The following is a 52,285-nucleotide window of genomic DNA, read 5'->3' on the forward strand; positions in this document are numbered from 1 at the left end:
AGACCAGTGCTGTAATACTCATACAAAGATCAGCCCTGTAATACTCGTACAAAGATCAGCCCTGTAATACTCATACAAAGATCAGTAATGTAATACTCATACAAAGATCAGTAATGTAATACTCATACAAAGATCAACCCTGTAATACTCATACAAAGATCAGCCCTATAATACTCGTACAAAGATCAGTCCTGTAATACTCGTACAAAGATCAGCCCTGTAATACTCGTACAAAGATCAGTGCTGTAATACGCATACAAAGATCAGTACTGTAATACTCGTACAAAGATCAACCCTGTAATATTCATACAAAGATCAACCCTGTAATACAGATACAAAGATCAGTACTGTAATACTCGTACAAAGATCAACCCTGTAATACTCATACAAAGATCAGCCCTGTAATACTCGTACAAAGATCAGCCCTGTTATATTCGTACAAAGATCAGCCCTGTAATACTCGTACAAAGATCAGTGCTGTAATACTCATACAAAGATCAACCCTGTAATACTGATACAAAGATCAGCCCTGTAATACTGATACAAAGATCAGCCCTGTAATGCACACACAAAGATCAACCCTGTAATTCACATACGAAGATCGGCCCTGTAATGCACATACAAAGATCAGCCCTGTAATACTCGTACAAAGATCAGCCCTGTAATGCACATACAAAGATCAGCCCTGTAATACTCGTACAAAGATCAGCCCTGTAATACTCGTACAAAGATCAGCCCTGTAATGCACATACGAAGATCAACCCTGTCATACTCGTACAAAGATCAGCCCTGTAATACTCGTACAAAGATCAGCCCTGTAATGCTCGTACAAAGATCAGCCCTGTAATACTCATACAAAGATCAGCCCTGTAATGCACATATAAAGATCAGCCCTGTAATACTCGTACAAAGATCAGCCCTGTAATACTCGTACAAAGATCAGCCCTGTAATGCACATACAAAGATCAGCCCTGTAATACTCATACAAAGATCAGTGCTGTAATACTCGTACAAAGATCAGCCCTGTAATACTCATACAAAGATCAGCCCTGTAATACTCGTACAAAGATCAGCCCTGTAATGCACATACGAAGATCAGCCCTGTAATACTCATACAAAGATCAGTCCTGTAATGCACATACAAAGATCAGCCCTGTAATACTCATAGAAAGACCAGTGCTGTAATACTCATACAAAGATCAGCCCTGTAATACTCGTACAAAGATCAGCCCTGTAATACTCATACAAAGATCAGTAATGTAATACTCATACAAAGATCAGTAATGTAATACTCATACAAAGATCAACCCTGTAATACTCATACAAAGATCAGCCCTATAATACTCGTACAAAGATCAGTCCTGTAATACTCGTACAAAGATCAGCCCTGTAATACTCGTACAAAGATCAGTGCTGTAATACGCATACAAAGATCAGTACTGTAATACTCGTACAAAGATCAACCCTGTAATATTCATACAAAGATCAACCCTGTAATACAGATACAAAGATCAGTACTGTAATACTCGTACAAAGATCAACCCTGTAATACTCATACAAAGATCAGCCCTGTAATACTCGTACAAAGATCAGCCCTGTTATATTCGTACAAAGATCAGCCCTGTAATACTCGTACAAAGATCAGTGCTGTAATACTCATACAAAGATCAACCCTGTAATACTGATACAAAGATCAGCCCTGTAATACTGATACAAAGATCAGCCCTGTAATGCACACACAAAGATCAACCCTGTAATTCACATACGAAGATCGGCCCTGTAATGCACATACAAAGATCAGCCCTGTAATACTCGTACAAAGATCAGCCCTGTAATGCACATACAAAGATCAGCCCTGTAATACTCGTACAAAGATCAGCCCTGTAATACTCGTACAAAGATCAGCCCTGTAATGCACATACGAAGATCAACCCTGTCATACTCGTACAAAGATCAGCCCTGTAATACTCGTACAAAGATCAGCCCTGTAATGCTCGTACAAAGATCAGCCCTGTAATACTCATACAAAGATCAGCCCTGTAATGCACATATAAAGATCAGCCCTGTAATACTCGTACAAAGATCAGCCCTGTAATACTCGTACAAAGATCAGCCCTGTAATGCACATACGAAGATCAACCCTGTCATACTCGTACAAAGATCAACCCTGTAATACTCGTACAAAGATCAGCCCTGTAATGCTCGTACAAAGATCAGCCCTGTAATACTCGTACAAAGATCAGCCCTGTAATACTCGTACAAAGATCAGCCCTGTATCTGTAGATTTGTAATGATAATGCAATTCAGTCACTATTCAATAAAGGGGAGATAGCATGACATTGTTTCTTAATTAAGGTTGAGATTAAAAGCGTATTTGTGTTACTTAAACTGTAATTTGCATACGTGGCCCTAGCCTTAGGCTCAGTTCCTTCTTCTAAAGACCTTTCTAAAATCAACGAATCAACGAGAGACAAAATGGGTGACTTAGCCGTGGACGAAATTTAGGTCAAATGCGTACCTAGTATCGTGCACGGGATAAGGAATTCAAGATGCGTAACACACATAAAAAAAGGAAATAATATGAAAGAGTATTGTGTAGCAATAATTTCTATGTAAGTAATGTATGCACTATTTATTCCGGCCTTACGCCTTCCGGAAATGAGAAATGTGCCGGAAGTCATGCGTGACGTAAGCAATCACCCTTAGACCAGATCATGCTTTTATACCTCTGCGTGTACTTCAGGTAAAGAATTAAATACGGAAATTGTCTAATCTGCGCTAATAATATGTTACAGAATCAATCATGCGTGATCGTCAAAAAACTTTTATCCACAAAGATTAGACGCGCGGTGTTCTACATGCATGGATATATTGATATATAAATGCTTGACTGCATAGGTGAATAAAAGATATAATGTCTTTATACACCTCATAAACCGATACACGGGACTTGAATAGAGTAATTTAGTTTTGATTGATTTGATTGGTGCATTTCGGTTATGTTACGGCGGCCAACATTATACGGTGGGAGAGACCCGGGCCTAGCTCCTGGCCTCAGACCCCATTGTTAATTTTTCCATAAGCGACAATGTTAAGATTTAGCGCTATAGCTCAGTCCCATACATTCCGTGGCCAATAAGCTTTGGTGCATACCTGGCCCAGCCTGTGAGAAAGCAGCCATACAAATCTTGACATAGGTTGACAGTCAAAATCTGGACCTTTCTATGCCGGCAGCCGGGACGGGTGCCTAGCAAAGTCAAGGAGATGCTATACTCGCAGCCTCATCACCACCTGTCTCCTTGTGTCCGCTCGCCTAGAATTTCACACTTTTATCATTATAACTCATACCTGCCCAAAGTTTAGTTTAAGTTTTTAGTTTAATTCTCTAGACGTATATGCTGAAATTGGCAATACACATATAGCAAAATGCTGGCTCGCCGTTTTCCAACGATTAAAATCAAATCTGATTTTTATTTGTTTATTTGATTCCTATTTCACGCAATACTCTAGTATAATTCACATACACGATGGCAGCCATGCAGCGGTATGGTGGGAGGAAACCGGGCAGAACCTGGGGGAAACTCATGACCATGGTTGCAGACCGACTTTCCCATGCACGGCCGAAGGGGCAGCCAGCAAGAGATGGACTTGAACTCACAGCGACCGTTTCTCACCTATATATGCATTAGGCTATAAGCGTCAGCAGATTAATGTAAGTGCCACCTGTGGATTATATTGGTGGATTAAGGATGTGGTTTTCCCCCATCTCTATTAATAGACGTACCGGTATTGGGTTGTTAAGTGGGATGCCCCGGGGGAACTAATGCCCACGTCATCTCCCAGGGGAGTTAAAGGCAGGTATGTACTGTTAAATGCCTTCACCCTAGGGCGGTCATCAAATCCACTAGGCGGGCTTAGGTCTGTCTTGTCAGTGACCTGATAGGGTGTGAGGCCAAGAAGCACATGCCGGTTGGGTGAGTAAAGTTACAATGAGGGACCGGCGGGTTTACTGAAGTGGAACCCTGGCAATGAATAGACACACTATATAGGCTCCAGCTATACATGGTAGTGACAGCTATGCACGGTAGAGGGGAAGTTTTTCGCTACCTTACGTGGAATTTTCAACTACATGCCCGCCGTCAGTTCCGTCAGGATGTGATGGAGCTTTGGGAATGAGGGAAGGGCTGGCGATGTTATGACCCTACCCCTCCCTGTGGGAATCAGACGTTAACATCTTTAACTGAGATATACATACGTACCGGTTTTAACCCTGCTAAGTCGCTGACGAATTCGGCTGGACGATTTTAACACAACAGGGAGATAAGCTTAGAAGATTAGTACTTACCTTCAGTATACAGTGTGCGGACTGTGCATTTAGTCTGTGCTGTGTAAATACCCTCCCGATTATTAATATAGTGTATAGTGGCCCGAATATACAGGAGTTTATTTTACGTTTCGGTTTAAATCCACAGTAGCTGTTTACCTAAGCGATACTGCCCATAATTGGAAGGTACTTGGCAATAAGGGGAACTGTGAGAGTGTTGTCAAAGCGCAACGTTTAGCGCTGTCTTCAAGGGATTTATCCACGGGATTTAGCGGTGAATCTCCCCGCCTTTGCGAGTGGGCTTATCGCACGGGCCGAGTGTTCCTGTATATACAGCCCTGTCGATTCTGAAGAAGATGTCGTCGTCAGGCGTTTACGTTGTTGAGGTAGGTCTTCTGTATATTGCTTGAAATAGTGTATACCGAACAAATTCTGCTTTCAGCAATTCATCCCATCCCCATACCACGGCCTACTATAACACAAACACCACTTTAACACGAATTAAAAAAAACACAGGCACTTAAATAAATTAGAGCCTTAGGCTTACTGTCTATGACTTTCTTCTGTCTTCCTTTTTTCCCTGCGAAAGTCTTCAAAATACTACTAAGAGCCTAAAATATACTGCACGTTAAAGGTACAAATGTTGATTAAGTTAGTTAATGCTAATTAAGTTTTCAGTCAGAAATCATTGATCTGCACCCGTCCACAATATGTTAATTCTGGTTTCATCGAAAAATATTGATGTCATGGATAAATACGCGAGTAGTGTAACTCCGAAAAACAAAAGACTCACTTGTAATACTTGTACGAAGATCAGCCCTGTGATGCACATACGAAGATCAGCCCTGTAATGCACATGCAAAGATCAACCCTGTAATACTCGTACACAGATCAGTGCTATAATACTCATACAAAGATCAGCCCTATAATACACATACAAAGATCAGCCTTGTAATGCACATACAAAGATCAGCCCTGCAATACTCGTACAAAGATCAGCCCTGTAATGCACATGCAAAGATCAGCCCTGTAATGCACATACAAAGATCAACCCTGTATAACTCGCACAAAGATCAGCCCTGTAATGCACATACAAAGATCAGCCCTGTAATACTCGTACGAAGATCAGCCCTGTAGTACTCGTACGAAGATCAGCCCTGTAATACTCGTACGAAGATCCGCCCTGTATCTGCAAATTTGTAATGATAATGCAATTCAGTCACTATTCAATAAAGGGGAGATAGCATGACATTGTTTCTTAATTAAGGTTGAGATTAAAAGCGTATTTGTGTTACTTAAACTGTAATTTGCATACGTGGCCCTAGCCTTAGGCTCAGTTCCTTCTTCTAAAGACCTTTCTAAAATCAACGAATCAACGAGAGACAAAATGGGTGACTTAGCCGTGGACGAAATTTAGGTCAAATGCGTACCTAGTATCGTGCACGGGATAAGGAATTCAAGATGCGTAACACACATAAAAAAAGGAAATAATATGAAAGAGTATTGTGTAGCAATAATTTCTATGTAAGTAATGTATGCACTATTTATTCCGGCCTTACGCCTTCCGGAAATGAAAAATGTGCCGGAAGTCATGCGTGACGTAAGCAATCACCCTTAGACCAGATCATGCTTTTATACATCTGCGTGTACTTCAGATAAACAATTAAATACGGAAATTGTCTAATCTGCGCTAATAATATGTTACAGAATCAATCATGTGTGATCGTCAAAAAACTTTTATCCACAAAGATTAGACGCGCGGTGTTCTACATGCATGGATATATTGATATATAAATGCTTGACTGCATAGGTGAATAAAAGATATAATGTCTTTATACACCTCATAAACCGATACACGGGACTTGAATAGAGTAATTTAGTTTTGATTGATTTGATTGGTGCATATTTCGGTTATGTTACGGCGGCCAACATTATACGGTGGGAGAGACCCAGGCCTAGCTCCTGGCCTCAGACCCCATTGTTAATTTTTCCATAAGCGACAATGTTAACGTTTAGCGCTGTAGCTCAGTCCCATACATTCCGTGGCCAATAAGCTTTGGTGCATACCTGGCCCAGCCTGTGAGAAAGCAGCCATACAAATCTTGACATAGGTTGACAGTCAAAATCTGGACCTTTCTATGCCGGCAGCCGGGACGGGTGCCTAGCAAAGTCAAGGAGATGCTATACTCGCAGCCTCATCACCACCTGTCTCCTTGTGTCCGCTCGCCTAGAATTTCACACTTTTATCATTATAACTCATACCTGCCCAAAGTTTAGTTTAAGTTTTTGGTTTAATTCTCTACACGTATATGCTGAAATTGGCAATACACATATAGCAAAATGCTGGCTCGCCGTTTTCCAACGATTAAAATCAAATCTGATTTTTATTTGTTTATTTGATTCCTATTTCACGCAATACTCTAGTATAATTCACACACACGATGGCAGCCATGCAGCGGTATGGTGGGAGGAAACCGGGCAGAACCTGGGGGAAACTCATGACCATGGTTGCAGACCGACTTTCCCATGCACGGCCGAAGGGGCAGCCAGCAAGAGATGGACTTGAACTCACAGCGACCGTTTCTCACCTATATATGCATTAGGCTATAAGCGTCAGCAGATTAATGTAAGTGCCACCTGTGGATTATATTGGTGGATTAAGGATGTGGTTTTCCCCCATCTCTATTAATAGACGTACCGGTATTGGGTTGTTAAGTGGGATGCCCCGGGGGGAACTAATGCCCACGTCATCTCCCAGGGGAGTTAAAGGCAGGTATGTACTGTTAAATGCCTTCACCCTAGGGCGGTCATCAAATCCGCTAGGCGGGCTTAGGTCTGTCTTGTCAGTGACCTGATAGGGTGTGAGGCCAAGAAGCACATGCCGGTGGGGTGAGTAAAGTTACAATGAGGGACCGGCGGGTTTACTGAAGTGGAACCCTGGCAGTGAATAGGCACACCATATAGGCTCCAGCTATGCACGGTAGTAACAAAAGAGGCGATGTTTTTCGCTACCTTACGTGGAATTTTCACCTGCACGCCCGCCGTCAGTTCCGTCAGGTGTGATGAAGCTTTGGGAATGAGGGAAGGGCTGGCGATGTTATGACCCTACCCCTCCCTGTGGGAATCAGACGTTAACATCTTTAACTGGAGATATACATACGTACCGGTTTTAACCCTGCTAAGTCGCTGACGAATTCGGCTGGACGATTTTAACACAACAGGGAGATAAGCTTAGAAGATTAGTACTTACCTTCAGTATACAGTGTGCGGACTGTGCATTTAGTCTGTGCTGTGTAAATACCCTCTCGATTATTAATATAGTGTATAGTGGCCCTAATATACAGGAGTTTATTTTACGTTTCGGTTTAAATCCACAGTAGCTGTTTACCTAAGCGATACTGCCCATAATTGGAAGGTACTTGGCAATAAGGGGAACTGTGAGAGTGTTGTCAAAGCGCAACGTTTAGCGCTGTCTTCAAGGGATTTATCCACGGGATTTAGCAGCGAATCTCCCCACCTTTGCGAGTGGGCTTATCGCACGGGCCGAGTGTTCCTGTATATACAGCCCCGTCGATTCTGAAGATGTCGTCGTCAGGCGTTTACGTCGTTGAGGTAGGTCTTCTGTATATTGCTTGAAATAATGTATACCGAACAAATTCTGTTTTCAGCAACGTCCTCCCATCCCCATACCACGGCCTACTATAACACAAACACCACTTTAACACGAATTAAAAAAAAACACAGGCACTTAAATAAATTAGAGCCTTAGGCTTACTGTCTATGAATTTCTTCTGTCTTCCTTTTTTTCCCAGCGAAAGTCTTCAAAATACTACTAAGAGCCTAAAATATACTGCACGTTAAAGGTACAAATGTTGATTAAGTTAGTTAATGCTAATTAAGTTTTCAGTCAGAAATCATTGATCTGCGCCCATCCACAATATGTTAATTCTGGTTTCATCGAAAAATATTGATGTTATGTATAAATACGCGAGTAGTGTAACTCCGAAAAACAAAAGACTCTCACTTTCGGCACTTTATTTTCGCTAGTACCGTACCAATGCCCTATATGTGCGATTATTACGTATATCGGACATCATTGTGAAACTGCGCCCGTCCACAATCTGTTAATTCTGGTTTCATCGTAAACTATTGATGTTGTGGATAAATACACGAGTAGTGAAACTCCGAAAAATGAAAGACTCATTTTAACTCAATATTTCGGCACTTTATTTTGCCATCATTAAGAGAACTAAATTTCATGGTAAACCTTACACACAAATATATAGATATTGAGGCAAGAATAGAGGCTTGGTGTTAAACCAACATAAGATATAGATACAGGAGAAGAAAGCAGCAAGATAACATAGCAGCCAAACGTTATCTGACCATTATTGTATATAATGGCTTTAAATCCATGTAGACTAGCGTAATCATGTAATCATGCGATCATGTGATTCTATAGTAAGCCTTTAACACGCCAGGGGAACTGCTGGGGTCGCTTGAAGAATCAAACTCATTTTCGCTCCACCAGACAAAAGTATGTTTCTTTTTCTCTCTTTTCGTGTCAGCTTGTTATACGCCATGTATGGAAGATGGGGGCATGTGTCAACACAAGTGTAAAATCAATATCCAGAAATTGATCGGCAACCGGAAATGCTTTCATTGTGCGTCACTATACAATGCGTGTGACATATTCCTGAACAAGCCGGCTTTATGTAAAGCAAATCATTACTTAAACCGGTGTGTATATAAAGCCAAATCATTACTTAAACCGCTTTGTATATAAAGCCAAATCATTACTTAAGTCGGCCTTGTATATAAAGCCAAATCATTACTTAAGTCGGCCTTGTATATAAAGCCAAATCATTACTTAAGTCGGCCTTGTATATATAAGCCAAATCATTACTTAAGTCGGCCATGTACATACAAGCCAAATCATTACTTAAGTCGGCCTTGTATATATAAGCCAAATCATTACTTAAGTCGACCTTGTATATAAAGCCAAATCATTACTTAAGTCGGCCTTGTACATATAAGCCAAATCATTACTTAAGTCGGCCTTGTATATAAAGCCAAATCATGACTTAAGTCGGCCTTGTACATATAAGCCAAATCATTACTTAAGTCGGCCTTGTATATAAAGCCAAATCATTACTTAAGTCGACCTTGTATATAAAGCCAAATCATGACTTAAGTCGGCCTTGTAGGCTATATAAAGCCAAATCATTACTTAAGTCGGCCTTGTGTATATAAGCCAAATCATTACTTAAGTCGGCCTTGTATATATAAGCCAAATCATTACTTAAGTCGGCCTTGTATGTAAAGCCAAATCAATACTTAAGCCTCTTTGTAAAATAAGCCAGATCATTACTTAAGTCGGCCTTGTATATGAAGCCAAATCAATACTTAAGCCAGATTTGTGTAAGCCCTATCATTACTTAAGCCAGATTTGCAGACGCCCAAAATTGCAGCTCCTAGGCTAAAGATATGGGTTGAATGAAGCGGCTCTGTATACTTAACTATATATTCAAATAACTAATTCAAATTTCACTCATACGACGACGGCCAGCTTTATGGTGGGAGAAAACTGGACACGTAAAACCCACGACCATCCGCTGGTTGCTGCCAGATATCTATTCTAATATCACTCAGAAAATATAATATGATGTTAAATTTTCAGTCTACAGATATTTGCCAAGAATGACTTCAGTACTGGGTGTCAGTGTACTTAGATCATTATGCCAGTAAGGTGTCTCCGAGGACAACATCTTCACACGTGTGTTTAAGCTCTGTGTTATTGACGCGCATGGATAGTTCGATTCAGTCATTGGTCAATCTGTAAACACCGTCATGTATGTAAAAGTACCCGTCACTGCTTTTAACGACATCTATTTATCGCTTTATGAATGGTTATATAGGACAGCGTTTATATCGACTAGTGGCATACCTGATATGTTATTTGCGAGGGCGGTAGCAGTATGTCTGAAGTCTCAAACTGGAATGTCACAGCACACACTTAAGAACGGAGGCGTTTCTAGGAAATCCCGCTGTATGATAGCTGGGGCTTTGGAAGAGAATGTGGCTGGTCGCTGTTGGATAAGTGGAATGTTATTGAGTATGGCGTAAAACACAAATCAAATAAATGATTAAGTGGACTGGGTCATTACTTTTACCCTACGGAGGTTTAAGTTGCTATTACGAAAGGATTTATATGAACAGTTAGAATAACAGTAATCCAAGTATCCAAAATCCAGGCCTCTAATCCGTTAAACAATATCCAATGTCGAATTCTTCAAGACCAGTTTCATTATTAAAAATAGCATCGCAGTCCATTGTAATAATAAACGGATCATATAAGTTAACGGAAGATACTTACTTGGAAGTTGACATAGTATTCATAGGTTTCCAATGATGCCAGAAAGGTGTGTGTAACGGAGTATAATACTTAATGTTTAATCTTTCAAAGAGGCCTCGATGGACAAGGTAATTAGCGTGTCAGCGCGCCGCAATGACCCCGGAGTCTCTAAGGAATGAGAGTGCTGTAAGTTCAAGTCCAGCTCATGCTGGCTTCCTCTCCGGCTGTACGCGGGAAGGTCTTGCAGCAACCTGTGGATGGCCGTGGGTTTCCTCCGGGCTCTGCCGGAGTCGTATAAGTGAAATATTCCTGAGTATACGGCGTAAAAAAAAAACAATCAAATAATCTTTGAAAGGTTCATATTAGTTTTACACACTATATCTTGCTTGCAAGAAAATGTAAAAAAATGTTTCATTTACGATTTTAGTGCAACTTCAGTTCATTGTGCCTCAGACTATAGCAATTGACACACACAAAAAACACTTGTGTTGAAAACTAACACAGCAACTTATGTTGTTTCTGTGTGTTACTCCAACATAAACATGTGTTGAATTTATTTATTTCATTGCTGTTTTACACCGTACTGAAGAATATAATGTCTTAAATAACTGTGAAGTACACATGTTTGTGTTACAAAGTAATAAAAACACAAAAGACCTTGTGTAACTTCAACACAAGATGGCGTTGTTCAAATATGATTTATTTATTTATTTATTTATTTGATTGGTGTTTTACGCCCTACTCAAGAATGTTTCGCTTATACGACGGCAGCCAGCATTATGGTGGAAGAAAACAGGACAGAGCCCAGAAACCCACGACCATCCGCAGGTTGCTGGAAGACCTTCCCACTTACGGCCGTGTTCAAGTATGTCACAGTACTTTTTGTTGGAAAGGACACAAGTTTGTGTTCACACAACACAAGTGTTTTTTTTGTGTGTATGCACTAGATGAGGAACAATAAGCTACGCTTGTAACACAGAATTTTCTTTTTCAATAGCGCAAATTAAATTAACCTGAAGTCATGACAGAACACAATCTAAAAATCGGAAGTTCATTCGAGAGATTAGGTTTATCATCCACTGGGAATAAATATAAGCGTCAAGTCCGACATTCCTATACCATTCGTAGTCCGTAAAGGACGTTCTAAGTCGATAATCGCAAGATCCATTTCCAAAACAACGTTTAACACTAACTCCCAAAGACAAAGGTATGTAAGAAATTATACAAATAAGAAATAAAGCCGATAACACACAAGAGAGAAGCGGTCATCAGTTTTCAATGATGCCGGGCAGACAATGAATATTCCAAGCATGAATTCCATATCATAAGTCCAAATTCGTAGTCCGTGAATGAGTTCCATGTCAAATAACAATTAAACAATTAAAGACAATCGTGTTGTATACACTAAAACAATTAATGTGTTAATTTTAACATAAGTACATAAGTACACATTTTTTTTAGGAAATCTGTTGTCTGAGTAATGCTAGAATGTATTCTGCTATTGCAGCAGATTGTTCTGTTAAATATAACACACATATTCTATTAATTCAACAGAAAGATTATATTCGACTAACAGAATGTTATTTCGGATACGACAGAATATTGTGTTATAATAACAGAATACATTCTAGCATCACTCAGACAACAGACTTTCTGCTAAAATTAACAGATGAATTTTTTTAACAGATTAGTATCCGCGTTAAGTCGCCTCTAGGACAATAGGGATTATGTTATAACTTTTATTTAGTTAAATTAGCCATTCTAACATCTAATTATCTAAGAATCATGCATATATGAGGTAAACATGTCACGCCTGGATGCTTACATGGGATTCTGCTATCTACGCAGTGACTTAAATCCACGTCACAAGTGTTTAAAATTCAGAACTTGTTTAGTAAGAATATGTTATCAAACGCCTGGATAATGACTGTCTTAAATTTGACAAGTAGTATGTTGTTACTGGTAAATATGACGATAGAAATTACTACATGTACAGCATTGGGAGTGAAACCAGAGTAGCGACAACAGTGTGGCAGTTGGCATATGGTCAAATGCAACAGGTGAGATATGGCCTCTTGTCAATTTGCTCTTGTCACTTAACTACTCATGTAAATGCTTAAACATAGCAGCAAATAACACGCCGCCGCCCCCCCCCCCCCCACCCCCCCCCCCCCACCAGGACTTTGGCGTATGCAGAATCAAACGAACAATACAGTGATGTTAGTCACCAAGCATTAAACATCACTCATTTGAAAAATACTCCAATTGCTGTGTTGTCGTCACATTTAATATTCAATAACATTAAAACAATACAAAAGGATCCGGCCTCGGAGTGTGCAATATAAAAGACTACAGTTTAGAGATCAGAACCAAAGCGGTGATAACAACGTGATAATAGACAAATCCTCACGGGTATTACCTGTGAAATGTTCAGGATATCGGACGTTTTATTTTGTAGTTCTTTCTAATTCCTCTTAAAAGAAAAGAAAAAGACAACACCAGTCCCAATGTATGTTATATGCATGTCGAAACAGATTCGTATACCAGCCGTCAACCAGTAAGGGTATTCCTCGCCAATAATCGCAAGGCTAGTTCCCTAAACGACGGATAACACCAGCCACAAAAGAACTAAGAAAGTACATGTATATAAAGTTCGAAAATAGGAGGTAATCATGAAAGAGAAACTGCCTGCATTTTTCAGTGATGTTAGAAAGACGCACGGTGTGTTCTAGGCGATTAAGTGAAATCAGTATTCAAATCGTGTAACGTGATAGAATATCAGTTGTCGATAACAAAATCTCAGTTTCGCTTTGATTGCAACCGTTCATGTATCCAACATGGCGAGCTAACTCAGCAGAATGAATATACAGCCCCTCCCCCGGGTTTTAAGTGGAATTAGACACAATCATGAAGACGAGCGTCAGAGATTCTGCACGCCTTGTCCATATTTACATACAAGAGAATTATACTCATTAAGAAACTTAGAGTGAAGGCGTTTGATGAAATAACCTTAACACACTAGCATTTGCAGTAATAACTTGTGACGTTGATTGAAATCGTCACACGACACAGAGGATCTAACAAATGCTATAAGGCTACACACCATTTGCAGGACCCTACGGTATATCGCTGTCCACGTGCAGTTGTGATGTTGAATAACCGAGACGTCATCCTTCAAAGTAACTGAAATCGCACACATTGAGAAAAACAAAAGCGAGGAACTGTATACATGCATCAACACCCAGAGACGTATAAACATCACGATCCAGAGACAGGGATGTATATGCATCAACACCAGGAGATTGAGGGATGTATAAGCATCAACACCAGGAGATTGAGGGATGTATAAGCATCAACACCTGGGGACTGGGGATGTATAAGCATAGAGATAGGGAAGGTATAAGGATCAAGAACCGGGGAAAGTGAGTGAATAAGCACCAACATCTGGGGATGCGGACGTATGAGCACCAATACTCGGATATACGGTGTGTATAAGCACCAACACTTGGGGATGCGGCCGTATGAGCACCAATACTCGGAGATAGGGTGTGTATAAGCACCAACAATTGGGGATGCGGACGTATGAGCACCAGTACTCGGAGATAGGGTGTGTATAAGCACGAATACCTGGGGATGCGGACGTATGAGCACCAGTACTCGGAGATAGGGTGTGTATAAGCACCAACATCTGGGGATGCGGATGTATGAGCACCAATACTCGGAGATAGGATGTATATAAGCACGAACACCTGGGGATGCGGATGTATGAGCACCAGTACTCGGAGATAGGGTGTGTATAAGCACGAACATCTGGGGATGCGGATGTATGAGCACCAATACTCGGAGATAGGGTGTGTATAAGCACAAACACCTGGGGATGCGGACGTATTAGCACCAATACTCGGAGATAGGGTGTGTATAAGCACCAACAATTGGGGATACGGATGTATGAGCACCAATACTCGGAGATAGGGTGTGTATAAGCACCAACAATTGGGGATGCGGACGTATGAGCACCAGTACTCGGAGATAGGGTGTGTATAAGCACGAACACCTGGGGATGCGGATGTATGAGCACCAATACTCGGAGACAGGGTGTGTATAAGCACGAACACCTGGGGATGCGGATGTATGAGCACCAATACTCGGAGATAGGGTGTGTATAAGCATCAACATCTGGGGATGCGGATGTATGAGCACCAATACTCGGAGATAGGGTGTGTATAAGCACGAACACCTGGGGATGCGGACGTATGAGCACCAATACTCGGAGATAGGGTGTGTATAAGCACGAACACCTGGGGATGCGGACGTATGAGCACCAATACTCGGAGATAGGGTGTGTAGAAGCACGAACACCTGGGGATGCGGATGTATGAGCACCAATACTCGGAGATAGGGTGTGTAGAAGCACGAACACCTGGGGATGCGGATGTATGAGCACCAATACTCGGAGATAGGGTGTGTATAAGCATCAACACCTTTATATATGGGATGTATAGCATCAACATCCGGAGATTGGGGGTGTATAGCATCAACACCTGTAGATTAGGAATGTATAACATCAACATCCTTAGATTGGGGGTGTATAGCATCAACACCTGTAGATTAGGAGTGTATAACATCAACATCCTTAGATTGGGGATGTATAGCATCAACACCTGTAGATTAGGAATGTATAACATCAACATCCTTAGATTGGGGATGTATAGCATCAACACCTGTAGATTAGGGGTGTATAAGCATCAATCCCTGGAGATAAGGGGTGTATAGTATCAACATCTGGAGATTGGGGGTGTATAGCATCAACACCTGGAGATAGGGCGTGTATAAGCATCAACACCTGGAGATTAGGAGTGTATAGTATCAACATCTGGAGATTGGGGGTGTATAGCATCAACACCTGGAGATAGGGCGTGTATAAGCATCAACACCTGGAGATTTGGGGTGTATAGTATCAACATCCGGAGATTGAGGATGTATAGCATTAACACCTGGAGATTTGGGGTGTATAGCATCAACATCTGGAGATTGGGGATGTATATCATCAACACTTGGAGATAGGGCGTGTATAAGCATCAACACCCGGAGATTTTGTATGTATAAGCACCTAGATGTTGGGGGATGTATAAGCATCAACACCCGGGACGTATAAGTATCAACACCTGGAGATTGGGGAAGTATAAGCATCAACACCCGGGACGTATAAGTATCAACACCTGGAGATTGGGGAAGTATAAGCATCAACACTTGGAGATTAGGGATGTATAGCATCAACACCTGGAGATTGAGGATGTATAGCATCAACAACTAGAGATTGGCGATGTATAGCATCAAAACCTAGAGATTGGGGATGTAAAGCATCAACATCTGGGGATTGGGGATGTATAGCATCAACATCTGGGGATTGGGATAAATAAGATAGGGGATATATAGCAGACACTAAGATAAGCGGAACACTACTCATGCCTTCACTTAATCATTGCATATACTAAGACGACAGTTCACTTAGTTGATAATGTGTTCGATTCACATGATCGATGGATGATTCGGTTGGTTAATTTTATTACTTCTCTTTTAAAGTGACTTGGATTCGATGTATAGATTTTGTGTTTAAATATCCCTTTCTTACGGCCGATCTAATACAGTCATAGTTTAGTATAGCCACCCCTAAACGTTGTGTGGACGATAGCCGTATGATAAAGCCCATGGGCGTATCACATTACACGAACACTGGACAGGCCGGTCATTTGGCTTTTTTTTTTCTGGAAATATAATGGCTCTCTAAAATGTACATATTAATTGTAAAATTAACTGCTGCTTGACGAAATTTTCTCACGGACTGACACTTCAGGATTTACGAAAGGAGTAATTCATTTTATGTTATGACTTCCCTTCCATTGGAGGTTTATCTACGACTGTCCGTCTGTCTGCCTGTCTGTCGGTAAAATTTTTGATACCCCACTTTTTCGATGAGTCATTTACTTTACGAGACTTTGAGTGCAAACGACATCGACATGAAATAAAAACAGAGCAGCCACGAACAGTGTGTGATAGTCGGCACGCTATAGAGGCCAGAGAAAAACGTGACGCATGCCAAAAGAAACCGTGACGGAGTCCAGAGGAAACCCTGACATGACCAAGAGAAAACCGTGACAAAGCCCAGAGGAAACACCGACATGACCAAGAGAAAACCGTGACAAAGCCCAGAGAAAACACCGACATGACCAAGAGAAAACCGTGACAAAGCCCAGAGGAAACACCGACATGACCAATAGAAAAACCGTGACAAAGTTCAGAGGAACTTCAAAGGAAATCGTGTTTCAGTCTTCCGTGTAGAAAGCCAATCGCTATAAGTGTGTTCTTCCACCCAAGTCTGTTAGCCTGGATTTATCACACATGTAGTAAAATATTATTTATTGACTTATGTTAAATTATTTGAAAGATGTTACACAACGTATTCAAAAATATTTCACTTACTAGCATACGACGGTGACGAGCATTAAAGTTGAAGGAAATTGGGAATAGCCTGGAGGAAACTCCCGACCATCAGCAGGTTGATGCCTGACGTTCTCACATACCACTAGCATTCGCTTGACTTGAACTCACAGGCGTCGGCTTTTTTAGATCCTCGTGAGTTATTTTTCTACACTAGCACGCTAACCACTAGGCAACGGAGGCCACTGGGGCCCCATACAAAACCACACTACTTTATAACGCATTTAATTAGGTCTGCATGTACACGTAATTTTGTTAGATGTTGACAGAAACGCTGGAGGACATTTGCACTATGGTACATTATTTTAACGAAGCATCTGTATGTCGTACATTATATATATTGTTGAAAGGCGTGAAGGATTTAAAAGTCACATGACTGCGAACATTAAATCATTCAATTAAAACACTTTTAAAAGAAGCAGTCGTCAAAGACAAATCCTTTTGATGCCAAGCTTCACTTTTCTTTCTCTCGTCACGAGTGTGCTCAACGGAAAATTAACCACTTAATGTTGAAGCTGGGCGGCGAGCAGACAACAAAACCGCTTGACAAATTGTAGTCACGTGACTTGCTTCGTTACAGCGTCAGCGCACAACATAAGTGAACATACCTTCAATCGGAAAGACAATGGCAGCTTAGAGCATCCCAGAGGGAGGTCAAATTTAGAAGGTAAAACTTTACACGGGTTAAATTCGTGTATATTTTTAGAATTTCAAGGATGTCTTTGTTTGTGAATTTTAGAGTGAAGTACATAACCACCGTGTAGAATTTAGCATGGATTTGAAACGTAATGTGGACATATGTAGGGGTTTGACTACAACTTACGTTGGACTGTATCCACATATTTACCCCATGAGGCAGAGGCGGGGGTTCGGGGCGTATATGGGGCTGGGGGATTTCGTAGCGCACGAGGCCAAAGATCGTATAAAACCGGTGAGTCAATGAAACGTCTTATTCATCCTGATGGAGAAATTCTAAAATGGCTTCTGAACGAGACGCAGATTCTTTACATATTTTCGAACTGATTTAAGGGAGCCTGCTTATATATCACTATAACCGCTAATTATATCCAAACGAATTGTACTGATTTTACAATTTGGTTGAATTTGAAAAAATCGCGCATCATTTTTGTTACTCTTATCAGATTATTTTGACACAATGGGTAGACGTCTCCAGCAGCGCGTACAGACGTCTCCAGCAGCGCGTACAGACGTCTCCAGCAGCGCGTAGCGCGTACAGACGTCTCCAGCAGCGCGTACAGACGTCTCCAGCAGCGCGTACAGACGTCTCCAGCAGCGCGTACAGACGTCTCCAGCAGCGCGTACAGACGTCTCCAGCAACGCGTACAGACGTCTCCAGCAGCGCGTACGTACAAATTTGTTTAAATCAGACAAAAAAAAGTATAGATGTGAATGGGGATTGTCTTCGAATGAAACATTGGAAGACATTTACATGAATTAAGAATATATCTGGTTCAATAGCAGGCGATTGATTTATCTAATATCACTGTGGTAAGCAGATAATGCAATGAAGTCGATGTCAATTTCTTGTCTTGAAAGCACTGAGTTAATTGGATTTTAGTTTGAGTGATTAAAGCGTTTGGTTTACAAAGGATTGGCGTTCACACTATACCTAGGAGGCTTATTTTAATAGCTTCCTTTCCCGTCTTACGTCAGAGGGTCTGCCAGCAGCCTTCGAATGGTCGTGAGTTTCCATAGGGTTTCCTCCCACGATATAATGCTGGGCGTTGTTGTATAAGTGAAATATTTTTGAGCACAGCGTAACACACCTATCAAATCAATAAATATTTTAATAGAATAAACACCGTTTCTAAACGCTTATGGCAGCTTCGCATTTGATTATGCTTGTAGATAAACTAATATGCCTGAAATCAAACGTTTTTTCATACATGCACAAGAAATGATGAACAGTTAGCAACACGAGTGAGAAGGCCACGTAGGCAGGCATTTGTATTTGTATACAGTTTGAGGGAAAGAAGCGTGTATATTGTCAAAAGTAACGCAACGTTTCCCTACTCTACCAGGACAAAATGTAATTTAATAATTTGTGATATGAGATTTAATTGAGCTTAATCAGATGATAATTAACACAAAAAATAACCACGATGGCCAGCTTAATTTGCACCATTATTATTTTAATTATAATTAGATACCCGCGTTTACGAAAACATGTGCCAACAATTATATCAGATACATGTACAACAACGTCATGTCATCCACTGCCGGAGGGGGTGAATATTCTTCAAAATGACAGGACTTACACGGCCTTGATCACGGAGGGGCCGAGATCTCCGTTAATTGTGCGTATTATATTTTAATGACACCTACAGTTGCCGTTCCTGGGCCTCGGTGACAGTAAGCGATCGACGAGTGCGCTTGAACGCATGAAGTTCACAATATTCGCTAAAGACTGTATGCGCGCACCTGCCTTCCACTACTACGCGATATGAATCATTCGCTTGGAACTGTTGAATGCTTCTATATACATGAACTTCCTTAGTTCTTGTGTGGAACGTTGTATTAGGAATTGGCCTTGCGATTATTGACCCGGGTCATTCATTTTCCTTGACGGCTGGTATACGAATGACTGATTCAACGCCCAGAGATATTAGGGAGTATGTCAGTCATTTGGTAAATAAAAAATAAATGCTTTCTGGAATAAGCGTTTACGTGCCGACGGCATGTATGGTGTCTTCGGCGTGGCGTTTTAGTGATGCAGCACTATATTAAACATGTCGGTATGTATTATCAATCGTCCCGGTTTCCTGCAGCTGTTAATCTGACACTCATGTAAGGGAAAAATTCTTGAGAAGGCATTAAGCAGTAATCAGATAAATGAATGCATACATACATTCCAAAGGTCAACCATATTGGACAGACCCAGAGACACAGCAGCCCGGCCAGCTTCCAAAACAACCCGCAATACATACCAATAATTTGAAAGGACTAAAAAAGTGCAATGAAATAAATGCAAGAAACCTGGACGTTTAGTATACGAATGTTACGATGCAAAGGAAAACAACAAAACTACAGAATGGAGAGTAAAACTAGCAACGACAGTGTAACAGTTGGCAAACAATCAAACGATAATAATGAAATCCATGTGACTTCTTGTCAGTTTACCTCAGTTAGGGTTTTATTCTAATTTACATCTTCCCTGGCACCACGGCTTACGCAGAATTAGGTCACAGGTTAGATTAATTAAATTAAATTAGATTAAACCCGAGGGAAAAAAAAAAGAAAGAAAGAAACGAACAAGAAGACACTGACAGAGCCAGAACATCACATACATCGTATTCATCTGTGTTTATGTCACTACATATTTATGTCTCTAGCGGTGTGACGCTAGAGACTGTTACGTCATCACCGATATCTACACCGACTGTGATGAATTGTACACATTGACAGGAGTCATCGCTTTAGGGCCAGCAATGGTATTTTCATTTTTTTGTGAAAAGAGCGCCTGAAAGCCACATAAAAGCCGCATTTAGACATTCCTTTACATACCGATAACTGAGCATACATGTATATAACGAGTTTGCGCCAGCGTAAACAGGGTACGTGCAGGTTAAATGCGCATGCGTGGTCGATACATGTGTTAAAAAAAGAATCAAGATGGTGCAGTGAAACTTTGATTCGTGATTGGGATTTAACTCTCGCAAGGTGGGCTTTTTTTCTCTAACATTTTAGACCTTCATATATCCAGATGAGTTTCACGAGTGATTTTTAACTCCCCGTAACCATTTGTATCTGCTACAAGTCGCTCTGTTTGTGGGTCGGTAGCATGATTGTCAAAATTTTTAACATCCCACATTTTAATACGGACCATTCACATAACGAAGGACCTGAGCGCAAAGAACAGTAGGGATGTTGTAACTAATGTGCATTTTTGCTTAACTTATGCTGCACACCTTCATAACACGTGAGACCTGACCCCGATCATATAAGTGAACAGAGTTGAGCACGGCGAAAGGGCTCGTATTTATGAAATAACAAGATTTAAGTCAAAAATTGCAAGTTGGTAAAAAGCCAAGCTCAGAACAGGAAAGAACTCAAATAGTTCATCTGTGGTAAAGAATCAGTGCAAACGTTTTAAACATTTTAATTGTACCTGTGTTTGAATTTTTGACTTCTTTAGACGTTTAATAAATCTGGGCCCAGATTCTTGCGGTGAAACTGAATAGTACCAAACTGGCTTTAATTTATGTATTTTTTCTTCGTTATCTAATTTGCCGTCATGTGACATCTATCATTTGTCACGTTGTACGCATTGCCATTGGTTGCATAGCTTAACCCGGTTCGCCTTAACACTAATTGTTTAACATTATTAATCTCTGTGCGTTTGAAACTGCATTTAAAAATGAAGTAATCGCGCGCTTGAGGACAATTACATACGCATTTTTTGTAGAAAAACTGACATTCTATATATATCGCCTATGCCCCATGCACAGCGAAGTGTGTTTAGCTGTAACCCTTATTATTCACGAAAGCTGACAGATTTCTGCTTAGAGCAAGGGACGTAACAAAAAAGCAGAAGTCTGTATAATGAGTACATGTACGTATTGCATTCAAAAGCTCATGCCACAGGCAATGAAACGCTCGAATACTTTTCAGGCTAATTTTAAGCTGCTTTCAAACGCCCACAACGATGGGAGAACTTTCTGTTAGTCTGTCTAAGACTTCGATTCCTGGTCTAGATGTTCGCTGAAACGTGACGAAATTTGACAAAACATACTTATGTATGTAATGTATTTATATTTAGTAGCGCACATTCTGAGCGTCAAACGAGCGACTTGACCTGTATATAGGTTGACCCCTATTTATTACGACACGATTTATTTATTTATTTATTTGAATGGCGTTTTACGCCGTACTGAAGAGTATTTCACGCATACAACCGTGGTCAGCATTATGATGGGTGGAAATGTCACTGAGAGGAAACCCACGACCATTCGCAGGTTGCTGGTAGACCTTCCCGCGTACGGCCAGAGCGACACAGTTGACAAAGGTTTCATGCATGCTCTCAAAGCTGACACTATATACGCGTATTCGGTGGATTTGCTCTGCACAATTGACGATATCCATAAAGAAGTGACAAATTTACGCTGTACGACTGACGGTATCCAGAAACACGTGACAAATTTACGCTGTACGAGTGACGGTATTCGGAAACACTTGACCAATTTACGCTGTACGAGTGACGATATCCAGAAACACGTGACAAATTTACGCTGTACGAATAACGGTATCCAGAAACACGTGACAAATTTACGCTGTACGAGTGACGGTATCCAGAAACACGTGACAAATTTACGCTGTACGAGTGACGATATCCAGAAACACGTGACAAATTTACGCTGTACGAATAACGGTATCCAGAAACACGTGACAAATTTACGCTATGCGAGTAACGGTATCCAGAAACACGCGACAAATTTACGCTGTACGAGTGACGGTATTCGGAAACACTTGACCAATTTACGCTGTACGAGTGACGATATCCAGAAACACGTGACAAATTTACGCTGTACGAATAACGGTATCCAGAAACACGTGACAAATTTACGCTATGCGAGTAACGGTATCCAGAAACACGCGACAAATTTACGCAGTACGAGTGACAGTATCGAGAAACACGTGACAAATTTACGCTGTACGAGTGACGATATCCAGAAACACGTGACAAATTTACGCTGTACGAGTGACGACGCATAGAAACACGTGACAAATTTATGAACCTGTCATGGGAGAGCCCATGTAACTTCCAGTTTTAGTTTTCAACAGTTTTTCAAAACACTGGTACACAAGTCATGGATTCTGAAGGATGTACATTAAGTCATCCCCTATTGTTCGGAAACACACCATGCATCATGCCCTTGATAAGCATAAAAGAACATGACTTCATTCAATGGCATTAGAAGTTGAGTTAGATAACAAAACGAATATATGGATAACAACTTCCATTTATTCAGTGAGCGATGTTTATTTATTTATTTATTTGATTGGTGTTTTATGTATTTATTTATTGATTTATTTGATTGGTGTTTTATGCTGTACTCAAGAATATCTCACTTATACGACAACATTATGGTGGGTGGAAACCGGGCACAGCCCGGGGGAAACCCACGACCATTAGCAGGTTGCAGGGAGACCTTCCCACTTACGGCCGGCGAGGAAGCCAGAATGAGCCGGACTTGAACTCACAGCGACCACATTGGTAAGAGGCTCCTCGGTCATTACGCTGCGCTCGCGTGCTAACCAACTGACCCACGGAGGCCCCAAGCGATGTTTAGGTATAGATACTAATACTTTTATCTCATTTGTACCTATACCGAAACATCGCTCACTGAATAAATAGAGGTTGTTATCCATACATTCGTTCTGTAAAAGAACAGTTCTGACAAACTTTCGTCAACACCTCATGCTATGACAAATTTTAAAGCTGGGTGGACATAGAGAGTAACCTAGAGCTCATGTTTTTTTTGTTACATTTCCTAAAAAAAACCTCATGTCAAGAAACAAAAATGCACTGTAACCTTTGGCACATAGAGTCGAGTGATCGAAACCAGATTTAACTTGGACAGCTTTAGCTTTATATCGAGTTCTGGCCACCATATGGCTGAAATACTGCCGAAGTGGCGTTAAACCGCGTATTCATTCATTTTTAATTGAACAGACTTCCTGAGCCATTTGGTTATGTAGACGTGGGAAATCTTGGTGGTGTCTGCATCCCGTACAACTGATCATAGTGTATAGTGTACAAGTTTAGTTTTCCTTAATGTATTGTACAGGTGTAAATTGTTTTATACACATTTTCTGGTGTAAAACACCAAGCAAACAAGAACAGTAATAATGACAAATGAATCGATCATAAAGGTGTTAAAATTGCCACATTTACGGAAAAATAACAAGAACAACACCAAAAATCGTCACGCATGAGTGATGTCACATTTTGACTTTGGGTAATGTGTAAAGGACTTCCAGACATGGTTATTACCAAATATGGACTCGGTGTTTTGTGGGCGTGGCATACGCCATGTAATTGGGCGTTACAGAATATGGATCTGACACCGGAAACGGGCTAACATACCTGTTGTGTTGTATAGGAGTGTTATTACAGGTAAAATCTGACAGACAATGGGCGAGGTTGACAATCCACAGCAAGGATTGCCATTTCCCATTTAAATATGGTCTTTAACTGATGGATTGCCCCTATTGGCAAAAACTGTTATATCCGTTTCCCAGTGAAGGTCTTGTTAGTCCATTGGAAACGATATTTTATTGAGCCATGAGATCCATTTCCCATTAAAGGTCATTTTAAGAAATGTGACACGCCAATTCACTGAGCCATCGTATCCATTCACCAGTTAATGTTCATTTTTAGAACATCGTGCATGTAAATGTCAATTTATCGAATCATCTTAATTATTCATTTCCCAGTTTATTGTATTTTTAGTTAATTAATTGAACTATCTTATCAATTTAATATTAAAGGTGTGTTTAGGCATGTAATACTCTAAAATCACTGAGCTTTCTAATCTATATTTCATTTGATGTTTTCTCAGGAGACGGAAGAGGCCAATTCACCATACGTATAATTGTTTTCATTGTCGACGCTATGCGCCAAACTCATATCACTTCATGAGACATAAACATCAGTTCCCTACTAATAATTCTGCATGCTTGTTTGCACGGATTTGCAAAGCAAAGTTTTCACAAAAAAAAACGATAACAGACAAAACAAAATTTATATTGGTAAGAATTATTTATTGAAGTCGTTATGAAGTCACTATGTCGTACAGGAAATATCTCTCACGGGTTTCTGGACAAACGTCACTCGTGTAGCTGTTTAGCTTTCTAAAGTGGAAACACGAATCTAAGAATGTGAGATATAAATGTGTGAATGTGCCAAATATTCTGAACACTTTACTTTACACACCGATAAACCTTTCCTAGAGCAAATTCTTCACCAACTTCGTGATAATGTCTCAATTACAGGCTGTTGCGGTTAGTCTTATCCCCTGTTCCTTGAAATCTTAAGCGCGGTTGTTCAAAGACTAAACCACCGTTGTGCAAAAAGGCCGCCATTGTGCAAAAAGGCCGCCATTGTGCAAAGTCTTGCCCAATTACCGTTGTGCAATCATCTCCGCTTCGCAATGTCGTAACTCCCGTTGGACAGATTCTTAGCCACCCCATTCCAGTTACATATGAAACTGGCTACTGACATGACCGAGTTTCTTGGGCATGTCAGGTCATTCTATGTCCCTATAAATAGCCCTGTACTTACACTCCAACCCAGTAAGGTCAGACGCCCTTTAAAGGAAAGAGTGTTTAGAATTTGGAGCTGCCTCGCTCCATTTAACACCTTCAGAGTGTACAATATAACAAAATAGCGAAAATAGCCTCAAGGGTTGGGTTCCTGGATGCACTCTACACGCAGAACAGCTTTGTTTACTTGTTTATTGTCTGTATGGAGCCTGTCCTGAAAACACCTGAAAATAAGATGGTAACGATAGATTATACTTGATAAACAACCACGCCCCCCACAATCTTGGACAACCAATGGATTTCGGGATTCCGCCACTCTCTTCAGTTGTCACCTGGACCAGCTAGCAGTGAACTGTGAACGGCAGCCATGCGGCTGGTTTCGCAGGCGTGCAAATCCGAACATCACACGTGGGGAAGCTGTTTAATCATTTGCCAAAGGTCTGTGGTTTACCCCGGCCACTATGGTTTTCTCCACCCATAAAACTGACCATGAATAAATATTCACGCGTCACACACTGACGGTGTCGCTTGTCTTCTTTTTATTTTAAAAGTAGCTAAAAGTAAAACCTGCAAATCGGTCATCTATACATCCCGATCTTGTATTTCCCCCAGAGTTTATGATAGAATAGCACACCAAAATCCACAGTCGTACTAATGCAAGTTCGCACCTGTGTTTTGCGCGGAGAATAAACGCTATACTTTCAAGAGACGGGCTGAATTGATCTGATTATAACTTGCTTGTTAGTTTCTTTATTTATTTCTTGAAGTTTTTCAGTGCCATATACTTCAATGTGACAGTGGTGTTTTCTTGGAATCGGTGCGAATGTTAACATATTCGTAATGTTGCATCACTAAAATGTCATGCTGAACACACTAGAAATGAGCGAAAACCAGACAAATACATTTACTGACACCTAGCCGACCTCTATCAACCACATTCGATACTGAAGGAATTAATGGTTATGGCTTAACGCCACGCCGGCAATATTTCAGCAATGTCGTGGCGATATTCCGTACCTAACGCGGTTGTAAGTAATTTCAAAGTACATTAAATTGATACAACTTTTCTTTAAATTTGAATTAAAATTTGTCTGATTATTAAAGGACAAAGTATCTTCTGAGTGCACTATTCACGTAGATGAATTTACTGGTGGACTTAAGAATCCAAACGCAGCCAAGGAAAACAACTGTGTCTCGCGAAGTTCATGACAATCAATTGGACGTCATAGCACCACCAAAATAGCGCCGGGTCTGGATTCGAACCCAGATCTTATATTGCAGTGATTCTTTTTTTACGCAAATGGTTTCTTTCATGGTATGTATATATACCGGTACATGTATATGTAAGGAGAGGTAGAGAGGGATCGGGTCGCTATATAGCATTCATTTATTTCTTAGAAAGTTCTAAGTTTAATGAGTTTAATTTCCGTATTTGTCTAAGATGTGGATGTTTAGGAACAACTGTGTATTATATTTAGTCTTACCGCGTAAACCAAGCCGTTATATTTATTACTAATACACCTCAATAAAATTTCCGGAAACGCGCGTGCAAATCTACCGTAGTCATTTCCTGTATGTGACGGACTTTTCAGTAAAAGGTATAATCCTTTTCAATTTTCTCTGACCACAGGGAAATTTGTCCATTGCTTTAAAAATAAAACCAAAATATGTAAAACCACGTCGGCAAAAATACCGCCCAATCAGTGCGAAGCCACGTGACTCTTTGTCGATGATTCCGGGGATCCCCCGTTGCGTTCCGAGACGATTACAATGCGAAAGACCAGTCAAAATAGTTGTGCATGCCTTTTTTCTGAAAATATATAGGATTGTATCTGTTTTGGTATGTATTAATTAAATTTAAGGTCACGAATCATTAAGCTCCGAAGAACTACTCACTTTTTTGTCATAATTACCAAAATTAAGAAAATATGAATTTCTTTTTGTTCTCTGTTAACACCCCCCCACTTCAAAATATATATATATATATATATATATATATATATATATATATATATATATATATATATATATATATATATATATATATATATATATGTCATGTATAGATGCTTCAGAGAAAGATGGTAACTCGAATAAGTAATTCCATTACTAACTAATTTAGTTCTGTGTCCAGGTTATTCCATCAAATGCCTTCGCTCCAAGTTTCTTAACTTTCACATTGAGTATAATTCTCTTGTAAATAAAAAATATCTCTGGTGCTCTGCGTCATGATTATGTCTAATTCCAAGTACCCTGGGGTCAGAGGTTATATATTCGGGGTCAGAGGCTATATATTCATCGTGTTGAATCGATGACATCATTAGCCAAATTAATAAAAAAGTTATTTACAAAGTTTTGTGGAAGCTGCAATGGTGTGGCTAAAGTTTCATTGGGCGAAGAAAAGTTAGAAACTTTAATAAATAAATAAAGTTAGAAAAGTATACTTGTGAAACTTAAATGTGATAAGTACATGAACCATGCCTATTCATTACGTATCTGGTTTTTGTTGTTTTTGAAACTAACTTTGGCCTAACTTCTTCCGTAAATGATAAAACTTTCTATAGGATGTGTATCTATTTTTTTTTTGGCCTAACTTCTTCCGTAAATGATAAAACTTTCTATAGGATGTGTATCTATTTTTTTTTTTGGCCTAACTTCTTTCGTAAATGATAAAACTTTCTATAGGATCTGTTTAGACATGACTATTCTCGTGAATCGCAATACTATATTTAAATTTCCAGCCTTATTTTTTTTTCACGCAAACACGTGGGTTTAAACCGTGTCTTTATTAACTGGGTTTGACAAAAACTACTATTTTTGAAACATGCGTTAATTTTTCTGACATTTATCAGAAGATTACAAGATAGATTCGTGCCGTTGTCGTACAAACACCAAATCATACAGTTCACAGGGCCGGATTTTACAAAATGCTTGATGTTTATCTTCTCTTTTTTTTCACCGAATTGAAACTGTTCAAATATAGTAGGCCTACAACAGTGACACCCTATACTGGGCTATGCTCACTGACATTGAAGATACATAACGTGAAGACTTTCTCAGTCAGCGAAGGACGTTATGTAGCCTATATTTACATTAAAAAGCATACATTATGCTATATTGTTCGATTTTCTGTCAAACATGCACGTTCACCAGGTCACGTGACCACTGGGATGTGGGTAGATTGACGCCTTGCGCAAACCATGCAAGCGGCTTTATATACGGATCTATGGTTTACTATATAAGATTGGTAAGCCAGATCGGGATCCTTATCTTTGTGGTATATAGTGTGTATGTAGCATATACGTACATATGTATATATGTAATACACGTATTACCCTATAAGATACAAATCAGAATACTCATATATACGGCCGGAGAAGGTGTTTTATATGTATATATACCTTTAATTGTTACCTGTCGACAAACTGAACTGTGGTGACACGGAATGCGGGAGAGGGATCATGAGTGGCCTGAGAAGGCTACAGGTAGGATTAAATTATGAGTCAAAATGCACGTTACAGCTCTTTCGTTTATACCTTCACGATTTACTCCGGCTTGATATGCATGTATTTATTTCCTTATTTTACATCATTCTCAGGGATAACTTTGGTGTTAAACTCCTGGGTCCAGTTGTTCCAAAGTGTATTAACTAATACTGGTATTCAGTAATATTATATATTTAAAATTTTCGCCAAACTCAGGGGCCAATGCAGTCCTCCAAAGTCAGGGTATAACAGCCGAAATTTAGTTCATATGTAATACACTGGTACGCAATTTTATTTACGTTTTTTGTGCGTTTTAGGTACAAAACTGAATACTTGGCTTAAAGTTAAATATGATATTAAGTCTTAAATCGGTTTTAAACAACCGGGCCCTGCAGTTTTTCACCGAATGTTACTGGCTGTATGTACATGATATAGGCACCATAGTGAATACATTACGTTGTCTAGATACGTTTAGTGCTGTATTGTCAACGTCCTTATATATATTTCATGAATTGTTGAGCACGACCGTAAACTCTCTCACTCACTATATTTCAGGAGCGGCGGAACGTTATAAAATTGGGTGGAGGTGGGGAGGGGGAGGGGCTGATGCGGCGGTAGTGGTGTCCTTTAGTATGCCTTAGCCCCTCCACTTTAACTTCAAACCCCCTGCCCCCACCCCCACCCCCCTCGGGTTCCGTCGCCTATGTATTTATAGGCCAAACTGTTAGTAAGATATTGTGTGGGATCATGTAGGTACTAAATGTAACATAAGACTTGGACACAAAATTTAACCTAGTGCATTAAAATGACCCACATGTAGGTACATGTTGTATAGAGACTGATGGATCGATACAGGTGTCATAATTTATGTGTACTATATATATATATATATATATATATATATATATATATAGTACATTGCAATCATATTCAGAGAATACATCGAGTAGATATGATTTCCTACACTGATAATTAAGTCCTTAAGTTGTGAGTTCGAGTCTCACTCGAGCTAGTATTTTCGCTGGTCTCCAATTATCAGTGTAGGAAATTAAGTCGTGAGTTCGAGTCTCACTCGAGCTAGTATTTTCGCTGGTTTCCAATTATCAGTGTAGGAAGTCATTTCCACTTGAAAATGTAGCACATGCATGATGCTTACATAGGTTGTGTATGTCCTATTATTAGGGAATTACTCGACAGGCCCATGGTTAACCCAGAGTGTAAGCATGTATAAGATTCAACCTCGTTTTTAACCCATAGATTCTTGTCTTACCTGTGTAGGTTGATAACCCAATAATGTTGTCACGATTTATGGCTCAGCACATTCAGTGATTAACTTTTAATATTACAGCATTATTTGGTGCATGTTTGATAGAAGTTTTTGACACACGAGTTTTTCTTATTTTAGACCCACAGCTTCTTGTGGGTATATAGGCTACGTTGATGGACACATAATATGTCTGGTCTAGTAATGTATGTATGTATGCTTGGGGTTTTTACGTCACGCCGTCTTAAACTGTAACCCACGGGTCAGTTCCATTCATGTATGTACCTGTAGCCCCGGAATCCAGTCGCCTATCTTTCTCCTGTTTGCCGTATATACCTTAACTTATGGATTACAGACAATATCGAAGAATGCACAAGATTATTTCATTTTCACGGTGGCGTTTACAGATTTTACGCTTGAACGTTGTGTATAACAAATCTGTCTATGCACAACATGTACACAGTGGCCATGCTTGAACGGTCTTGCGGAACGGATATTTTGAGTGCGATACCTAAAAAAGTTTTCATTCAGTCGTGTAGCAGATCGATAGCATGTACGATATCTACAAGTTTTCCTACCTGAGTGAAGTGCTCATGGTAAATCTACAGCGTACAACAGGTACACAATCTTGCAAGGTGATCGGCATTGCTTTTCATATCTGCCCTGGGTTACACTCAATTCTCTGTCACTTTGCTAACTATCTTCAAGTCTATATTCAGGAGGAGGTTCACTATGTTTTATGTACATTTATCAATATTATATATTATTTCGTACTTATTCCTTTGGGGAATGTTGTTTCAAGTTGTTTTGAGAATTAGTCGAGCGATTATCCATTATCGACTTTTAACGCCCCTTTATATCATAACAAATACATGGATCGCAATTCCTATGCGAAATATCATGATTACCTACACCGAAATGTCGCCCACTGAATAAACAGAAGTTGTGATCTATATATTTGTTATCTCATCGAACTCAACTTCTAAATAGCATTAAATTAATCCCATTTTCATTGTCAGTGAGCGGTATTGACAGTGCGAGTGCATGGCGGAGTAGTGTGGGTGGAAGCTTTGAGGGAGGGGTGATGGGGGGGGGGGGGTCGATTGAGGGACCCCAATCACTCAACAAAGTGAACTTATGTAGAGAATGGATTAAACCAGCTTTCCGGTATAAGAAAAGAAATAAATGGTATAAGTGAATGACCTGATGTGGTGTTATAATACAGTTTTGCCGTCACTTTTTATACATTTTTAGGGTATTGTATATATGAAGCGGTGGTTTCAAGACAATACAATGTCATGACAAAAAAGGTATTCATATTGATATATTACAACATGTATTACAAAGTTCGTTAGTGGCTTGCCAAAGTTCGATGGTTTAACACGGTCTCTTGGGTTTCCTTCAACCATAAAACTGTCCGCTGTTGTGTGAGTGAAAAAGTCATGTACACACATATCTTTACACAACAATCTTTCAATCTATAAGTCAAACAACTGCGTGACATAACTCTATACTGGCCATTACAGTATGTTGTTACTCAGGATTTTCCGTCGCCAAGGAGGTTACGATTTTTTCTCATCTTTTGATTTTTGGATTAAATTTTTGGCCCCGATTGGCCTTGGACTACGGACTCAAGCATTCATTACATTTTACTGGTGATCCAAATCGGGATCCAAATCTGCATCCAGCGTATTTTAAAACGATTCTTTCCCACTGAGAAATTGGACACTGGCGCAGAGTGAACCTTGTGTCCAGAATCATGGAATTTCTACACTTAAGTGTCGCAAACGCATGCGCTCTCAGAGTGATTTCTAATTTGTTCTTGTGTGAGTCACTATTTACGATCATTTCCTAGTTACAAATCTCGCTTTACCGAACGATTTTTATCTCTGCACTCAAGCAGTCTGTATCGCTAGCTAAGTTTCGTAGTGTTATCTGCCCTGTACGGGAAAGGGCAACTGTTATCAGCAGTGAACGTGTGTAGGTGTGTTTGTATACTAGTACATCGTTGTCGCCGTCATCACTATATGTCACATATATCCACGAACCTTGCATACCGATATAGGCTTTATATGAGACAAGAATGAAAAATTAGATTCGGATGTTAATTGGCCCCATGTAAGGACGAAATCGGCCATTTTTCAGAATCGCTTTCCTTCAGTATTCCTGGGGTTCTCTGGCGGATTAGTCTGGTAATCCGTAGGCCCATATGCTGGAGTTAATCGGGGATCATTCCCTTCCCATCATCATTTTGGAGCAGGTGCGTGAGACAACTTCTTTCAATGAAAGTATTCCTGGGGTGGCGTAAAAGACAAATAAATCAGTCAATCGATCAAGTTTGCATTTAATTTGTTCGAATTTGGATCGAGTAGAATTTATCACTGTGCGGATTTAGACAATTTGTTATATAGGACAAACTATAATACGTGGATAATACAGTATTTTGGATCTGTTTTCTATAGACTGTGGATGAATAGGTTGCTCCTAATAAGATTTTAAATTAATGAAATTTTCATTCTAATAAATCGGCAAATACTGATCTAATCCAAAATATATATATATATTCATGGCATAAACTTGGAAACTTGAGGATTTAAATTTTATTTAATGGGATTAATCTCTTGAAATATGGACATCTAAAAGCACTGTAGGGATGGTGAGTTTTTTTATCTGACGACAACTTGAATTTAAAGAAAGCACGTATTGGATTAGTAATAAGTGCTACTAACATGCGTGGAATGACCCATTGCTGCATGGGGCAGTGGGCCGTTCGCCAGTAACTTACCTAAGGCCGGTGGTTTATGCCGCGAACATCGGTTCCTCCACTAACTTGTATAACTGACCGCCATCGCCTTAAGGAGCGAAAAATTCTTCAGTGTACATTTCATAAACTCCAATCAAGTAAATATGCCACATGCATAAATGATCAAAGTATGAAGTGTTGATCATTCTCGTCGTAGCCGAAAGGTCACAGGCTCGAATCCAACTGTCACTGACTATTTCTTATATAAGTCAAGAGATTTAACCCAGCTGACAAAGGGCGGGGCTTTTCTCTGTAGCCAACACTCCGAGTTCCTCTATGTATAAACCTGATGGTCTTCTGGAAAGAGAAGTATTCTTAAATGTGACGTTAAAAACCAATCAAGAAAAAATACGTACAATTGAATAATTGCACACACAACGTCTATAGCTCCAACTCTTTTCATTAAGACACCGGAAGTAAAATTTTGTTCTAATGTAAGAAACACTGACGCATATAACAGGTATGGCTTCCGAAATTCCAGTTCCTATTAAATGCACCCGTTTTTAAACGTGGCATATCATCACGTTAGATTAGACTGGTTATATCTTTACGTGTTTATACGTGGGCAAGTTATATATATCGTGATGTTATACAATCAAGTGGGCGGAGCACGTTTGTGTAGGGGGGTCGGGGAGAGGCCCGGGGTTGTATACCGGGCTCTGGCGTCTTACCCAATCGTATTGTCGCATTTCAACCCGCTAAGCCCCAAGTTTTAGAAGGAAATGAGAAAGTACTCCACGCGTATTCTAAGCACACTCCTCGGAAATAATCCGCTTAACTCCACCACATCCGGTCCTCGTCGTATTTTAATAGCTGCTGTCGATATAAAAATAAAACGAATTGATGGATGCATCTGTTGAGTGGTACAACAGGTTTAAGTGCATGTCACCACATGTAAACACGCTTGTAGTCTAGTAAAAACAACTACGAGCAGGAGCAGAATGCCTTCAAGTTCAACACGTATATGTCATACGCCAATCACACCATACAGTCAGTAGTGATTTCATGGACTATAAACGCACAGACCTGTGTAAGCAACAAATTAATAACGGCATTATAGACATGGCGCCTTACCAGAGCAGATCTAGTAAATATACGGTAAGAATTATATAAGTGTTTCTTGTGATTTTATTCATTTCAATTTGACCTTTATTTATTTATTCATTATAAAACTGAAGTTCCCTTAAGTAAAATATATATATATATATATATATATATATATGATATATATATATATATATATATATATATATATATATATATATATATCATAAGGGAGCCTTTCAGTTCGAAATGATTTACGTAGTGTTTTGATATACTATCCCCGGGATCACGAAGCGATCTTAGACTTAAGTCGAAAGTTCAGATCACTTTAAAATTGTTACTTCTTACGTAATAAGGTCAAAATATTGCACAACAACGTAAATTCTGGGTAAGTTAGTGTAAAACAATTTTCAGCTAAAATTACGGAAATGAACATACCCACGGAAATTTTAACTTGAGTCTAAGATCGCTTCGTGATCCCGAGGCCAGGCGAGTATGGTGTAATGTTTTGTGTTCTTTGTAACGTCGGGAAATATAATCTCTTGTAATGAAATGCCTTTCGTCGATTAGGAATCTTCGAACCCAATATATAAGTACATATCCTAATTCATGGTTAGCGTGAAATCAATGGTTACCGACCTGGTATCCATAGTTTCGAGAACCCGAGCTCCTCCCCAGGAACTGAAGGTGATAAATAACGAGGCTAAGTGGGCCAAATGATGATTTTTACCTATTACGAAAGTTGAAAGTACTACAGAACACTGAAATAATCATATCTAATGGCTAGACACATTCTGATTACTTTTCCTGAAATAATTACTATCGGAATATCTATAATTTTCATGTTTTAATCTAAAATCTTCTTCGGTGCGTATCTCATCTGGGATAAATTTGTTTTTTTTTCCACCTCCAATAATTTAGTCACGTGACCAAAGAGCCCAGAGCAGCTGTGCTCATTGTAAAGCTACGAAAGTAATATCTCTTTAAGACGTTATCAAAACATACTGAATTGTAATGTAATTCAATAAGGTTATGTACATTCATTCATTTCTTCTTACTTTCTTCATTTATAGATTAATTCCTTTCTTTCTTCATTCATTCATAAATCAATTCATTTCTTCTTTATTCATAAATGAAATTATTTTATCTTCATTCATTCATAAATGAATTCATTTCTTCTTTTGTTCTTTCATAAATCTAGTGCTTACGATAGTCTAGTAGGCCTATGTCAGTTTTAATACAGGAATTCAAATTGATTAAAATTTATTATTCCTTTTCTCCTTTGTTCAATCCTTTATTCATTCCTTCATGATCGTTCACTCCTTCTTTCATCTATCTGTTTCTTCATTCATATATTCCTTCATGTGTCTCATCATTTTTGTTGCAGAATACTAACGAAAGCAGTACAGACGTATCCCCAACAGACACACGGGGCCCCCCTTGGAGCAGAGAAGCCGGAAACGACTTCCTGAACTACCCCGACAAGGAGGACAACACCCGAATATCAGTGATCAACTATAATAACCAACCCCCTCGAGGTTCTTTCCGGTCCCGGAATGGACGGCCCCAGGTCCAAATGACGAAGTCCGAGAAGAGGAACATCGCTGTGCGCGGCGCCCTCTGCGCTTTGATTGGGGTGTCCGTACTTGTGGCTATAGCCGCAATTATAGCCTTGGCTATTGTCCTGACCGACAAAAACAGAGGTCAGTGACATGTACAGCTACACGTATATACACGGCCGTCTATAGACTAAAATCAACTCTCCTAATGGTTGATGGATATTTGATAAAATAGAAGTTTTGAGAATTGAGAGGATATACGGGTAATTTTCAGTACATAGCCTTACGCAGATAGTAGAAACAAAGAAAGAAAGACGTAGAAAAAAAAATGACGAAGGAAAATTAAGAAGAATTGACGGACCGATGTGTATTTTATATAAGAGGAAAAAGAAAATAGGTAAAATATTATAAAATAGTTATTAAAACAGTCTGATTAATTATATCTTTATTCACTAAACTGAACATATGAAAAGCATTGCTTTCATTAACACATTCATAGAAGCGACTCAGCATTTCTTTTCTTTCACTTTCGTTTTTGGTGACCATCCCTGGCCTCACGAACAGAACCGTCCACAACACCCCGTCCACAGACGTATGGTACGTGTTTCATTTTTTTTTTTTTTTTTTTTTTTGAGAATGTAACCATAATCTTTGGTTTCATTCAAAGCAGTTGTAATTTAATTTATTGGCAGATATGGATGAATCTTGGATCTGATTTTTTTATTTCTTCTGCAACCTATGCCGTCGTGACCACCGAGCACATCTGCCGGGAACTCCCGAAGGCAGCCGATTGATATCATTTACAACGTGGCGGGAGTTCTTGAAAGTTGCGAGAACTGTTAAGTCCCTAGCAAATCCCAGTTTAATGCCACAGACCAACGATTTATATCAAATATGCCAATGGTGAGACAGCAAATGCGACCACCGGAGACTTGGTAATCGGTTTCAACGCCTACAGGTCCTTGAACAGCCAAGTAAATGCTGTTAAACGTTGCGAGTTTGGCACGAAAATTTCACCCTCAGTAATGTTTGCCATCTAAAACTCCGTCGTAATTTTCGTTAGATGAGAATATTTAACAGTTTAGCCATTATGACCGTAACAAAGAAACATTTTCCGTGCATAGTGCACCCTAGATACTGTTCGCTAAAGTAGGGAAACTTGGAAAAGCTGGGATATGGAAAGATGGAGCTGATGTTTTGCGCTGAAGTTCCAATGTTTAATCCCAGTGTCTGAAAATGGCGTCAGTATGACGCATGCTCCCAAAAGTTGACAATGTCAGATGTGCCCCTTTTTGTCCCGAAAAACAATTGCAAGACAAAACAGTGTTGATGCCAAAAGTTAGCCAGAATCTAATGGACTGTGTATTTCTTCAACAACACATTTACCTTTCACCTGTACAGTTTGCAGAAATGTAGATTTCTGTGTATTACTGTTTCAAAGACAAAAGAAGTCTAGCAGTGTGAGGTGTTTGCCTGTTTATTGCTAGGACACACATGGTGCAGATCACAGGTGCTCGAAAACAGCCCGTAAACCCTATACATGCCATATACCAGCCACATACCAGCCACCTACATATATATAAGAAGTACTTCTTATGGATTTGTGAGTTTATATATTCTGAGCTCTCATTGGTCTGGTAGACAGTGCTTGTGTCCCTGTTTGCACATTGAGATCTTTGTGGAAGACCACCTATCTTCCACCAGTCTGGTATACATATCTGTACCTCACGTCATGTGTGGGAAAGTTCATCAGTAAGCTGCCAAAGGTTGCAGGTTTATTTCCAGTTTCCTCCCAACATAAACATCTGCATTATTTTGCTGGATAGAAACTCTCACATGAAAGATTAACACGTGAATTGTGCACAATATTGTTGGAAATGCAAATGTTTGTGTGTATTACTACTAAAGCGTAGACAAATGCTGACATTCATTTGATTTTTCTTTTCATCTTTTTATTCGTTTTTCAGAAATAGTTCAGTACAGTGGTCAGTTCAGATTACAAGAAGAATGGAGCCCGGAACTGACCAATCAAACATCAGAGGAGTATCGGGCTATGGAAGCTCGTATTATAACACAGGTATAAAATGTGACGCTACGTCAAAATAAGGTAGTTCTCAACAATTTTTAATCTTTAGCTTATACCATGATTTTGCCTCACCTGTAAATTACCTGCCAGATTATACTGTGTATATTACAGTTGTCACACAGTGAGTTAGACAGATCTGTTAGCTACTGTAATTCTTCAACCTTTTCGCGTGTTTGTAAGGTGTTTATTCAATCATATTATGAAGACATTAGTCCGTGTTGATGGATTAAATTATACTTTTTGTGAAGCTCTGACAATAGCCAATCCAGTCAATATATTTTTGTCACCAAATCAGATTAAAAATGTGCATAGATTACGTTGAAAGTTGCTCTTTCATATGCGAAAATGTTGAGGAATTAGAGTACATGCAGAAAGCAGGAGGTTCATTTGAAATAAAAGCTATCAAATGTAACCGGAAAACTGATGATCCGTATTGTGATTCAACAGAAGGGCGTCTATGGCTCACTTGACTAGTGCGCTAGCGCAGCATAATGACCCGGGAGCCTCTCACCAATGCAACCGCAGTGAGTTCAGCTCATGCTGGCTTCCTCTCCGACCGTACGTGGGAAGGTCTGTCAGCAACCTGCAGATAGTTGTGGGTTTCCCCCGGCCCTGTTTCCATCCACCTTATTGCGGGCTGTCGTCGTATAAGTGAAATATTCTTGAGTACGGCGTAAAACACCAATCAAATTAATAGATAAATAAATAAATAATTCAGAAGATTTGTCTCCCCTGCTCTCAATAACAGTGAGTTGAAATGTTCTAATTTCAAATCATGTTCCTGTAAAGGCATTTTGCTCTCACGCTAAACCAACAAGTAGAGTTGTGACCTCACAGTTTTTACTTCATATTTTTTTTATTCTGCATCGAAGCAAATGTTTGAAAAAATCTGAACATTAGGAGTTAAGTAAAGAGTTATAAAAGTATCATATTTGTAGAAATTTCCCCCGTATGAAGGCACTAAACTCAACGGACCTGAGTAAATATTGGTCAGCTGACATGTCACAGAATCGTGTTGAATGGAAATTGGGGAAATTGATTCGATGAAGATGTGACTTTAATAGGGCTTCACCGAAATACCTCTCTTGAGGAAATCTCCTGTTTGAAAGGTGATTTTCTAGAATTAAGCTGTGGTGAGGTCGGACCTCAGAAAATGGCTAATGGCAAGTTTGGGAGTCGAACTTCCATAGTCCTGTAAGCTAGCTGAAGACCTAGCTTTAAGACAGATTTTAATTGTGCTTTGTAAACGCCATGATATTTGTTATAAATTTTTTAAAAAATTCAGATAATTTTAAAAATCCTGGCCCTATTTGAATAAATTAGACAGCTTCGGCGAACTCCCGTCAAATATGTTTATTGTTCCTCGGCTGAAAAACATTGTCTTCATTTATGGTCTCGCAGGTGTTCTGCCCCTCCCATTGGCCGATATTGTTTTTACCTTCAGTTGACTAGGAAATAGTTTTCACTGTCATTACATAACCTACATGCTTTAATAGGGAAGGTACAACCTTCATCTAGTGTCAATAACTTACCTCGCATTATCTCAAAATCACTGTTGTCTGTTAAACAAGGGAGACAATAATTCAGAGCAGGCCTGTGAAGTGGACAAAACATGTTTCTTTTTCAGCTGGACAAGGCTTTTATGAGCAGTGTTCTGTGGAGGTACTACAATCGTACAGAGATTGTCTCCCTTCAGTAAGTCTTTCTCATTTTCACTATCTCTGTCTTGATAAGCAATCAATCATTAGGCAGGATATGCATGACCTCGAGTTCAAATCTGAATCAGGTCAGGTGTAAGATTTTTACCCTTGCTATCATTATACTAACACAAAAGTGTATGCTATGTTGTTGTCGGCCCTTTGCCAGGATACATTGACTTGGTGGGTGTCATCTCTTGTCAGTTAGTATACTGTCAACTTGTGACTGGTGCTAGGTGTCATGTCTGGTGTCTTTGGCAAAATCACAAATTATTGATTGGATAATGTAAAATACGCCAAGATTGAATGAAAACTAAAGACAAGTATGTGCCAGTTGAAAGGCCATTAAAATATGTTTAACATTTAGTTATTATTTTAGATTTTTGTTCATAATTTGTATAAAACGCATTTAAATACTTTAAGACTCATGCTTATGTTTTTTCCTGTTTTTTTGTTTTTTTTTTGTTTTTTTTTTGTAAAGCAGTCTTGTCCCAGTGGTAGATAAAAGCTCCTTAATGTCAGAATCACCTCTGGTGAAATCCTTAATGTTAAAAAATAATTTCTTTTCTTCTTCAAACATGACCTTTCATAGTTTCAAATATCTTGTTTTCTTTTTTAGAAATGGCAGTATCATTACAGCATTTGACACGTTTTTCTCGGCTTTGAGAGAGTACACTCCCTTGGATCCTGACAAACCGACCAACATATCCGTCCCTGCCAGCATGGTCGGTGCCATTATCGTGGACCAGTTCCTCAGTGGAGTGCTTGGTCTGGCGCTAGACAAGGAAAGTGTTGTCATTCAAAATGGTGGGTTTGATTCTACTACGTACCTGTAGTACTGTTTATTTCATTGATGCGAGTCTTTCGTTGTACTAACAAAACTGACGAATACACTTGTACAGTGGCAGTGAAGTTTTAAGGTAGAATAGTTTCCTTGACCAGTGATTTTCTCAGTTTCCATCACACTCAACACAGTTTCTTTCATACTCAGCCTTTTCCTTCCACACTTGGCCATTCACCTCCACACTTGGCCATTTTCTTCCGCGTTTGGCCATTCACCTCCACATTTGGCCATTCATCTCCACGCTTGGCCATTTTTCTCAATTCACACTTTGGGTTTTTTGTCCACACTTGGCCATTTTCCTCTACACTTGCCCATTCACCTCTGCACTTGGCCATTCACCTCCACACCTGGCCGTTTAACTCCACACTTGGCCATTTACCTCCACACTTGGCCATTCACCTCCACAATTGGCCATTCACTTTCACAATTGGCCATTCACCTCTGCATTGCCATTTTCCTTCACCCAAAAGCAGACTGTCAGACTATTTCCTCCACCAAAGCAGTTACAATTTTTTCTCCCATTTTTCACTTCTTTCAGTTTTGGTGTTTGCTGATTTAACTTTTTATTGGTTATGCTCTTTTACAGTAACAACAACAACAACAACGGTAAGTTCAACAACAACAGAGATGAGCCCAACAACAGAAATGAGTACAACAACAGAAATGAGCACAACAACAACAGTAGTGGTGACAAAAGAGCCATCTACTCCACTCACAACGACTGAAGGGCAAGGTAAGAGTGCACTGTCTTTGACCTACTTTTTCAGCTCAGAACATTTATTTATTTGATTGGTGTCTTTCGTCATACTGAAGAATATTTCACTTATACGACAGCTGCCACCGTTATGGTATGAGGAAAGCAGGCAGAGTCAAGAGGAAATCCATGACCATCCACAGGTTGCTGGCAGACTTTTCCTTGTACGTCCGGAGAGGAAACCAGCATGAGCTGGACTTGAACTCACAGCGACGGCATTGGTGGGAGGCTCCCGGTCATTGTTCAGCGCTGACATATAACTACTGACCCAAATTGAATGAAACATTACTCAAAGTTAGTGCTGTTGTGAATCAAAGGGGTTTTAGAAGAACGGCGGAAAGAAAGGAAAACAGATCGTTGTTTGTACTTTCTAACATGCCCAGAAATTGGGTTAAGCCATGATCCCTAGTTTACCTACCCTGACAATCACTGGTAACCCTTGCACATGGTATCTAATTGCCTTTAACCTACTTTTTCATGTTTAGGTACATATTTCGCATCTAACGCTTCTGAAACCTTTCGACTGATTTCCTCAGATCAGTGTTCGTATTTGATTTGTTATATCATCAAAACTATACGGAGCCAAATGCAATGAAAGTTGGAATCACTGTGTCCCCTCTCTACCCCCCCCCCCCCAACCCCGACACACCACAGTAACAATCACACAAGTGTGCCCTACGTATATATATATATAGTTCTACTGAAAGATACTTACACTATTAGTATCCTGTCTATTTACATGAAACTACGATTCATCATGACAACCACGAAAACTGGCACCCAATGGAGATAGGTCTTCAGTACGGATTCAGGTTCTCGGGAGTTCCGCGTGACAGCGCTTGCTCATATACCGGAAATTGGAGTTACATTCGTAGCAATGGAGGGCCTTCGCTGCGTGAGTGTTGTGCGAACTCCAGAGAACCTGAATCCGTAATAGGGCCTATAGTGTCCGTGCTGCTAGCATTTACTTACTTCGAAAATAACTGCTTTATCTTACAAATAATCATGTCTATCACTACAGGCTATTTCTATGATTAAAAAAGAGAAAATCTCTAACAATGAAAATATATTATACCTGAAAAGTGATACCCCTGGAAAATTATCAGCCCAAAAATGGTGGGTTGACCTTAGATGTCATTGTGATCTGAGCATATCCAAGGGCGATAACTTTGGTTTGCTGTTATGAACCAACCTATATATGACCCTCATGCATTGCTCTTGCTGCAGTTGTACTCATTTCTTCGTTTGTCTGTTCATGAAAATTTTACGTAGAATTTGTACTTTATTATGCCACTTTTCCGTGTTTGTGCTATTCACGCACAAAAACTCTGGAAACAAACTGACGGATGTTTTTTTTATCCTTTCTTTCAGATTTGTGTCACCTTTTGGAATTCTCAGAGTGTCAAGGCATTTACAACTACACGATTTTGCCAAGTCAAAATCAGACGCAACTCCATGGCGTGTTTCTGGCTCGTTATGGCACTTTATTGAATAGCAGCTGCTCCGCGAAGGCACGGCCATTTTTCTGTGCACTGACGTTTAGGAAATGCGACCCATTGACGGAAAGTGAAGTGTTGCCATGCCGACAGCTTTGTCAAGGTAAGATTTGGTTGTTCTGCAGTGGTTCCAATATATTGCAGATTTATTCCCCATTCCAGATACCTGATTGGATAATTACATCTCTCAGACAACCAATGAAAAACCATATCATAGTCTTTATGGTGAGCTTATATGGTTGTTCACGGTAATTGCTGTTCAGATCAATGAATGATTATTGCTTTAAGCCACATCGGCAGTATTTCAGCCATGTTGTTTCGAGAACACACGTAAACCAAGAAGCAGACTATTGAAGATGATAGGAATAATTTCAGGTTTCCATGGCAACATCAATCATAGTGATAGTGGACAGTTTGCTGATGTAGAGATGTCATGAGCACTTTAAAAACCAAAGTTTCTTTGGTATGTGATGTTTTACTTTATAATGTTCTACAAATCTGTATTCCTAATTAGAACAGGTTCTGTAATTACCCTAAACGACCTAAAATCTCATCCACAAAGTGGATTTTTAGAGTCAAATAAATATCACAATATACTGTATTATTTTTTGTACTGAAACTTACAGTTTTCCAGTAGAATATCATCCCATATTCCAAGGAAACCTTGAAACACCATTCTAAAATGAATAGAACTCAACCTTTTTGCACATATAACAGCAAATTTCAGTGTGATTTGTACAGTGTATTAATTTGACAAAACTACATTGGTTGGATTTGTGCAAATTTCAGGGTGTTACAAGAGGTATAATCAATCTACACAGAATAATGCCCTCAGGCCAGGCTTGAGTTAACAACTTGGAAAAATGTGAAAATTTTGAGGAATTGTGGTATTTTGTGTCAGATTGGTGAATTTCTGGCCTCGGGATCACAAGCGATCTTAGACTTAAGTCAAACTTTCTGTCGTTAAATTTGGTATGTTCTTTCCACTGTTTTAACTGAATTTGTTGTGCAATAACTTACCCAGGATTTACATTGTCAAGCAATATTTTGACCTGGTTTACATGAGAAATAACAATTTTTAAGTGATTTTAAACTTTAACTTAAGATCGCTTCGTGATTACATCTACTAAGTAATGCTAAAATTGAACTGGGGGCCTCCGTGGCTCAGTCGGTTAGTGCGCTAGCGCAGCGTAATGACCCAGGAGCCTCTCACCAATGCGGTCGCTGTGAGTTCAGGTCCAGCTCATGCTGACTTCCTCTCCGGCCGTAAGTGGGAAGGTCTGCCAGCAGCCTGCGGATGGTCGTGGGTTTCCCCCGGGCTGTGCCCGGTTTCCACCCACCATAATGCTGGCCGCCATCGTATAAGTGAAATATTCTTGAGTACAGCATAAAACACCAATCAAATAAATAATAAATAAATAACATTGAACTGGGACCATATAGTATTTAAAGTTGGTCTGCAGAGGGATTTAATTTCGTTACGGGTGACCCGTGTTTAGAAATACATGTATGTCTCACACTCAGTTTCAATGTTTTCCAGAGGTGTCACGAGAGTGTGCTCTAATGATATCATGTGATGGTTTGCCCCAAGCTCCTGCCACCTGCTTTGCTGGAGGTAAGACAATGACCATGGTTACAGGAGTTGTGGATATGGTTGTTAAAGGTTTATCTGAAATCTTAAATATCAGTAATGGAATTGCGTCCCACAGGGTTTCTCGCATACTTGTTGTCCGGTATTTTGCGCCATCTCTTCCAGTTTGATTGGTGTTCCTGCAGCCGTGGCTTTAAGTCAGGAGATTTGTCAGATATTTGACCAAGATCATTGGTTTACTTCGGCCACTCTGATTTCTTTTGCCCATAAACCTGATTCCAGTTTCATGGGAGAAAATCCTTTAAACTCAATCGGGGACCACCGTGGCTCAGTTGGTTAGCGCACTAGTGCAGCGTTATGACCCAGGAGCCACTCGCCAATGCGGTTGCTCTGAGTTCAAGTCCAGCTCATGCTCGCTTTCTCTCCGGCCCTATGTGGGAAGGTATGGCAGCAACCTGAAGATGGTCGTGGGTTTCCACCAGGGTCTGCCTGGCTTCTTCCCACCATAATGCTGGCCGCCGTTGTATTAGTGAAATATTCTTTAGTACGGCGTTAAACACTGATCAGATTAATAAATAAATAAATAAAATAAATATTATGCCAGTGCCAGTGTCTTATCACAGAAGAAAGTAAAATAACCAACATTTATTTATTAGCTTATTAGACCGGATCTTGATACCTGATATAATCAACATCAATCAACACATGAATTTAAACTCAATGAGTCAATTAATCAATCAATCAATCTCCCATGTTGACCCAGTCTTAATAGAATTTCTAAGGTGTGCTTTGATTTTAATCCTATTTACCAAATGTATAACATAAAATATTTATCACCTTATTTCTGACACCATGATCAACCCAAAAAAAAAAGAACAAAAGAAAAAACAAGAAAAAAAACAAAATCGAGACCAGATTTGAAACTGTGAAAGAAACATTTGAGTTGAAGGTAGTAATTATGTTCTTGAAAACCATATGAAGCAGTGGTTAATAAATGATTTAAAAATCTTTTGAAACTGTGTGGTGGAGAGATCTAAATTGACACAGATTTTGACATGCGTGAAGTTCCTAATGTGAATGGTTTAAATGTCTGAGTGTCAGTCATTTAATCAATCAATCATTCTCCCATGTTGACCCAGTCTTAATAGAATTTCTATTAATAGAATTAATAGCTTTCCCCTGGGCTCGGACCGGTTTCCTCCCACCATAATGTTGACCACAGTCATATACCAGGAAGGGAAATACCCTTGAGTATGGCGTAAAACGCCAATCAGATAAATATATAAATTGGACTGTCAGATTAGTATTTGTGTAACTGTTCCAGGAATGTCTTCAGAGACGCCGCCGACACTAACCACACCACAGGTGACCACTCCGACAACATCTGTCACCACCGTCTCAGGTATTTAGAAACATTCTCTTCTGCCGTACTTCTTTTTTTTTAATGATTCCTGCAACAAAGTTGTATTGCATTCAACTGTGTATCACTATGTAATCTACATATTATGTCAGGGAATCATTTATGTCTCGCTTTGAAAGATGCATCTTTGAAAAGCCTGTGGGGAAACTGTCACAACTGTCTGACAGTGGTGAGCGGTCAGTCTTGGGACGGCTTAGAATGCCAAGCCAAAACGGCACCATCACCTGTGTTGTTGAAGTGAACCTCTGTAAAGAGAAAGGTATACAGTAGCACAGTTATACATTGTTTAAATGAAGGTTTCATTCATTAATCTGGTTATACTTTCGTTCATTTATTCATTCATTCATTCACATTTATTCATTCATTCATTCAAGCATTCATTCATTCATTGATTTATTGATTGATTGATCCATCAATTCATTCATCATCCATCCATTCATTCAAAAATCATTCACAGAGTGTATCAAGTGAAGTGTTTTGCCAGCTACATGTAGCTATAGACTGGTGCAGAAACATTCAATCATTCGATCAATCAACCATTTACAGAGTGTATCGAGTGAAGTGTTTTGCCAGCTACATGTAGCTATAGACTGGTGCAGAAACATTCAATCATTCAATCAATCAACCATTTACAGAGTGTATCGAGTGAAGTGTTTTGCCAGCTACATGTAGCTATAGACTGGTGCAGAAACATTCCTTCATTCGATCAATCAATCATTTACGGAGTGTATCGAGTGAAGTGTTTTGCCAGCTACATGTTAGACTTGTGCAGAATCAGACACCACTGTGACACGGATGGTCTGATTAATAGATCATACATGTATCAAAAGCAACCATGGGGCCACGTCAGTTTGAACTTTTTGCTTTACGGGCAGAATAAATCTTTTGTCAATGTCGTCGGAGGAAATGCCAGAATATTAAAATATAGGCTCTATATAAAGCGTACAGATATACATTCATTCATTCATTCATTTATTCATTCAGTCATTCATTCGTTCATTCATTCATTCACTCATTCAGTCATTTATTCACTCGTTCATACATTCATTCATTTATTCATTTACTCATTCTTTCATTGATTCGTTCAGAATGGGTAACTTGTGAAACTCCTTCCTGCTTGTATCAAGACGGTTCAAAGCTGTGAACTCATTTGTTCTTTCCCACTGGGGTCAGTGTTCCATCATATGTTGAAGTTCTTTGTGTGTAATTTTATTTTTTTAATTTTGCTTTATTTTTTTCACCCAGGTTTGTGTCACAGTTTGGAGTTCTCTGTGTGTCAAGACCTCTACAGCTATACAAAGATACCCAGCAAAAATCAGGGGCAGCTTGCCACCAGGTTTCTGGCAGTTTTCACGAGCTACTTGAGCAGCAACTGCTCCGTGATGGCACGACAATTTTTCTGTGCAACCATGTTCGGAAAGTGTGACCCAGAGACAGGAAGTGGTGTGCCACCATGCCAACAGCTTTGTCAAAGTGAGTAATCTATATGTTATATGCGTTCTGATTAGTTAATTCTCGGCTAACAGTGGTTTGCTTGGACGTTTCTGATTGGTCAGTAATTAACATATCAGGTAGTTTAGTGGAAAGTATTTTTTTTAATGTTATTGTCACATTGTGTTAAGGAATTTAAGAACTTAGTTGTGTTGTTTTCCTTTTTGGGTTCATCTTGTGTAATTATGATTTGTAACCAATTACTTGTTGATTAGATGTTTGAACTCACTTTTGACAGAGAATGAACCTTGAAACAACTGTTTCAAGTGAAAAACATGGATTTGATGTCACTGATGTTGTGCGCTAAGTTATTGATGAGGAATGCTTTCTTAAACATTTCTTTTCTTTTGCTTTTCAGAGGTGTCACGAGAGTGTGCTATAGATGTTTCCTGTGCTAATTTTCCCCAAGCTCCTGACACCTGCTTTGATGGAGGTAAGTACAAGACAGTTTCACTCCGCACATGGGTAATTTTGTCTGTCTGTGAAATCCAGATGTTCAGACATCATCTTGTATTTTGTATTTTACACATTATCTGGTATTTTACACATCTCGAATTTTACACATTTTCTATTTTACACATATTCTTGTATTTTACACATCTCATGTTTCACACATTGTCTCGTATTTCACACATCGTCTCGTATTTTACACATCATCTCATATTTTACACATCATCTCATATTTTACATATCATCTTGTATTTTACACATCGTCTCGTATTTTACACATCATCTCATATTTTACACATCATCTCATATTTTACACATCTCGTATTTTACACATCATCTCATATTTTACACATTGTCTTGTATTTTACACATCATCTCGTATTTTACACATCATCTCATATTTTACACATCATCTCAAAATTTACCTCCCTATCCCATGTTAAGCTGGTCAGACTCTGTGAAACAACCCAACAACTAGACTTTTTTGCATTAAAAGAAAGTTTGCTTTGTCTTCAGTATATGGTACTTATTTGTGAAACTTTAATTGCAAAGTTTTGTCCCAAGTTTCACAGATTTTAAATTTTTATGTGAAAATCTGACAGCTTTACACTGAGCATTCATTAAATGGTCTACAAAACTTTTTTTAACTTCTAAATTGTACTGCTGAGAAAAGCTATAATTATGACTTCCTCATGTGGATGGGTTAAATTTCTGATTGTCGTTTTTCTATGAAATTTTCCAGGAATGACTCTAGAGACAACTCCGGTGTTGACTACGCCACAGGTGACGAGTCCAGCCACACCTGTCACGACTGCTTCAGGTAATTACGAACATTGGGCTTGTAAATTTAGCAGTCCATCCAACCGTCAGTCATGTCACCCATGTTTTCATCCGTCTGAAAACAATTTTCGACCCTTGTTTTTTTAAAAAAAAAAAGACGCTTCATCATATTGAATTGAAACTGTGTGCATGTACATCGTTTCACCATGTTATTCATTAATGCTGTAAAACTTTGACATAGATGTATTGTTCTGAGTTAGGGGACATGCACTATTGCTAAAGTAATATGTCAGGCCTCCAATTAGTTCACTGCCGAAAACACGCTTTATTGCTCCAGGTAATACTATAGTGTTCATTTATACATGTTATATAGGTTGATCAAGGCATCTCCCCTAATTCTTCAACCTTTTCGCATATGAAGGACCAACTTTCAGTGCAATTTATACACATTTTTAATTTGATTTTGGAGACAGAACTACATTGGTTGGATTAGCCAATGTCAGGGCTTCACAGTATAGTATTAGTAAGCACAGAATAATGCCTTCAGAGCATGCTTGAACAAACATCCTTCAATTTAAAAACATGCAAAAAGGTTGAAGAATTACAGTATATATATATATATGTATATATATATACTTCTAATTTTTGACCGGCCCGGATAGCACAGTTGGTAGAGCGTCCGCTTCAGGACTGGTAGATCCAGGATCAATCCTTGATCGAGTCACACCTAAGACTTTAAAAGAGAAAGTTGTAACTTCCTCGCTTGGCGTTCAGCATGAAGGGGATAGTGCAACGACTGGTTGACCCGTATCAGTATAATGGCTCGGGCGGGGCGGCTTACTTGCCTTCGGTAAGCCGTCTCAGTGAAGCAGCACTAAATAAAAGAGCGGTGGAAATCCGTCCTGCAACAAGGAGGCACATTACACGTACATGCACCCTAATGATTCCTTCGTCGTCATATGACTGAAAAATTGTTGAGTACGACGTTAAACCCCAAGCACTCACTCACTCACTCACTCTAATTTTTGAATTATTTTAAGTGTGAAATAAAGGATTATTATTATTACTCTTAGAATGCTTGTTTTTTTTTTTTAATATTTGTTTAACCACCTTTTTTGAGGGGGCCAGCGTGGCACAATGACCCATGAGCCTCTCACTAATGCGGTCGCAGTGAGTTCAAGTCCAGCTCATGCTGTCTTCTTCTCCAACTGTTTATGGGAAGGACTGACAGCAACCTCATGGGTTGCTCATGGGTTTGGGCCAGGCTCTGCCCAGTTTCCTCCCACCCATAATGCTGGCCGCCATCGTACCAGCGAAATATTCTTGAATACGAGGTAAAACATCAATCAAATAAATAAGCAAATAAATCCCCCTTTTTTTTGGTTTTCTGCAGACATGTGCCACACCCTAGAGTTCTCCTTGTGTCAAGATCTCTACAACTATACAACTGTTTCTAGCCTGAACCAGTCAGAGGTAGCCGCCAGATTTCAGCCATATTTTGGCAGCTACTTGAGCAACAACTGCTCAGTTAGGGCACGGCCGTTTTTTTGTGCAATCTCGTTCCCAATATGTGATCCGAAGACAGGAAGTGTGGTGCTGCCATGCCAACAGCTTTGTCAAGGTGAGAAATCAATATGTTACATGCATTCTGGTTGGTTAATTCTGGACTACACTGTTTAGCCAAGTCATTTCTGATTGGTGACAATTGTGCCAGCATATTACATTATGTGGGATTTTATAAAAGTCTGTCCTGTTTAATTTTTCTCACGAGACTCCCGCCAATCTGTTGCATGTATAGTTTGAGCTCATTTCCACATGTAAATAGCTGTAAGTAACACGTGGAAAGGTTTGTCATTTACTTACCAAATGCCAGTGGTTTACCTCTAGCACTCACACCTTCACACACGATAGGGACTCACTCATGCAATGGTCAAGACCCCTGGGGTCTCCGGGGAGAAAGAATAGAACCTCAACACTCAAGGCAAGCTTGTCGAAATGGCGACTTGCCTGGAACCGTCCATCGTGAGCCCACCGAACAGAGCAGGTCCACATCATTTAAAACAAATATTTTGTCATTGGTAGGACGTATTTTTTTGGAAATGCGTTCTGATTGATAAGTCTGTATTTCAATTGTTTGCACTTTAAATACATCTCACTGTGTGGTTTGTTGTTGTATTATCAGAGGTATCCAGAGACTGCTCTGTGGAACTCCAGTGCTCCAGTTTTCCTCCGTCTTCAGACAGCTGCTATAATGGAGGTAGGACTGCCCACATTTGTACCTGCATGGTTTTGGTGCCGTCTATGTTTGGAAATGTTACGCTGTCACACAGTAAAATTCAATTTGTAACCTTGTTTTCTTCGTCCTGAGCTTTATTGGGTCACAGATGTTTTACTGTATTTCTTCGTATGCCGCCGTTTTGGAGTGGATTTAACAGGCAATTTTGTTCCGTAAAGTGCCTTGCAAAATGGACCTACCATTCTGCAAGGCACTTTGGTTTTTTAATTCAACGATTAAATGTTGAGGCAGGTAACTATTGGAAATTGTTGATAATAGGCCTCAACGTTTAATTAATTGAACTAGTGTACCTTGAAGTTCTGACTCTCTGTTTTGTTCTGTTTTTTCAGGCTCGTTGCCACAGACAACGGTCTCACCACCATCGTCCACGCCAGACTATGGTAATAACTGCTATCAGCAAAGAATGCTGTAATTCTTGAACCTTTTTGCATGACTCCAAGGTGTTTATTCAAGCATATTCTGAAGGCTTTATTCTGTGTTGACTGCAGATGATAAAATCATACTTTTTATGAAGCCCTGAATCTGGCCAGTCCAACCAGTGTAGTTTTGTCTCCAAAATCATATTTAAAATATGCATAAATTTTGCTGAAAATTGCCCTTTCATACGCGAAAATGTTGACGAATTAAGGTACATCCAGAAACTAGGAGGTTCATTCGAAATAAAAGCTGTCAAATGTAACTGGAAATTTGATGATGGAATGATATGAAATGTGTGAGTAAATCAATAGAATTAAATGAGTAAATTTAATAAAAGAAATTTTATTATCATAATATAATAAATACTAACTAATGGCATTAAGTAAATTAATTGATAAATTTAAAAATATTTAAATGAATTTTTATGTGTGATGTCAAACAATCATTTATGGAATATATAAATAAATAAATAGGTAAAATTCAGTGAAGTAGATATATACATTTGATCTTCATATACACCTAGGTTTCTGTGAGGTGGTTCCCGTGGCAGAATGCAAGTCTCACTACAATATGACAGTGTTCTTCTCTGGCCAGAACAAGACAGCCGTGATCGAAAAGTTCGCTGAGTACAGGCTCATTCTAGATTCTGGTTGCTCGGCCATGGCCTCCTTGTTCCTCTGTGCCAACTCCTTCCCCAAATGCGAGCCCAGGGAAGGGTTGCCCATCTTCCCGTGCCAGGATCTCTGCTCCGGTAAGGACACACAAATTTTGTTAGTTTTTTTTTTTCAGACAATTAAGAAATGATAAGAGTACAACCTGGAAGAGCGTTCACAGAGCTTAACTTTCGACAAGATTTTGGAAGTCGGACTCTTGTTCTGACTCATGAAGTCGAGCTCTACTGGAAATTGGAATCTGGAAGTTTGGATTTCTGTGAAAGAAAATCACATTCAGGTTCATAGTTTTATTACAATAGGGAGCCTGCGTGGCTTAGTTGGTTAGCGCGCTAGCGCAGCGTAATGACCCAGGAGTTTCTCGCCAATGCGGTCGCTGTGAGTTCAAGTCCAGCTCATGTTGGCTTCCTCTCCGGCCGTATGTGGGAAGGTCTGCCAATAACCTGCGGATGGTCGTGGGTTTCCGCCGGGCTCTGCCCGGTTTCCTCCCACCATAATCATGGCAGCCGTCGTATAAATGAAATATTCTTGAGCACGGCGTAAAACACCAATCAAATAAACATTACAATAGAATACACATTGTTTCATATCATGAGTTTAAGTATATTGCTCTGGCAGCTCCAACTAACTCAGACAATGACTAGACCCATTGTAATTAAAACTGTTTGATATAA

The 52,285-nt window shown here is 39.5% G+C and overlaps 1 protein-coding gene and 1 long non-coding RNA gene across 2 annotated transcripts; both read left to right on the top strand.

Moving 5' to 3' along the window:
- Positions 1-7,529: 7,529 nt before the first annotated feature.
- LOC135464017 (uncharacterized) lies at positions 7,530-45,496 on the top strand. Its single transcript, XM_064741493.1, has 10 exons — positions 7,530-7,936; positions 35,447-35,762; positions 36,183-36,215; positions 37,586-37,695; positions 39,332-39,399; positions 40,021-40,208; positions 40,832-40,978; positions 42,371-42,598; positions 44,036-44,110; positions 45,411-45,496. The coding sequence occupies exons 1-10, from the start codon at positions 7,907-7,909 to the stop codon at positions 45,494-45,496; spliced, it is 1,281 nt and encodes a 426-aa protein (XP_064597563.1). The 5' UTR covers positions 7,530-7,906.
- A 4,168-nt stretch (positions 45,497-49,664) lies between these two features.
- On the top strand, positions 49,665-50,905 carry LOC135463957 (uncharacterized). The gene is made up of 3 exons (XR_010443615.1): positions 49,665-49,848; positions 50,410-50,484; positions 50,853-50,905. It is a non-coding gene; the product is annotated as an uncharacterized LOC135463957 (long non-coding RNA).
- The last annotated feature ends 1,380 nt before the right edge of the window (positions 50,906-52,285 follow it).

This window comes from Liolophura sinensis, chromosome 3 (genome assembly GCF_032854445.1).
Source record: "Liolophura sinensis isolate JHLJ2023 chromosome 3, CUHK_Ljap_v2, whole genome shotgun sequence".
NCBI classification, from domain to species: domain Eukaryota; kingdom Metazoa; phylum Mollusca; class Polyplacophora; order Chitonida; family Chitonidae; genus Liolophura; species Liolophura sinensis.

Excerpts from the sequence above, each read along its gene's own strand:
- LOC135464017 (XM_064741493.1), top strand. The coding sequence starts at position 7,907 with ATGTCGTCGTCAGGCGTTTACGTCGTTGAG. Across the intron at positions 37,696-39,331 it reads AAGCTCGTATTATAACACAG|CTGGACAAGGCTTTTATGAG; the intron begins GTATAAAATGTG and ends TTTCTTTTTCAG. Across the intron at positions 40,979-42,370 it reads CACAACGACTGAAGGGCAAG|ATTTGTGTCACCTTTTGGAA; the intron begins GTAAGAGTGCAC and ends CCTTTCTTTCAG.